Raw genomic sequence first — 72,089 nt, 5'->3', positions numbered from 1 at the left:
GGGTCCGGTGTTGGTTTTTATGGCTGGGACTCATTTGTTGGTGAGGGCTAGTTTCCAGATGTCTGGTAGGCGGGAGGCATCGTCCCGTTTATTCATGTTATGGGGGTGTTTCTCTATTTCGGTGGCTTCCCTGATTATTCTCTTGATGAAGTGTTCAGTATTGGAGATTAATTTGGTTCCCTCAAAATTAATTTCATGTCCTGTGGCTTTGAGGTGCTGGAAAAGGGAGGAAGTATTTTCTTCTTTTCTGACTGCATTCTTGTGTTCTGCGATACATGCATTTATTCTCCTGTTGGTTTGTCCAATGTATGTGGCTGGGCAATTGTTGCATGGTATTTCATAAACTCCTTGGTTTTCTAGCTAGATCTTGTCTTTGGGGTTTCTTAGGATGTTGGCTATTTTTTGGTCAGTGCCAAAGGCTGTCCTGATATTGTGTTTGTGGAGAATTTTGCTGATTTTATCTGTGGTGCCTTTGATGTAGGGGAGGAGTGCAATACCACTGTTCTGTGTCTCGGTTTCTGGGGGGTGTCTCCCTTAGGATTAGGTTGGTAATTGTGCTTCTTTGGAATCCTTTGGAAATTAATATGTTTGTGAGGGTGTGTAATTCTGTTCTTAGGTGGTCTTTGTCGGCTAGGCATTTGGTTCTGAAGATGAGGGTCTTGGCTACAGAGTTGATCTGTGCAGGGTGAAGATGGGATTGTGCATTTAAGTAGCGATTGGTGTGTGTTTTCTTTCGGTGGATGGTGTGTCCTAGGGAGCCATTGGGTTTTTTGTAAATTAGGATGTCCAGAAAGGGAAGTTGATTGTTGGCTTCTGTTTCCATGGTGAATTGTATTTTGGGGTGTAGGCTGTTGAGGTGTGTGAGGAAGTTGTCCAGTTTTTCTTTCCTATGTGGCCAAATTACAAAAGTGTCATCTACATATCTAAGCCAGAGTTTGGGTTTGTGTTCGGATTTGTCTAGAGCATTGGTTTCAAAGTGTTCCATGTATAGTTTAGCAATGACGGGTGAGAGGGGTGATCCCATAGGTACTCCTGATATCTCTTTGCATCTTTGTCCATTGTAGATGAAGTATGTGTTGCTTAGGCAGTGGTTGGTCAGATCTAGGATGTGCTTACGGGGCTTGTATTTGTTTTGGATGGCTTTCAAGGCTTCTTTAATAGGTACTTGGGTGAAGAGGGATATGACATCAAAGGTCACGAGTAGGTCGCTGGGTTGTAGGTTTTGTTTCTTTATTGTTTCTATGAAGTGGAAGGAGTTTTGTACATGTGAGGTGATGGATTCTGTGTAGGGCTGGAGTTGTTTGGAGAGAAATTTGGCAAGATTCTGTAGAGGTGAGCCTATGGAGCTGATTATGAGTCTGAGTGGTGTTCCTTCTTTGTGTATCTTGGGGAGGCCATAGAGTTTAGGGCATCTGGATGATTTTTCTCTGGGGATGATTCTTTGCTGGATCTCTTCACTGATGGGGGAGGCTTTTATTTTGGATTTGGTGGATTTTTCCAGGTAGGTGGTGGGGTCAGTATTTAGAGGTTTGTAAGCGGGGGTCTTGGAGTAGGTTGGATAGTTTGGATTGGTAGTCCAATGACTTCATCACGACCATGGCCTTTTCTTTGTCTGCTGGGAGAATGATTATGTTGTTGTCTTTCCTCAAGTTGGTGAGTGCTTTTTGTTCTTCTCTGTGTAGGTTGCTTCTGGGTGGACTGCTGGAGCAGAGGACATTGGTGACTTCAAGTCTGATTTTATTGGCTACATCTGGGTTAATTTTGGTTAGACTAGCTTCAACTCCGCATATAATGTTTTCGGTGGGGATGCATTTGGGGGCGACTCCAAAGTTGAATCCCTTGGAAAGGACATTGGTTTCTGCTCTGGTGAGGGTTCTGTCTGATATGTTGTGTACTGTTTGTTTCATGCGTCGTTGTGGGAGGGGGTTGGGTTTCTGATGTTTCTCTAGTCTGTGGAGTTTGCTGGTGTGTGTATCTGTCTTGTGGGAGGTTTCTGTTTCAGCTCTCCAGAGAACTAGTTGTTTGGATTTGTTCCAGAGTGCTGGGTGGATTTTGTTGCTGAGTTTTAGGTGGAGAGTAAGTAGGTCCCTGTTGGTTTGGTCAAGTAGGAATCTTTTCCTGTGGAGTTCGTTTCTGATTAGGGCTAATTCCATTCTTTTCAGGATCCTTTCAGTGGCTGAGGTTTTGGAATGGAATTTGAGTTGGAAGCATGTGGGGATCACTTCTTTGTCTCTGCAATTGCATAGGAATGTGAGGTCACATAAGATGGTGGCTCTTCAGACTTTGAGTTTCTCATAGGTCCTTGTCAGCGGGAAGGTTTCCTCCCCACAGAGGTACGATATTTGTTTTTATAGATTTTCATGGGTACAGGCATGCAGGTCTTGGCATGTTCAATTAAAATTACAATTACAATTAAAATAACAACACTTTAAAACAATTATGGAATTAGTTCTTGATCACAAACAGAATTTGCAACTAGGCCTACTTTTCATTTAAGTTTCTAAATTGCCATAAAAATCTTATCTTCTTACTCTTTCAGCAATTATATTCTAAAAGAAAGATGCAACCTTGGGCTGTATACTGATCTTTATATAGTCCTTGACTCTCGATGGCACTGACTCTGAATGTTTGTACTGACCTTTCTAAGGACAGCTGTGACAAAATTATTGCCATTTCTCATTGAACTGTGCATGAAAAATGTTCATGGAAAGGATTATTGCTTTCTTTCTTTTTTTTAAAAAAAACTTTGTTTTATTGGCGGGGGGACAGAGAATCATGTTGTTGACCTTTCTTTGGTCTTAATGAGGTATTTTCAGAGCAGGAAAATAATCATGATGAAAAGAGGATGTCTACTTGTATTTGGCTGCAGGGTGATTTCATTGAGGGGGGTTTGATAGGAGCTACCTTTCATATATTAGAGCAATACAAATATGTCTATGGAGAATGCCATTATGCTCGGTGATATCTACAATATGTTAAGTCATAGCAGCTAATCTAAAAACAAAAAGCTAAGCCTGTTTAGGATATAGATGTGAGGCCACCAAAAAATACCAAGATCAGGCAGGAAAGTCAAAAAATATTGGAGAAGGGCAATTACAAACTACTTATTTACTGTTGCTAAGAAAGGCATTAAAGATTTAGCGTTTTCCTTCCTCAGTATCATTGCGTTGGATTTTTTTTTCCCCAACATTTTGAATTCTTTTGTTGACTGATTTTGTTTTTGATTTCAATTTTATTGGGTTTTATTGCTATTTCATCGATGATATATGCCAACCTAAGTCATGGGTGGCTGTAGGAATCAAATAAATAAACCAACCAGCACAAAACATATTTCTATGTAGTCATCAAGAGTGAAGCTCAACTCAAGGTGATTTTATTTAAGTATATTAAATGGCAGAGCTCAGTGCTTGAGGAACATTGTGTCAATATTACCATCCCTTGGTTGAACTTGAGTTTATTTAATGCTGAGATTGATAAAGCGCTGATACAGAAATGGATGATTCAGTTTTGAATGAGGGTATCCAATTTTATGTCAATAGCATCATTTTCCAGAAATGAATATGTGGTACACACAATTTTCCGTCTCCATGAAAAAAGAAACAAGTTTAAGTTTGCATTGAAAGTTAGAATCAACTGCTGCTGTGCCCAGCTGCTCATCCATAGCATTCATTGTTAATATTACATAATTTGTTCCAGGGATGGGTCTTACCTAAGATTCTGCACAATTTGGAGAACCCCCAAATCAGGAGTGGGATTCAAATTTTTTAACAACTGGTTCTGTGGGCATGGCTAGGTGGGCGTGGCCATGTGACTGGATGGCCGTGACTTCTATTTCTGACCCCTGTTTTGGGGTCTTCTGGGCCTCAGGGAAGCCTCCTGAGGGGGGAGGTTTTGCTCCCAGGAAGCTTCCCTGGGGCTCAGGAAGGCAAAAAATGGAAGCTTGGGAGAGGGAGGTAGGAGCTATGTCCCTCCCCCCACCACTCCATTTTTTGCCTTCCTGGGCTTCAGGGAAGCCTCCTGGGTGAAGCACTAAGACAGTGAAGGGAATCCTGGCACAGCTGATCATAGGAACAGCTGATCGTTGGGAGGGGGGAAAATACCTTAAGGAGTGACTGGACAGGGAAGAATGCATGCACGTGGGCGGAGAGGGGAGGGTCGGATGGAGAGGGGAGGGGCCAGCAAGGGGCAGGATTTGCTGGTTCTCCGAACTGTGCAGAATCATAGAACCGATCCGAACTGGTAGAATCCCACCCCGCCCCAAATCCCACTCCTGGCTGGCCCCACCCACCCCATTCTGCCCCTTCCAGGAGTCCCCACACGGCCCATTTTGGATGTAGATGAGTTCAGGGCTTGTGTAGAGGCTCGAGAAGGGCAGAAAACAGGCCTCCCAGAAGATTGGGAAAGCTGGAAACAGACTTGTTTCTGGCTTCCAGAGAGCCTCTGGAGCCCGGAGAGGCCATTTTTGTCCTCTCGGGGGCTCAAGGAAAGTCTCCAGAGCCCAGGGAGGGCAAAAACTCCCCTCCCATGTGGTGCAGGAGGCCGACTAGGCCACGCCCACCATGGCCACACCATCCACCAACTAGGCAGAGAACCCATTGCTAAAATTTTTGAAGCCCACCCGTTTTGTTCCCTTTTCAATACCCAGCCCCTACAAAAGCACACAGAAACCATGCCTGGACAAAAAAATCTTTACAAAATCATTAAATCCTGAATGCTCATACAAAATTGTATTTCAATTTTGCAATGTTAAAGAGATATTGGATTGTAAGCAAAAGATAATACTAACTGGAAATGCTGGGAATTGTATGTATAATTGTATATTATCTGTATATAATTACAAATTCATACCTGTGTGAATTAACCTAAAGCAAAGGGCAATTTGGCCACTACTGTTTCCGCTATTATTATAAAAAGCTAGCTTTGGAATTAAGCATACTATCTCCCACTTCAATTCACAATAAGATTGCAAACCTCAGCAATTGCATTTTTAAAAGAAAGAAATACTGGTTGATTTCATCATCTGCATTAAACACATTCAAGAGGCCTTATACAACCATCTGTTTAAAAGAAAGGTATTTCATCTGACACCTTTAACTAGATTTGTGGCCGTCACTCCACTCCTATGTAATAATCAAAATGATTAGCATTTAACTACTTTGGAAAAATGGGTAAATGGAGTAAATTGGATGTTTAAAAAGCCAAAGGTCATGTAATGAATTAAAGGCAAAGTTCATATACCAAGGAGAATGTCTTAGGCAGCACAAGATTGAACTCTAGTGGTTCTTTTGAAACACTGCAAACAGTTTTGAGCATTGTCTCCCAACAACAGATATTTTGCTTTCCAGCTCTTGTGGAAGACATCAAGCTAGTAGTCAAAATGCTCATGGAGAGGAGTAACATATGTTTTCCAAAATAAAAGTAGTGAAAGAGAGGTTTTCTAGTTGCTAGACAGAAATCCTCTCTATTTAGAGATCAAAATCGAAGATGTCTCTGTTTCATTCGGGCCCTGTTGTCTTCCTTTGTTCTTTCCAGGTGATCAAAAAACAGTATTTTCCCCTTGTATGCATATTAGATTAACAGCTAGAGGGGTTCTTTAATTTCTCATCCCCAATTTTATTGACTCAGCTTTCAAGCTTGTGAGTTTCTTTATTGTGCTGATATCATTTTCCCAAGAGCTTTAGCTAGCTTATACTGGTACAGGGATGTCTGCATTGTGTGATTTAAAAAAACAACAACCCAAAATGGCAACCATTATATATGCCATTAATGGCATATATGATACATGCAAATGAAGCAGTGGAAACATTTTGAGCTGAATGGCAAGGTTTACTTTTGCTAGCAGCCCAGTCAGTCAGTCTCATTTGTCAATCAGCTGCCCAAATTTATGCTACAAATATACTAATTCTAGGCCACAGGCCTATAGTATATTATACTAGGCCATAGGCCTAGCAGAACAGACAGCTTTGCAGGGCTCATTTGAATGTTAGGGTAGAGGGAAATGGGTATCTCGGAAGAGATGCTATTCCAGAGACCAGGTGCTGCAACAGAGAATGCCCACTTCTGGAGTCCTATCAAATGCCACAACAAGATTCAACCAGGTTGGCTCAAATACAGGAGTCTAAAGGACAGATGGTCACTCAGATAGCCATAGATAACCCAATGTCATGAAGGGATTTATAGGTAATAACCATCAGCTTGAATTGTACATGGAAGTATACTTATAATATACCTATAATAGTATAAATACAAAGATGGTTAGGGGACTGGAGGTTAAAACATACAAAGAACAGTTGAAGTAAATGGGTATGTCTAGTTTAATTAAAAGGACTAGGTTGACATGATAGCAATGTTCCAATATCAAAGCAGTTGCCACAAAGAAGAGGGGGTGGGGGTGAATCGAGCCTTGGAACACTGTTGCAACGTAAAAGAAATGAATTTTGGAAGCAGGTCTTTTAAAAACTTCTCCAAGGATTCCCCATGGATGCTGCAAGTATCGCTTTCCCCTTGTGAGTTAAAGTGCTGGAGTGAGAAGGAGTGTGGTCTGACAGAGGAGGTGGAGAAATCCACTCAAGCCTTGGATAAATTTAAAGGAGCTGCTTCCAAAATGCTTGTCTGTTAAGTGCTGTGTGTGTGTGTGTGTGTGTGTGATGAGAAAGAAGAAAGAAAGAAAGAAAGAAAGAAAGAAAGAAAGAAAGAAAGAAAGAAAGAAAGAAAGAAAGAAAGAAAGAGGAAGGTAGAGGAAGAAAAAAAATAGGAAGAGAGAGATAGATAAAACTCTGTGCTATTATTTTTAATTGTTCCATTATTTATCATGTGTTAATATTTTACACTGTCCCTACACCTAGAGTGATTTTTCTGCCTTTCTTTTGCCCAGGGCTACCACATATTTTTCAGGGTTTACATGCATTCAATGCCAATAGTCCAGAGCATAAAATACATGTGTTTAACAAGAGTTGAAAGGGACCTTGGAGGTCTTCTAGTCCAACCCCCAGCTCAGGCAAGAAAACTGAGGATGCCAAACTCTGAGTAGAAATCCTGGGAAAGGTGTCAGAATAATACTTAGAAGGGCCCTTGGAGTGAACCCTATACCATTTCAGAGAAATGGCTGTCCAGTCTTTTCTGAAAAACTTCCAGTGATTGAGCAACCAGAACTTCTGGAGACAGGCAGTTCCGCTGGTTAATTGTTCTCACTGTCAGGAAGTTTCTCCTTAGTTTTAGGTTGCTTCTCTCTGTTCAGTTTCCATCCATTGCTTCTTGTTTGCATTCTGCTTCTTTGGAAAATACATTGTCCCCCTTTCTTTGTGGCAGCCTCTTAAAAGCCTGTTGCCTATCACACTCTTGAGTAAAGCATGTGAACCATTTCCTCCTTTCAGTGGTCCATGAAAGTACATCTATAGTATGCAGATAATAAAGTCAAAAAGGTGAACAACATTTTTACAGAACTATAGATACGTTGAGGCTGGGTGACAAGGAATGGCTGGGAGGGGAGGGGCCAGGTGAGGCACCCCTTGATGTGAGTGACATTGAGTTGGCCACGCCCACCCAGTCACATGACCACCAAGCCACACCCACCAAATAAGCCACGCCCACAGAACCGGTAGTAAAAAAAATTGAATTCCACCACTGGTTCTAGTGTAGTCTAATACTGAAACTCATAAAGAACACCAGCATGCTATTTCTTTTGATGCTTGCACAACAGCTGTTGTTTTCTTTGCAGTCTCTTACCTGATATTTGCCTAGGTAGCAACATTAATTGATAAAAGGTCTGCAAAGGCTCTGTTCTGTTAGCACTCAGAAACATTTGCATAAAGAGGGGAAAAAAGATTGATGCATACATTACTCTATCAAGTATATTCCACTTCTTAGACTGTGTTTGTGTGTCTGTGTGCGTATACATATGGATTGCATTTTTATTAAAGTCAGGCCATTATGTCCTAACACAACAAATGTAGGAGCATCAATAATACTCTAGTACTGACTTCCGGTTTGAGCTTCTTCAGCGACAGACCGAAACCTCATCTCTGTGAGACTTCAATCCGTGCTTGCCACTGGAGCGCCCTGAGCCAGCTGGTTTTGGGGCTAAGCCACCCCGAAGAGATGGTTAAGAGGGGGGAGACTGCCTGCAGGGTTGAGGAGAGCCGCATCTCTCCTCCCCAGCTGGCCATTACTCCCTTTCCCGAAGGCGGTTGCAGCGGTGGTCAGAAATGGCCACCACAAAGAAGAACTTGACTGGAAAAGAATGTGCAGGCGGAAGATAAGAAGAGAAAGTTTTGGTTCACTGGGTCAAACAGCAAAAGCAACAAATAAGGTACCCTGGAACTGAAACTGTTAAAAAACAATAACATTGTTCCCTAAGAAGATTTTTAAGCTGCGAAGGAGAGAGAAAAGGGAAAAGATTTGGTTTTCTCCTTTTCCTATACTGACAGCTAAGAGACTAAGCAAGAAATTGAAAAATCCACTTTGAATCAATAGGCATTTAATGCTGAAAATAAAAGTCAAAGGGATAATAAAGATTTCTGGATAATTAAAAGCTTTGAAAATAGGAAAGGAGAGAAAAAGAATAAAAGGGTAGGATCTGGAAGGGAGGAGACTGCCTGAAATTAAAAAGAACTTACAGCAAAATCTCAACAAGACTTCCAAAGATACATTCTAACTGAAATATCTCAGCAAAAACCCCAGGAAGAGAAAGTCAAAAAGAAATAAGAAGATATAACTGGACTATCTGGATTACTTGATGATTTCTGGATTCTTGGTTATTGTTTTGAAATGACTAAAATCAATCGGTGGTTGTTTAAAACTGTTTAAAATGGCTCCACTTTTAGAAGAACTGAAAATGGAACTTAAAAAGTACAAAGAAGATGCACAAGAAGGGAGAGGTTCTTTGGCTTCGTATTTCAGTTTTTAGAAATGGAGATTTGGAATTATGAGAAACAACAAGAAATGCCTGCAGAACAAGAAGATTGTGACAAAGAAGAAGCCATCCTTAATGAACAAGTAATCTTAGATTGGGGGAAAAAAGGAAAGCGGGGAAAGAGAATGGAAAGTTTAAGATTGGGGAAAACAACTCCCCCCCAAAATAGAGTGAAAAATAAGTATAAAATCAGAAAGCAACAGAAGAGGGAAATGCAGTAGAGAGAATTAGAAGTAGAGAGACAAGGATATAGTGTGTATTATAAGAACGTACCAAGCAGAATTCGATTAGAAGTTATGTATTATGTATTATATTGAAGGTCATAAACTTAAGGTATATATTGAAGTTTAAATAAGTGAATGGATGTAATTAAAAGATATAAAGGTGTCATACTCCAATTAGTAACTACAGTAGAAAATTTGTTTAATGAGAAAAGATAATATGAAATTGAAACAGAAAAGACAAAAGTATAAATATAATGATTTGAACTGAGATGAGATAATCAAAATGAAATTGAGAAAATTAAAAGAGGGGGAAAAACTATATAGAAAATGTAAAATAGTATAAGATATGGAATAGAATACAAAAAGGAGCATGAAATTGAGTTTTGTGTCTGTATAAAGAAATTCAACCCAGGACCATGCTATTTTCAAAAAAGATGTTTTACTTGTATTTTCTGTGTGAAAACCCAAATAAAACTTTATTAAAAAATAATAATAATACTCTAGTACTGATAGAACCACCACTATACAGATTGCACAATTCCTGGGAAGCCATTTATAAACTACAGCTGGCAACCACCTAGGGGAAAAAAATCAGATACTCTACTTGAACAGCATGTGTACATTAATTAGATGGTGACATTTCATCACATGAGGGAGATAAACATCATTTGCCAGTACACCTTCACCTCAGCAAGCTTCAAGATTTAGAGCTACAGGAGGTTTAAACTACCTGTAGGGAAACTATGTATTTACCTTCTTGGAGATTCTTTTGAAATGCTTTGTTTTACTGTTACAGATCATATCTGGTTTTTGTTATTCATTCTATGCCAATACATCTATTTTTCAGTCACTTCAGATGTCATGAGTACACAGTGATACAGTGAATATCATCGGAGTAATTAAACATTACAAAGCATGGAAAGAAATCTCCAGTAAAAAGAAAAGTTGCAGGGAGGTATTTATAAGGCAGTTTAATTTGAACAATACCCAGAATTAATTTTGAATATTACAAAAATATACCAAGCAGTTAAAAATATTGAGAATATCAGCAAATGTGTAGGGAATACATTTTCCCATTTTCGGATAAGAAGGCATATTCAAAAATTAAGAGGAGATCTTGCCAATTTTAAGCCAACTGGGATTGTAACTATTATTGTTATTCCTCATGGCAAAAGTATTCCATAAAATTCAGCTTCTATGTTAATTAACTTCATAACAAAAATCTTCATAACAATAAAATCCATAGTTGCATTAAAAGTACATTTCATTTATAATAACAATGTTTACAATTTCTATAGTTACATAAAACTCTGGAAAAGACTCAGTGGAATGTATATTTTGCAAACAAGATTTACTATAAAACATATACTGGAATTTGTTTCATTCATACTATAACAGTAACAGGGCAACTTGTGTTAACCAGCTTCACTAAACTATGGGCTATTCTTCACTTGTATCTTTCAGTGGTATGACATTAATTTTAGATGGTGAAGGGAAAACAGCAGCCTTCTCCTAAGTAAGTCCTACAGGCTCCAGGTTGGCTAAGCTTAAACGCTGCTCTGCTGAAAGGCCAGATGTGGGACTCGAGAAGATGGAGTAAAATGGTAGATATCAGCAAATAATAACAAAGAAGCTTGCAGAAGAAGTACTGAAAATTCTCTTATCGAGGCCTGTATAAACAGACATTTCCATCTGTCCTTACTACCTGGTTGGAAACCAGTTCATTTGTCAGGCACTAAATATAACTGGTTCCTCTAATGTAGTGTTTTTTAATCTTGGCAACTTTAAGCTAGGTGGACTTCAACTCTCAGAATTCCCCAGCAACAATGACTGGCTTGGGAATTCTTGAAATCCATCCAGTTTGCCAAGGTTGACAAACACTGCTCTATTGGAATTCCTTGCTAGAGGTAAGGAAGGGGCCAGTCTTCCCAAGTTTGCTGAGGCTGGGGTGCCCATTCAATTTGCTGGTGCAAAGGCGAATAACAAGTTTTTAATTCCTTCTGCTTATCCCATTTGTTTCCCTTGCTTTGAATATTTTGTTGGAGAATTTTTCTTTAGCATGCTTGGCTTGGACTGTTGACACACCAAAGAGTGGAGAAAGAGAAGAGAGAGAAGAACAAACTGCAACAGGTTTTCTACATGTTTGGAGTCCAATGTTTGTTTGCTGGCTCTCATGAGTCAGCTGTCTACAAAGGACTTTGCTACATCTTGATAATCACTTTTTTTTTCTGCCATGTCCTCATAATGTTACTTGGTCTCTGTCCCAGAACATACCTTTCTTAAGACTTAGGGCTGTACAGGACATTGGGCAGCAATTGTTCTTCAAAAATTTTGATCTGCCAATCTTGTTAAATTACACTTGTTGCAATAGCAAAATGATTTTTTTAAAAAACAGGGATGGATTGCTATCCCAATACTCAATCTTGCTCTTTTCTGGTCTGAGTATAGGGTTGGCAATGACAGAAACCTGAAGCAACTTTAAGTCATCCTTTAAAGATTCTACCTTGAATAGAATGGAGGAAAATAAATTTTATGTTGAACAGAGAAGATTGATAAAGATGTTTGATCATGGATATATCACTCCGGTAATGTTAATTATCTAAAATTGCTATTAAAAAAAAGCTACTGAATCAGTTTTTTCATATTTGGTGGAAATGTTGTCAATTTCAACATTTCTGGAAAAGGATTTGTTCTAGAATGAAACAAAATTTAACAGATGAATTCCCATTTTAACTTGAAGTTATCAAAGTTTACTAAAACATATATTTCCCCCCTAGCTATATTGAATTAGCTCTGTATATATTAATGCAAGGGTACTATATGCTTCCCACAGAAAAGGATGTCTAATTCCCTCTTAAGCAACATGTTTTAATATGCAGAGTAATTTTAAATTGACAAAAATGTGATTAAAATAGGATACCAATTCTGGTCTATAACTCAGTATAAGGATTTGTACCTCATGCAAAATTTGAGTTTTTCTATCTATACAGTCAACATTTCAGTCCAATGGGATATTTAAAGTGAAACAGATTTTTAATTTGACTGAATATATTGTAGTTTATGGTTTTATTTGGTGATTTATACTTGTTGGTCATTGTTCTTAATTGTCTTTGTTTGAAGCTTAATTACTATTTTAGTCATTTTTAAATGATATATTTAATCATTCAAAATTTATACCAGGAAACTACCATCTCTTTGATATTTTTAGGTCCCTTATTTATTTTGCTTTACTCTTTTATTCTCTTTGTGTCTATGTATGTTTTTCCCCTCAAAAGCTTAATAAGAAAAAAAAAATCAAGATTATACCTTTAAAGAGCTTTCCCTCTTCTTCCAACTCAGATTTTGCAGTGGATTTGATCTGCACACCTCACTGATTCTTTGGCAGCTGATATTGTCAGGGGTCAGGATCTGCCCAGCTTTTATCAGCCACAGACCTCATTTGGGCTTGCAAAAAAAAAAGGACGGATAACACTTATCTGCCTGTGTCATGCCATCTGGTCTATTCCATAACATACAGCATATCCTACATGAGCACCTTATAAATACCTGTATTTATAAGAGCTCTGCACCTAGTTTCAGAAATAGACCATCTGATAAGCAGTAGGCAGGGGTGGGCTGCTGGGGGTTCATGAGAGCCCCTAAGATTCTGTGCAGTTCGGAGAACCCCAAATCCCACTTCTGGCTGGCCCATCTTGCCCTGCCTCTCTCAGGAGTCCCCATGTGGCCCGTTTTGGATGCAGGTAAGTGCAAGGTGTGCGTGGAGGCTCAGGGAGGGCAAAAACGGGCCTCCCAGAAGTTTGGGAAGGCCAGAAATGGGTCTGTTTCTGGCTTCCAGAGAGCCTCCAGAGCCCGGGGAGGCCATTTTCATCCTCCCGGATGCTTAACGATTGCCTCCGGAGCCCAAGGAGGAAAAAATGCCCCACCCCCATTGTGGTGCAGGAGGCTGACTAGGCCACACCCACCATGGCCACATCCACACAGCAACCGGGCAGAGAACACTTTGCTAAAATTTTTGAAGCCCACCCCTGGTAATAGGCATGAAGGAGAGGTTACCAAGAGCAATGGAAAGCTTTTTGCTGTTCCAGTCCGTTAGTAGTTACCTTTTGTTTGTTAAGCAACTTGTCAAGCCCACCATTTTAAACATATGCCTACATTCATCTAACCCTGCCACAGCTGTTAGAGTGATTGGTAGTTTCATCTCCACTAGCAGGTGACTATTGTTAGGAAGAAAAAGAAGCTAGAAAAATCAGCTAATCTCTTTCTTTAAAATGCCTTACAATAAATTGGTAAGAACTATCCACTGACTTGGTTGTAGCAGAAGAGAGATCTGCAGCGGTGGTCACACAATTTATACCACCGTTGTTTTCCAGTCAGCTCAAGGATTGATGGTTAGCACTTCAGCTCTGTCTTGAGAAACAGCTGTGCAAAATATCTTATTAGGACAAAGAATCACTTGGAACTTTTAGGTTAGCAGTTATCCAAATATGTCCTTTTAAAATTAGAAATAGCAAATCTTTTACAACAAATACCTTATTATTATAGTATTAACAATAGCACATATACTGCTCCATAGTGCTTTTACAGCCCTCTCTAAGTGGTTTACAGTCAGCATATTGCCCCCAACAATCTGGTTCCTCATTTTACCAAAGGATGGAAGGCTGAGTTAACCTTGAGTCCATTAGCATGAAACTCTTGGCAGTGATAGCCTAAAACACTGCATTCAAACCACTGTACCACCACGGCTTCTATTATTATGGTTAGTGACAGTCAGCCAGATGTTTACACTGAACTTGGCATTTTTGTCCATCTATCAAGATGTCCTCAAGAACCTGGAATTGGAAGGTGTTGATGTTCAATAATATTAATGCTATTGTCACAGTGTGTAAGCTGTTCTGGGTCAAGTTGCCTTTTGCAATTGACTGGTGGTGATTTTGTCAATGCCGATGGTGTTAAAATGGTGCTTCCAACATTTTGGGATTGTACCCAAGACACTTATTATTATTCGTACTATCACTGCTTTATTTTGTCACAGTTGTTCTACTTCAATTTGCAGGTCTTTGTATTTTGTGATTTTCTCCAGTTCTTTTTCTTCTATACTGCTGTGTTCAGGTATGGTCAGGTCCACTTTCCAGATTTTTTTCCCTTATCTTTCTTTCCAACAATAGTTAAATCTGGGGTGTTATGTGGCAGGTATTTGTCTGTTTGCATTCTAAAGTCCCAGAGCACTTTAGTTTCTTCAATTTCTATTACTTTGACTATTTTGTAGTCTTACCAGTTCTTGCTTGCAGGCAAATGGTATTGACTGATGATGCAAAGTAGAATCATATCATACATATTTGGCTAGGTATAAGGTTCATTCCTTTGAGAAGCGAGAAATTGGGGTTTTCCCTTTTTTTAATCTGCAGTTCCCAAATGCTTATTTCCTAAACTATCTTTCTGATATTTTTGCAACTATGATTGATGGGTTTATTGAAGGGTTTTAGTTTTGCCAAACCCACCAGATAAAGTCAGAAGTAAAATGGAATGGTAAACTTAATGCTTAGGTATGATTGTTGTTCTTTTTTTTAGATAAGTGCATTATATTAAGTTCTTGCAGGCTTTGATCTCTGTGTGTTGGTTCAAATCAATGGACCTATCAATATACTGAAAAGGCAACTGGACATGTCTCTGTGAGTTCTCTTTCAGCAAGTACATCTAACTATTTTATTCTATCTAGTGCCAGATTACCTTCAAATACAAAGCAAATAAAAATACCCGGAAAGAAAAAAAGTTTTTTTTACTTCGCTGAGATTCTTCTTATGAAAACTTTTTGCAGACATGGCTTTTTTTTATTGGAATGTCGAAGACCAAATCTTGGATCTTCCAGTGTAAAAAGTGCTGTGAGTTGCTATAAGTTTTTTTTTAAAGGAAAAAAATCTTGCATTTTTTATTATACAACATTTTTCTACTTTGCTATTTTTGCTACAATAGAAACAGGAGTACAGGTCAAAACTTCAAGTATAAATTATCCTAATTTTTTTTCACCAGTTAGGACAAGTATACTCTCAGCTCTTTAGTAAAAACAAGATAAGACTTAGATTTGCAGTACTGTAAAGCCAGTTCTAAATAATCATGTAACCATATAAAATGTGACTATTTTAAAATTTGATTTCATACCACAGGTAGTCCTCAACTTATAACCGCAATTGAGCCCCAAATTTTCATTTCTAAGCAAGGCGATTGTTAAGTGAGTCATGCCCCATTTCACAACCTTTTTTTGCCATGCTTGTTAAGCTAATCATTACACTCTTTAAGTGAATCGTGTGGTTATTAATCTTTTGATCTGGCTTCCCCCACTGACTTGGCTTGTCATAAGCTTCCTAGGAATGGTTGCCAGTGACAATTACAAGGCCCCGAGATGCTGCAACCACTGTAAATACGTGCTGGTTGCTAAGTAACTGAAATCTGAGCACGTGACTGTGGGGATGTGTAAGAACCACTCATAAGTCACTTTTTCAGTGGCGTAACTCTGAATGGTAATTAAACAAATGGTTGTAAGTTGAGAACTACCTGTATATTTTTAGTTTTTTTAAGGAAGTTTCCATTCAGAAAACTTTGAATTAGATTTAAGGTTCAGTTGGGAGGTTTGCCCCATTCTTTAGTCCATTCTCATCTTTCTTCAGAGGAGCTGTTTCATTAACATCTTGGATTTTTTCTACTGCTTTTATGTTTCCTTCACCCTCTTTTGTCCTTGCATCCTCATTATCTTTCTTTTCTCCATCTTCCTTCATCCTTTTCTTCTCTTCTTTTGCAAGCATTCTGTAGTTGTAGTAATTCATAATAAAGAGGAATGTCCCAGCCAAGACCATCACTGCCCCGCATTTAATGAACATGTATTTGTAGTCTCCAAAAGTATCAATAAGAGTACCTGTAGATGGAGAAGTGACATCTGAATTATTAGTGACACTTATTGATCAAAATATAAAAAGGCTATGCAGATTCCAGGAAAATTTTGTATCTAGATTGCTAAAATAGTTAGAGAAAATGGTATCTCCTCAAGCCCTCAATTAAGGATGGGCTTTGCTTAAAATAAGAAATATCAGCAAATCCTAGGCTAATTTTGAATCAATATTTTGCCACCTTTTTCACTTGTGGTATATGCATTTCATCCTCCAAATTAATGTGCAATCATGGTTTTCTTTGACCATTTTCTTGTCCTTGAGATACTATGCATTTAATAACCATCATGGTGACAATTTATTGAAAGTATGGTACTTAATTATTCTAATGTCTAATCAAACAAGCTACACATTTTGTAACAAAGATGAGACGCTGCCAGCTTGGGTGGATAAAAATACTGCACCAAGGAGCAACATAGCCTACATTCATGCTTTAATATGGTGGCATTGCAAAAACATCAAACAGAGGCTAATTGCAGCTATTCTCAATTTCTGCTAATCAGGATGACCTTAAGATCTGCAAAATACATTTCAATGAGAGTTTTAATGAGAAGAGTACTGGAAAATTCAACAGTAGAAGAGTCTTTCCACCTCCTCCTCTGTGAATAAGAGAAAGTCATAAAACACACCAGGAAAAATTACTTAGTCCATTAAAGCAAAACCCAGTAGTAGGCTGTTAAATGCCAAAGAACCAATCAATTTGCCACTTATTAAATAGAGAGCAACATACTGCAAACTATTATAAAGCACTTTCTAGCCTCATTAACAGTTTTCAGCAATTAGCCCTAATCTGCTTCTTAAAACTGCATGCTGAAGAAAACATGCATGCTGACCTCTCACTCTAAGACGGGAAGAAAAAAGCAAAGTCCTCCGATAAAAAAAGGATAATTGAATAATAAATATTTTTTATAAAGCCATTGAAACCTGAGATTCCTTTCACTTTTTTGACAATTAATGGTCATCTGGTATAAGTTGAAGTATCATCACCCACTGAACATCTGTATTTCAATGATTCTATTATTTACACCACATGCATTTAAGGTTGCAGCTTTTTGTCCAAAGCCATTTTAGTTCCACTACTACAGTCAACAGGTTAAATAAAATTAAATCCTGTGGAGCAATTATTTTCTTAACAGCAAACAGCAATAATTTAATATAGATTGCAGTAATTTTGAACCTGCCACACATGGTCTTTAATTTCCTTGACTCAATAATATTGTTCTTCCAGAATAGAAACAACAGATACATCCTATATATAGTACCTGTGTAAGGATTTAAAATCTAGCTAAATCATCCTAAAATAAATCAAAAGGAAATGGGCACATAAAAACTGTTAAGCAGTGGATTCTCTCTTGCTGGCAGTTTCCAGTTAGGGGTGACTTTCAGGGATGATTTAGTGGATTCCTGCAATGACCAGTCAATCAGATAAGCTGATCTGTAACTCAAACATTCCATGATTCTAAAGCAAGGGTCTTCAAACTTGACAACTTTAAGACTTGTGGACTTCAATTCCCAGAATCCCTGAGCTTACATGACTGGAGGAGGAATTCTGGGAGTTGAAGTCCACAAGTCTTAAAGTTATCAAGTTTGAAGCCCCATGTTCTAAAGCGATGCTGTTGACCAGCAGTGATCTCCAATAATTTATTAAGAAAATTAAACATTTACCTTTAACCTGGCCGCTTCCATTTCATATCCTCTGATAAAGATTTCAAATGTTTTATGAAATTGCTAAACATGTATTAAACATATTTCTTCAGCGTGTGAATAGTATTGCTATAAATATTCACATATTTATTTGAAAGGCGCCCAGGTCACGTTATCAGTGAGATAGAAGTCATCTCACTATAATCAATAAAAATAAATGAAGTGAAAAAAACTGAATGATTGCTAGATGGTCATGAATAATTAGAACTATCCATGTATTTTAATGCCATTGAGTGGTCATCTGGATTTTTGCAGTTCAGATATGGAAACACTGCTTCCATATATATATATACATACATACATAATATCAATAAATTATATATCTTTTTCTCCATGAAGCCAGGATGACTTACATGGCTGAAGTCCTTAAAACATATTTCCATGATGGTGAATTATGTCTGTGCAGTCTTAGTCCAATACCTTAGTTATCATGAAGGCTGGTTTTATCTTATGACTGCTGTTTATTTGTATATTTTGTATGTTTAACTTTATATTAAGAATAATTAACTATTGAGCAATTCAGAAATATAATGAACCAACTGAGATCCTATTTATAAATTTACTAAAAGAAATTACATGAATATATTATGTTAATCTCTGTCCAAAACCTAACTATTAACTTGCCAGCAAAGAAATTTGAAGTTTTACAAGACATAGAACATTTAGTTAGCAAGGTTCACCTAAACTGCTTTTTAAGCAGCCTTTGGGTAGTTTTAACAATTTAGTTCTGCAACATCCATTTTAATGAATGGAAAATTCCAAGGGAATGAATTTTCTTGTTGAGTGATAGTTTTATTCCTTGAGGCATACTTCTGATGAGCCTAGTTTAAATGAAATTTGAAAACTTCACAAAATGTGGAATTGATCGGGACAGTACAGAATCAAGAAATCGGATTTTAAGAGTAGGAGGGAAAGCGTTAATATCTAAAGTTTCTTCCTTGAAATTAAAAGTAATGATTTTTTTATTGTTGAGCAGACTAATGGAAAGAAAATATTATAAATATTCTTACCCCCAATAGGTGGCCCAAGTAATATGGTGCAACATTCCACTATGGTGACTAATCCTACAGCACTTGTGAAACGGCTGGCACCAACAAGATCCATGAGAGTTTCAAAGAGCATTGCACAAACCATACCAAAGGCCAGGCCAAAAAAGATAGAATAAATGACTAAGCCCATGTAACTTGTTGCCAATGGGCATAGCAAGTGGCAAACACCATTAAAAGCAATGGAAAAGCTGAAAAAATACTGAATTCTTGGCCTCACCCATTTGCTATTTGCAAGGAGCCCAGTAGCTGGCCTGGCTATCATGTCAACTATTGCTAGAATGGAAAGGAGAAAAGCTGCCGAATATTCATCAATCCCACGGTGCTTTGCATAAGGGGCCAAAAAGACAATCGGTGCAAAAAATCCTAAAAACATCAGCACGTTCCCTATCAAGTAGATCAGGAAGCCTCTGTGCTTAAAAAGCGATAAGTCAAGGAACTTGTTGAAGTTTTCACAACAATCTCTGTCTTCCTTTGTTTCCATATTCTTCTTCCCTATTTCAGCAATGCCTCCATCAGTTTTTTCTCTTACGGCTCCTTTTGCCTCTTTATTTTTCTGTCTCTCAGAAGTTGGTCCAATTGGTCTGAAGAGGGCTCCAGCTACGCAGCAGTTCAGCAGAAGTGCGCCAAGAATAAAAAAGCTCCCCCTCCATCCAAAAGTGTCAAAAAGGAACTGGTTCAAGGGTGCAAGGGTGCAAAGCATGACAGGACTTCCTGCCATGGCAAGTCCATTTGCAATGGGACGTCTTTTCAGGAAATACTTCCCAATGATGATTACTGAAGGCTGGAGGTTCAGGGCAAGACCAAGTCCTACAGTGAGAGAATAAAAAAGAGGAATGTTACCTCATTAGATTAAAAAAAACACACATGTTCTGTTATCATAGAAACTGATCAATTAAGCGTGTTCCAAACAGTTCTGTGGCCAGAGCATATTACTAAATCTACTTTGCCTAATGCAAGATTCCTTAATTTAATGGTCTACATGTTTTGAAGCTACAGATCCCAAAAATCCACTCAGTATCACCAGGCCTTAGAAGACTGGCCCATTTAAAGGTCAGATGTTTCTAAAACTCATCTGTGTGAAAACTGATATGCAGATTTATTTTTTAATAAACTTTTCAGAAGTAAACAATAGGTTTGCTAATAAAATCTGTAACAAGAATCTATATGCAGTGGTATTTTGGACAGCACTATTTGAAGAATAAACTGCTGTGAAAAGGGCATTATTTTAAAGTCATGACAAGAGCCAGAAATACATACAAGCGGATGAACATTTTATAGGAGAAGGTTCATGACTGTGCTTTGAAAACAAAGGAAACGGTATCTATTTTCTGGGTCTATTATAAATCATGATCAGCATGTGAAATAAAGAGGTCTGGCAGCTATTCTTGCTCTTGATACATTTCTGAACTTGTTCTGAAAAAAAGCAACTATTGTCATAGGGGATTTTGTGGACATGGTAGCCAGGAAATTAAATAAGTTTTATAACTTCTTTTAAATGAGAATAGACCGTTTCGGATTGCACTTTATGCTTTGGTGCCACTGAATACTCAGTGCTTATTTTTTATTTTACATTTATGCTGCTCTTCTAGGAAGAGCCCAAAATAACATGCCAATAAGGAGAACAAACTGATGAAGGGAATGTTTGAAACCATCAAAATATGTTCCTGGAAAAAGGATTTATCTGCCACTTACAACTCGCCTGAAACTGTCCATGAACATATATGCCAAAGTGTCCACTCCATCAAAGTAAATCTTGAAGGAATCTTGTTTGACTCTGGAGATTCTTCTCTTGGACTTTTGGCAAAGTGGCATAATACAGTATGTGATCGTAAGAGCTCAATATTACTACAGCAATGCCTAGGTATACAACACCATGGTCATAATGCGGTACCATGGCCACAGGTAAATGTGCATATGTATTACCTCTCCTTCAGGAGCTGCATTGGCTGCTGCTTTGCTTCCAGGTGCAATTCAAGGTACTGGTTGTCACCTTTAAAGCCCTTCATGGCTTGGGACCCGGTTATCAGAGGGACCGTCTCTTGCCAGTTACATCTATCTGACCCATCAGTGCAGGGAGGCGGGGAATGCTGCGGGTCCCATCCCTGAGGGAGATACACCTGGTGGGGCCCAGAAAAAGGGCCTTCTCCGTGGTGGCTCCCTGTCTCCAGAACATCATTCCACCAGAGATTAGAATGGCCCCCACTTTAATTCTCTTCTGGAAGGCACTGAAGACCTGGTTCTGCCTGGGGAACCTAGAGCGGGATGGAGCCCATTAAATGGCTCGTGTGATCTGTCACTGAGGTGGGAGGTAGGGGGTGATTTTACTATATTAATTTATTTGATTCTACTTCTACTAGTTTTACTGTTTTAAATGTGGTTTATACCTTGTAAGCTACCTTGAGTCGCCATGGGAGAATAGGCGCCAATATAAATATAAATTAAATAAATAAATGAAAACCATCAGGTATCTCTAGAGTCTTCTCCCAGGACATATAACTTCTGTAAACCGAGCTATGGTGGCGCCAGTGGTTAGAATGCAGTATTACAGTCTAATTCAGCTCACTGTCAGAAGTTCGATCAGCTCAAGGTTGACTCAGCCTTCCATCCTTCCAAGGTTGGTAAAATGAAGAGCCAGATTGTTTGGGACAATAGGCTGACTCTGTAAACCACTTAGAGAGGGCTGTAAAGCACTGTGAAGCGGTATATAAGTCTAAGTGCTACCGCCATAGAAAAGGAAACAAGAAAATTACCTGTGATGAATCCAGCACAAATGTATAGTTGAAAAATGCTGGTGCAGAATGCTGCTGAAACCATTCCTACGCCACATAGTAGCCCTCCAAATATGACCACCGGCCGGCTACCAAAACGATTCACCAAAATACTGCTAAGGGGACCTTAAAACATGAAGGAGGGAATGAATCATTTTTATAAATATGTCTCTAATGTGACATACTTTAAACATTCATAGGTTAGACTTAAATTCATGAATCAGAATAAGGATTAATTAAGGTGTAGGAATGTCTCCCAGCTGACTAGAAGAAAGATGCTTGTACAAAGTCTGTCAAAAATGTCATTTTTTGAAACAATTGTTTATATAGCTGGCTAATCCAACCACTAGCCATAGCATTTGAAAAGAGAAGATAACATCTGACATAGGGGCATCTGGAAAGAAATTGGAGGGAAGGGAAAGCAGAGGTAAACAGGAAAACAAAGCTTGCTTAACAGTAAGTATCATTATCGTATGATGCATTGCTATATGCAGTAACACAGTAAGATCAGAGAAGATTGTGGCATCTGATGGTGGCTAGTATCAAGAGAGAGGAGGAAAGAGAAGGAGAGAGGGAGAGACGAGAGTAGAGAGAGGGAGGAAGGGAGAGAGAGAGCAAGAGAGAGAGACAGAGAGGGGGGGGAGGGAGGGAGGGAGGGAAAGGGAGAGAGGGAACTTAATTTGAGAAATACTTGTTTTCCTTAAATGCAGAAAGAGCATAATCACACAGTATTTTTCATAGATTCATGACACTTAGTTTTTCTATTTCAAATGTGTTGAGGTAATTCCCCGTTAGGAGAATGAGTGCATACAGGGAGACATATTTGAGAGAAGTGTTTGAATAATACACACACAGCACACAGATACACTGTACAGTAAATGTAGGTTTTTACTTCCAGAAACGTTAAGCAAAGTCCAAACAAGCAGTCCAAAGTCATTCACTGGTAAAATCAGTCAGTTTTCAGTCCAGGGATAATCCAATTACAAAGTCCAGTGTCAAAAACAGTTCGGTATTAGACTTACATCAAATCCATGAATATCAGTCAATTAGGAAGAAACGACAAAACTTTCCAACAGAAGGAAACAGACTCACTGAGACTTCTTCTGAGAAAGACTTAAGACTAAGACAACCCAGGTTTCTGGCTCCATCTTATGGCCGTTTTGAGAAACCACACCCAATTACACCTTCAGGACTCTCTTAAAGATACAGTTTTAAAATGTCTATCCTGGTTTATATATTTCCCACCCAAATACCTGTTAGGTGACTTACATTCCTAACAAAATGCAGTCAGAGCTCGTATTTCCATCTGTATATATTGGTAAAGACATGAATGCAGTGTTGATTTTTTTCATTAGGGCTCCAAACCTGGACTGCAAAACTCTAGATGATTATAAATGGTAATAGACCGTTTCTTTGCTGACAGCTAGCGATTGTCTGGGTTTTTAAAGGTCAGATCTGATAGCCATAACAGAGTATTGCCCAGAAGTTAGAGCAAAACATAAGATAACATGAGAACTATCATAATTCACTGTAGAAAGTACTATGTTTTCACGAAGATAATACAATGTTTACTACAACATTGCTAAATGCATTAGTCTACCAAAATGAAACAATAGATATTAAACCCTAACCGATCTTTTATGATATATATTTATATGTAATAGAGATGCAAAAACAGATGATTATATCCATAAATATACAGAAAAAAATGTTAAAAGTAGAGACAAAGCACATGAAATGCAAGATACCATTTGAATTCTTTCAAAGCTCAAATGTGATTTGGAAATATGCAGTGATAATCTATAATTGCAAAACCTAATAAATGTTAGGAAGATGATATTATGAGTATTTAATATTCACTTACCTTTAGTGCATGTATTTTTATATAGAAACAACATAGACAAAATCTGAATGTTCTGGCTTTGTGACTTCATTGAGCTTATTCATGCTCTTCTAACTGTATAAAAACAATTAGTTTATGAGGATGTAGTCTCAAGATGTAGATTTTTTTTTTCTCAGTCCACCCTAGAAGTAACTTAGTGTTTTCTGTAGCGGTTCCTGGAACTGTTCCTCTTTTCCACTAATGCTTTCCTGTTTTCCCAACATACTTCTGGAAGAGCATTAAATTATCTGGATTCTTTTCAATGAGGATTCAGATCTGGATATGCAATGAAAATAGTATTCGTCATACTTCTGGGTGACCTCTAGCCATGGGCAAGATGAGGGTAGATGACCCTACTTCATCTCTTTGGTACTATTCACTATGATATCCTTCTGGATCAGCACAGGGGGTTAGCAGTGGAAGGCAAGCTTTCGTTCACTTCCATCCTTCAGGATTGTTTTCTGACAATAATGGTTGGGAAGGAGAGGATCCATCCTCACATTTACAGGTTTTGGTGCTTTCTCATGAAATTATGATTCATGGCTATGTTTATTAGAAAGAAAATAAATAATAGGAAAAAATAATTTTGTAGCTATAGTTACATTTGCTACAAAACTAAGGCAATTTTGTGATTATATTTGCTTCAAAGGAAATTGGAAACTATTTTCTGTTTCTCTTTATTCATTCTTTTTGCACTTTTTGCCTTATTTTCTCTTTTCCTTTCTTTTAGTTCTGCTAGGTTTTATTTTTTCAAAACCCTTAAGGCAAATATTAAATTTTATATTTAAAAAAATAAAATATCTGAAGGACCAGGTTATGGATAATTTCTCTCATCATGGAGAGAATTTATCTATGTGGTTGCTAATAGTTTGACACTGAATTGATTGCAGATAATAATCAAACCAACAAAAACCAGAACAGCCTACTGATTTGGATTCATCCCCCCAAAGAACTGGAGGAGGGAGCATTCCTGAAGCCGTGAGAAAAGCCCTTTATACAGACTTTTTATTTATAATATATAACTCTACATATAATATACCAACTGAAAGCATATATTTAAAATATCTGATGATGATTTCAGGCTAAACTGGTTGGAAGGCACCATGCAATTCTTTATTTTTAATTGCTACTTTAAGATTTTTTTGGAGGGGTTCGGGGAGAATTAATGTCCTTACTCTTATGGTTCTGTGAAAGAGAAATGATACCCTCAGACTATATTTTGGATTGTCCTTCATTGTATAATCTCTGCTAAGCGTCCCCTTACTTTTTATGAAAGGCTTTAAAAGGTGTTTAAATGTCTGCTTCTTAATTAAGAAAGCAAGGTGAGAATGAAAGCAGAAGAAACAGCTGGCAAGGATCTTCTGGTATACTCATAAAGCTGCTCTTCACTTGTCTTGACCTTGCTGAGGAAGTGATGGTTGTGTTGATAGATTCCCATGAAACATTTCGGAGCTGAGGAAGTGGCCTCGGAGGCCTAGTCAACAGCTGCTGAAAGTTTTATCAATATGGCCTGCAGCTTTTAAAAAATGGGAAGAAGTGAAACCACCAGAGAACAATCGTTATTAGTTGCTATGTGGAGTCAAACAAACAAATGCCTGGCTCCTTATAATAGGGAGCTTGAAATACTCTGCCTTGACCCTTCTATCTATTAAAGGCAACTGTCTGCCTGACTTGATGACCCAAATGCAGGATTTTAATAGCAAATATCTCAGTGATCAAATTAGACCAATTATTTTGTTTGAGTCTCCAACCCAAGTGGGGGGAAACCAATTATTTACGCAACTTTGGCAATCTTTCAAATGCTGCCCATTATTTTCTACATATTTTATGCATCATCTCTCTGCAGACAAAAGAGTGGGGGGGAAAAACCACAGAAAATAAAAACAGGCTTCTGATTTTTATGCTGCAATTAAATTATGAACCAGAAATTACCAAGATGAGACACAGGTCCAGGAATAGACTTCACAATTTTCATATGAAGTCTGCGTATACAACAAGGACTCAAATATACACCTATCGCATTTTAGACTGAAATGCCTTACATGATCCCAGCCCATGTGATTTGCAATTGAATAAAAGCAAAATTAATAATGGTGTTACAAAAACTAATTTTTGGGGAGAAGCAGATGGGTAGAACAACCAAAGCTTGACCATAGAGAGTAATGTGTATATATGTAAGAAGGTGGTGAAATAAGGATGTCGATTTTGACATTAGACAAGAACCAGAGATAAGAATGTTATCTGCCAATGTTACCTGCAAGACACACTTGACCTAACAACCTAATGTTCAATAAAAGGACAGTTTTTGTGATGATGAACTAAAGTTGTCAAAGAATGTAAAGGAAGATGGAATGGGTCAAAAATTCCTGATACATGTACACCACTATGTATACAGGGCGCTCTTGCTTTTCCCAGTCCCTGTACATCAGTTAATCAGAGCACAGTGAGGCAAGTGAATACAAATGTTTGAGTAATGCTTATGCAATTGCAAGCTTTTGTAGGTTTATAAAAACAAGGAATAGGGGATGCTATGGCTTCTATACATATCCCTGGACTCTAGAAGAACTTTGCAATTTATTGGAGAACAACCAGAGCTATGGGAGGTAGTCCATATCTCCATTCTCATTGTTCCTGCATAAGAACATAAACAGCACCTTGCTGGATAGTCCGGCAGTCTGTTCTCATAGTGCCCAACAAACTGCATAGGAAGTCCACTAATTTTCTAGTCACCCTGTATCAAGGCTAATAGCCAAAGATCCCCAAGAATTGATCCAAATCTCTTTTGAAACCAGCCATCACATCTAATGGTGATGAATTCCAACAATTATGCAAGGTGTAAACTTGTGTAAACAAGGTGTATACCACAGTCACGTCTCTTCTAATTGACTTCATTTCTAAAGATGTTGCAAGAAGAGAGTGTTCCCACAACCTTGGAAGAAGTGAATATATCTACATGGATGACAGCTAATTGCTGCCTTGAATTCTTAGGTTATGTGTAAGAAAGTCTATTGACAGGAATCCAGTTGAACTTCACCCATTATATTTCTATACCTTTGTCCCATGACATCATATAACAAGCCAAAGGGAATAATGCTTGGGGGTCAACAAAGATCCCAAAAGCAGGTAGATTCTACTTTGAAAATGATAAAATTGTGTCTCTAAAACCAAAGAAAATTATTAAGAAAAATTCTTAGTTTTATTACGGTGTGCAACTTCAACATGGCAGATAAAACGTTAATGCTTGAAGGTTGTCTAGATTAGGAAACAGATGCCACCACAACATTAAAATTAAGCTTCTTTTGAGAGAGGCTATATTAACAGTATTCTAGATGTCTGCTTGTGTTTTACCTTTCCTTCCTCTTATACTGCATTGAGTCAGGTAGGATTCAACCTGAGTCTTTTCCTGATATTATCTCCTTTCCCAGGGCTGAAAGGGTGTTTCTGCCCTTTTTGTTTCTGTAACCTGACGTTGCAGCACTTGTCAAAAAAGCCAACAGAGATTATACTACCTGAGACTTCTCAAGAAACAACAACTGAATGAAAAACTGCTGGTGACCTTCTACCACTGCACCATAGAGAATATCTTAACTTACTGCATCTCTGTATGGTTTGCCAATTGCACAGTGGCAGATAAGACAGTGCTCCAGAGGGTTAATGTCATTGCCCAGAAGATCATTGGTTGCCCTCTCCCCTCTTTGGAAGAGCTTTATAGCTCCCGCTGCCTTAAGAAAGTTCAAAACATTCTCAAAGATCCATCTCATCCTGGGCAGCCTTTTTTTGAACTATTACCATCTGGCAGACGGTACAGAATAATAAAAACAAGGACAAATAGGCTGAAAAACAGCTTCTATCCCAGGGCAGTAACTCTATTGAATTCTACTGTATAGTGCAATATTAATGCACTATCAGGGGTTTTCAGTTCAATTGTATAGGACAGTGATGGCTAATCTTTTAGTCGTTGCATGCCGAAAGTGCACACATGCACACGTGTGCCTGCGCATGCGCGTGCAGCCCCCGTGCCCCCACCTGTCCCCCTGTGCATGCGCATGCAGCCCCCCATGCTCCCCCACCCCCTGTGCACATGTCTCCCGCCTGTGCCCCATCCCTTGCGCATGCATGGCATATACCCGAAAATCAGCTGGCTGGCGAGAGGCGCGCATGTGCAGTGGAACTGAGCTGGGGCAATGACTCGTGTGCTGGCAGAGATGGCTCTGCATGCCACTTCTGGCATGTGTGCCATAGGTTCGCCATCACAGGTATAGAATGTAAATGATGTGCGTTTGTGTTTTATTTTTATAGTTATAATGTACACTGAAGATGGCATTTAATTTTGTTGTATGAGGTGCAACGACAATAAAGTAAAGTAAGGTCAACAGCCTCTAATTAGGCCCATCAAGGTTATCTCTATGGCTCTCTACAGTTAATGTCAATAAAGATGGCAACACTCGCTTTGTAGGGAGTTTTCCCAAACATGAATGTGCTTATTATCAGAATAAGCTTCAAGCTGTAGGTGAAAGATCATAGTAGAACGTTACTACTACAGAACATTCTTCTCTTCTTGAATTCTCAGGTATCACTTGGCTAGAATGCAGAGGACTAAGCAAGTAGAAGCATGCATTTCATATGAGAATATTGCTTAAGCAATTCTAATTAATAAAATGCTTGAAGATTCTCTGTGTTCTGGGTTCCCTTGAGTATTTTTATGCTGCATAAGCTCCTGAAGTTCAAATCTATAACAATGGATAAGTGTAATGTGCATATATAGCCAAATGCTCTTAGAATAATATTTCGTATGTCCACCAAGGGAGATTACAGATTGGATAAATGAATACCTTGGATAAATGAATGAAGCTCAAGAGAATATAAGGCAGCATCCTATGCTCATTTTGCCTGGGCTCATACATCATGACAAGCCATTGCTTGTTTTAATAATACTATAATGAATAAGCCACAAATGGCTGAATTCAGACATCATGCTAAGTCAAAGTACACAGATGATTAATTGAAGAACAATTTTTCCATTTGGGGCTTCAGGTATTTCCTAAGTAGGTTTTTAATCTGAGGAATTCATAGTTTTGTAAATTCATTGTTTGAAAATATGTTATTATTAGCTGCCCAGATTTTGTGGAAGCTGGTTGCATACAAATCTTTTAAATCAATACTCTCAATGCCACTACACCTGAACATTTGCATTTCATTTTCGTATTATTCAATCGAGCCAGTATGCTCGGACAATGGATCACAGAAGTATGAGATGAGCCAAGAATCCATTCCTATGACAACAAAGACCACTTCCTGATGCATAAAACAATTTTCTCAGGTGCCATTTACAATATTGCCCTAAACATGACTTCTCTTCCATGCCATTCATAGAGAAATAGGATTGACTTTGAGAATTTAGAATTTGCCAGAGCAGGAATTATAGCTATATTAGATAGCAACTGGCACTTAGCACCAAGTCTGAGAGAGATACAAAACAAAGAGGAGTTTATCAGGTTATAGGAACAGTAGGAAAAAGAAAAGCCAGATTTTTAGAAATCATTGAAAACTCATACTGACAGTAAGCAATTAGCTGCTTAAAATGGCTTCCTTATCTGGCTTATTTAACGTTGCTGTGTTGACTCTCTGGATAACTTTTTCCAATTTGTACAGGGGCTTGAAACTTGGGTTACAATTCCATCTGATCTTCAGGGATTGGAGGACTCATCTCATCGTATCATTTGAGCTGTATGTTCAAAAGAAAGTCCTTCTAATAAAGTTGTTCTTGATTTGGCACAGAGAAAACAGGAAGAACCTGTTCTGCTTTAAAAATGGAACATATAGCTTATTTCATTAATCGTCATTAATCTTGATTGATTTTGCATTATAGCTTCATAAAGTTGTCATAAAATAAACTCATCTATTGTTTAAAAAAGTTTGACTAAAACATTTGTAAATGGCTGCAAACCAAGGACTAGCAATCTCTTAATTTAATGTATTTTTTTCTTGATGTACTGTTATATTTTGAATCTACTCTTGCATCTGAGAAATGAATCTGTTACAACATTAGGCATCCTTTGCTAATCCGCTTTAAATATTACCCAAGCAATTATGCAAACAACATCATTCTGGTCTATCTTATAGACAAAGGTGAATGAGCACAAAGTTCCTACAAAGATATTTGATCTGTGAATAACGATAGTGTAGCTGGAATGCCTTCTCTGTGTTTGCAAAAATCACTGATTCAGAAGAGAATGTGGTCAACAGTTTCTAAGTCTCAGTGTAATGTTCCCCTCAGCTGATTGCACTTCTAGGAAGATTAGGAGATTCTGAGCAACCTAGAGAAGCAACCTCTGAGAAGAGGCTGTGTAAATTCCATCTTAGTTTTCCCCAAGCTGGGTGTCCACCAAACATGTGAACTTCAATTCCCCAAAGTCTCAGCAATGGTCATGCTTGCTGGGAATTGTCACCCTTATCTAAGAACCCTGTCCTATCAAATACAAAGGGAGAATCTCAATCCATGAATTCAACACATATATGCTATTCTAAAGGTCTTGAGAATAAAATGGTTACCAAAACTTAATAGAACACTAATGGTTAATTGCTAGTGAGCTCTATCTTGGAACCGCAGATTAGGCTAAAGTCTTGATGGCTCCCTGGCTTTTGGACTTGGATAGGCTTTGCTTCTTTGCCGAATTTTTTATTATTTCATTTCTACCTATGACAGCCTTCTCAGATAAGCCAGGGTGGAAAGATGACAAGATGAGCCATATCTAATTTATTGTAAAGCTGCATTAAGATAATTTTGCAAGTTTGAAAGTTCAAATGTCCCACCTGCCACATTTAATTGCCGGACCCATTAGGGAGGACCTTCCTAAGTTTTGTTCTTTGACTGTTAAACCAATTGCAATTACAACCTCCTGCCTCTCTTGTCTGATTGTTTCCTAGACAGCATCTCCTCTCTCCTTTCCTCAAAGTTATCTATGCATTCCATCATATCTTCTTTCGAATCATGCTTTCAATTTCACTCAAGGTTCTGCTTAAATTATAGCCTTCAAAATTGCATGACCCATTACTTCCATTCTTCCCAATTCTTTACAAGTGTCCTCACTTTACTGGTCAGTTTTAACCAGAATATTTTACGATTTCTTGATATGCCTAATTACAACATCTCCTTCAACTGAGAATAAGTATTTCAAATTCTACTTGGGATGAATGCCTACAGATTAAAACAGCTTCAAGAATATAGCTCTTCCGTTTCAAACACCAAATAGAGAAAAAAACTTGAGCGGAGCTGATATTCTGTCCATGACAGAGCACCTCTGTAATGGAGGATCAGAAAGAAATTATGAAGAACAGAACATTTAAGAGGTCTACCAATCAAAACTATTATTGTCAGAATATCAAAGGCAGCCAAACATTAGCTAATATAAATTAGTGTAGAATCACATTACTAAAAGCATGTTACTGATATACAGCATCTGGTCAACAAAGTTATTTTTTCCCCAAATTATCTATCTGAAATAAATATTTTCATTGCTTAAAGAAGTCTGTTATTGAAAAATTGTACCATAGCTTTGCATATCCAATTATAGTACAATTTTTCAATAACAGACTTCAATAACTAACAAACAGAGCTTTATGCAGATGGAAATATGTTAATATTTTGCATAGTCATTCCTACAGAGATAGAAATTTATCAATAATGAGGCATCCCCTTCTGTCTTCATTTTGTGTAGAATTAAGATATTTTATGGTTTGATATTTGATGTTAAGAAAAGGCACATGATGGAAAACTGTTCAGGGAAGAGCAAACAAACTCACTGGTTATTTATAATGAAAAGTTTGATCTAAAATTTGCAAGTCATTGTCACAGGACTTTTTGTTTTTTTTTATTTCTAATATGTATGTTTAATTTTTCAAATGTATGTAGTATGTTTGAACAGCTCACCTTACAAAAGCATGATTCTGGGCAATGTACGACAATTAATTAAAAAGAAAAATCAATACATTTATAAAAGCAATCATCTTTTACAAAAACTGTAGTCCCCTCTGAAGGAGATGGGCAGTTTAGAAATAGGAAATACCATATAATAAATAAAGCCTATAAAAGCATATGAGCAAAGGAGGAGGATGCGAACTGTCATAAGAAAGACTTGTAATTGCAAGATCTCCCCAGCCCCCACACCCAAACCATTCAAAGATGCAGGTTGTCCTTTATTTAGTATCACAGCTGGCACCAGAATTTCTGTTGCTAGGCAACATAGTTGTTAAATGATTCAAACCTGACACTTTTGTTATAGTTAAGTAAATCACTAAAGTTGTTAAGTGAATCATGTGGTCATTAAGCAAATCCAGTTTCTCTCATTGATTCTGCTTATCAAAAGGAGACCCAGAAGGTTGCAACAGGCGATCACATGACTCCAGGACACTGCAGTCATTGTGCATACATGCCAGTTGCCAAGTGCTCAAATTTTAATCAAGTGACAGTGGGGATTCTGTAACGGTCGTAAGTGTGAGGACCAATTGTAGGCCACATTTTACAGTTCCGTTGTAACTTTGATCGGTTGCTAAATGAATGGTTGTTGAGTACCTGTAGTCATAAAGGTGGACATTCCTTTTCCATGATGTCCTCTATAGCAGGGGACCCCAACCTGTGGACCAGGCCACAGTCTATTCACAACTGGGCCGTGTGAGTGGCTGGTTAGTGTGCACCCGCACAGCCCCACTTGTGCAAAGATCTCTGGGGCTCGCGGCTCCACTCACATGAACGTCGTGGGCACTCAGGGCCTCACTTGCACAAGCATTGTGGGTGCTCGAGCCCAGTGGTGGGATTCCAATTTTTTTACTAACAGTTCTGTGGGCGTGGCTTGGTGGGTGTGGCAGGGGAAGGATACTGTAAAATCTCCAGTCAGAGGTGGTATTTGCCGGTTCTCTGAACTACTCAAAATTTCTGCTACTGGTTCTCCAGAACTGGTCAGAACCTGCTGAATACCACCTCTGTCGCAACCCCACTTTTGCAAATAATGTGTGCACACACCCCCACCTCCTCTGGTCCACCAACCTGGAAAGGTTGGGAAACTCCACTTTGGAGGTATTTCTAGACATTTATGAGGTTTGGAAAACCAAAAATCATGTTACCTACTTTTGCTATTTACATAAACGATGTTTTATTGATAGTCCAAGTACTCAAAGCACACCAGCTGGATCCAAAGTGCTAATAACAGGAGGCATATTAGTAAGGTTGTACTCAATTCTGTCTCTCTGGGTTTTCCTTTTTTTCCTGTTGACACTCCTTCCAGCATTTCTGGTTTAATGCTAATGTAGCCTGACAGCAATACAGCCATACAGGCAATGGTCAAGAATGCTATGGGACCTGAATGCATAACATACCTCAGGAAGTCTACGACTGCATCTAGAAGTGATTATGTGCAGCAAATCACCAACTGTAATATAAACCAGCCCCCTAAGTTCTGCTATATTAACTAATCATTGGGAAGCAATGAAAGAAGAATGCCAAGAGTATACACACCCAACAATGTTATCTGAGAGCATTAAGGCCTTTCCAGCCGCCCAGTTAAAGAAACAGGCAGACCTGTTGAATGGCAGCAATATAGGGAGACGCCAGAGGCAGATGATTCTGACAATAGCAAGATTTATTTCATATTGTATAAGAAAAGGCACTCCTTTAATTGATCAAGAAACCCTACATGTACAGACAATATAATATAGGAGCCCTCATGATGCAGAGGTTAGAATGCAGGCTAACATCTGCCCTCAGTCTAGAGTTCTATCCTGACGGATTCAAGGTTGGTTCAGCTTTCCATCCTTCCAAGGTTGGTAAAAATGAGGACCCAGATTGTTGGGGGTCAATATGCTGACATTATAAACTTCTCAGAGAGCACTATAGAACATCCTTGGTCAGTATAGAAGTCTGAGTGCTATTGCTATATAAAGTGACTGCCAATACAGTATTGGATGATGGACCCCACAGGTCAGATGGCATTCAATATGATATTGAGGGAGGAGGGGAACTGAAATCTTTCAAAATGCCAACAGTATTTATGATGCAGCTAGATTAAAACCTTTGGCACATTTTTTAGGTGCTGATGTTGCCAAACAGGAAAATAAATCTAATAATAAATAAAATAATAATAATAATTTATGATAATTATTTATTAAAAATAATAAATAAAATAAAGTGCGTGCATAAGCGCACCAATCGTGCTTACTGTCCCTGTCCTATTGTTTCTTTTTATTTTTCTTATACGTATCCATCTCATGTATTCAAAACTATGTTTATACTTATACCTGTTATCTTGTAAGCGATTGACAAATCAAATAAATAAATAAAATAAATATAAATAAATAAATAAATAAATAAATCTGAAGTTGCGAAGATAGAATTACAGTGGAAACACAGAATGTAAGAAGCGTGAACAGGAGAAAACTCAATATAGTGAAGAATGAACTCATTCTTCTATATATTAGGTATCAATGAATTGAAGTGAACTGGAATTGGGCAGTTACTGTCAAAAGATTATACTCAGGATACAAAAAGGTGTGCCATTGCTTTCAATACAGCAAAGACAATCGGTACAATGCAGTCAATGAATAATTTTAAAAGTGTTTGGCACACATTTAACTTCTTAAAAACCCATGGCCTCTCCCAGAAATCTGCACTCATTTTGGGTGCAGACTCTGCCTATTTTTCATATGGGACCCTCACTATGCTGTTCAAAGCATGGTGTCCTTCAGGCCAACAGGCACTGCCAACACTCAGACTTCATGTCTAAAACTACAATTGCTGTAAATTTCCACTTTCTACTTTTCCCCAGTATCTCTGTAAGGAAGAGCAACCTTAGACAAAGGAGCAGGGTTCTCATGTATATAATAGGAGCATACTTGGAAAGAGTATGAAGATCTGAATTAGTTGTTCCTTGACCCTTTGTTACAATACAAATATTGCACAGTGAAATCTACTTTCAAGGAGAAGCTACTTGTCATTGGCTCAGAGTAAAAGTTCATATGGGGAGGGAGGAGGAATAGATACATATCATCCTTTAATTCATTTACAGGCTTTATACATGCAACAGCCTATTATACATGAAACTATACCGATCCAGTTTACTGTATTCAGCATAAATTTCTGAAGAGCACTGACATGACAATATATTTCATCAAACATTAACCCTGTAATTCAGTCTAAATTGGTGCAATACTATCTGAATTAGTGTCTAATCACTCTAAAATAAATGGTATTCTTCCCTTTCACAGAATTATAATACATATCTACCTGTATCTTGCAGCTTCATGATACCAGGTCATTTTTTTCAATGTTCAAATGATTAGCAAAAATACAGAATATTTAAATATTTAAAAATAAAAAGCATGAGAAAATTAAGTCTTCAGAGCAACTTTGAAAGACACAAGTTTCAAAAAAGGACCATTAAATGATGCCTGTTTGTAATTATTTAATTTAAATATATTTCAGTATTATCGGTGGTTATAGAACAGTTACCTGTAGCAAGTTGATGTTACTGTAAATTCATATCTTTCTATGAGACACTATTTTGCAAATTTTTTATTTCTAGTAACCTCATTCATAATGGTTCTATAAACTGATTGAGTGCTACCCCATGTGCATATGAAGAAACTGAACACAAGTCTAATATAAAGTATAATATAATTTCATGATACAGAGGCCTTAGAATTCATGACTCATTACTTAGAAGTTGAGAATTCTGCCTGCACAAATGAAAAATCAATGCAAAAACACAAAGTGATCCTTTAGAAAAAGAGTTCAATACTGTAAAATTTTAAGACTCTTCAAATATGTCTGCAACCAGATAGCACTTGACTTGTGCCTACAAAAAGAGACCCCTCCAGGAATATCTGGGAGACATCCTCCTTGTCTTGGAATCACACTGAGTTACCCATCTTATATTGCTGCACAGCAGTATATCATTGGTTTATATTGCTTTATAACTCATGTTATAACTTGTTTAGAATATATAAAGGCACTTCAAATTTATAGTGTAACGTGAACATTTCATCATGTTTGTAAGATGCGCAAAAAAGCTTGAAAATTTTGGATTCTAATGCACTCACTTATTCAGAGAATTTTAAAGATTAATATACAATTGAGAGAAGAAGTTATTCTTTTGGGATCGATGCATAAAGAGTTGGAAAAAATGTTATAGAACTTTATTCCCATACATAATAACTGCACTGAGATTATTGTGTGCCCAAAGATGGAAAGATTCAGCACTACCCACAATAGGGAGTGGTTGGTGAAGTTGATGGTACTTTCTGATTGACTGGATTCTTTGATCAGAGAAAAGATAATATTTATATTAATGGTGATTGCAAACCCCAAATCCCACTTTTTACATAAAACAAAAAATAAAAATAATTCACTTATGATGTATGGTTTTGATAATTAGACAGGGTAAATTATAGAAAGAGGAGAGTTATGTTTTGACAACCATAGAGTAAGAGATAAAGCTATAATTGTACTTATAACTGCTGTAAAATAGATTGGAAGTTATTGCTTTGTTTCTGTTTTTTTTCTTTTCTGATTTTCTTTATTTTTTCCATTCTTGCACATTTCGTTTTTTCAATTTTTTTTCCTTTTTCTTACTTTGTATGAGTTTGTATTCATTTTAATCTTTCTTTTTTTAAAACAATATTTAATAAAATAAAATAAAACTAAATAATTTCCCAGCATTACTATTGCAGCAAACACGAAACATCTTGTACCCAACCTAATTACGTAAGATCAGATTTGAAGAATTCAAATATCGGGTTGAACAACTATTTTATTCTGGTATAAGCCAGTATCATGGACTACTATGACTAAGCATAATGTACCTGCTAATTTCAATAGTGTCCACAATTTAATTTGGGGACATTTAACTTCTACAAGTCAAAGCCAAGTCAACAGATTACTCTCTTCTACTTACCTCCACCATATGTAGCAGCCAACATAATTGAAGAAACCCATGCAATCTCACTGTATGATGTACCAAAGAAATCCTGGATTTCTTTGAAGAAGATTGCTATTCCTTTCGGGAAAGCATATGAAAATCCAATGGAAATGAATGCTCCAAAGACCACTGCCCATCCCCATTGGCCATCTGGAGGGGTATAGGTCAAACCCGTGTCTGCTGGAGGTGGCATGGCAAGATTAAATTAATTTCCTGTAAGCACTTTTCTGGAAACCCTGAAAAACAAAGTGCACACCCATAATAAGCTAATGACACATTCTCATAATTTGCTTGTTACTTTGGCATAATGTTTTCTTCTCTCTCTATGCACTGTATTTCTGAATTGCAGCAGCTCCTCTAACACACAAAACAATTGCTAGAGATACCTAGAAATCTTATTTTCAAGAAAACATTTACTCTGCAGCAGGCATCTGACTATAGGTATTGATGGATTGTTTCTGCCCTCCAGCTAGCTTCAGGTAACTTTGGGGATTCTCAAAATCATAAAAAAATAATCTCCAAGAACATGAAGTTATTTATCTCTGGGTTTTATCTGATGCTTTCAATGCAATATTGTATTTCTATTTACATCCCATATAATATCCCAAATGTAGTCATAATCACAGATTAGTTAGAACACTTGCTTCTGACACAAATCACAGGGTTTTTTTTCTCTTGGTGTCTTTAAGTCAGCACTGATTCCAGGTGACCCTCTGGACAAGTTCATTAAGTTTTCTTGGTATGGCCTCTCATGACTGTGGGGATGCTGCAACAGTCGTAAGTGTGAAAAATGGCCATAACTCACTTTTTTCAGTGCCATTGTAACTTTGAATGGTCACTCCACACAAGCAAAGTACCAGCAAGGGAGGGGGAATAAACTCCAGAAAAGTTCCTGAGACAGGAAGTCTAGTCCTGCCAAGAATGTAATAAGGGTTAACGGAGAGGCAGTTTCTGTAAGCAACACCAGAATGTTTCCTTCCTGCCTTCCTTACAGGATTAGGCCAGTAATTTCTTCTAACAAAAGGTTCTCCGAACTGCTTAGAATGTTAACAACCAGTTCTAGCGAATAGGTGCGAACTGGTAGAATCCCACCCGATGTTAACCATGCACTTGGTTAAACTGTACAATACAGAAAGCATGGGAATAATTATGACTTTTTCCAATCAACCCGTCCTCAGAAAATCTATCGATGTAATCCCTTTGACTACTGTATATGTCCTACTCCGAGTTCTCTAAGGTGGTCCAGATAATTCAGTTTAGACTATATTTTTTTCATCTCTACCAAAAAGAGTCGCTGACAATTCAATCTTCATGAGGAAGTAGCCTGAAAACAAGAACCAATTTAATAAGATTCCTCTCGTCCCAATTCAATACTATCTCACACAGTCTCAAATATTACTTCTATACTGTGTCCTGAAGAATATATCCAGCTGATGACAGGCTTATAATAAGTTAAGACGTTGTCATGGTTGTCTCTGTGTCCTGAAATCTCAGCTGGTAGCAGCATGGGAAATGAAATACTTTGGGATAAATGCCTTGTGGTTTTTTTTAGCTCTGTCATATTGATTAATACATGAGTTTGCTGGATGATTTTCCACTGTTTCTTCATGTTGGTCCCTAATTAAAAATATTCAAACATTCATTTGCCATTGAAAAGCTACATAGATTTCTTATTGATGGGGAAGATTTCTTATTGATGTGGGGGGGGATCCATCCCTGGCCCTCTTTTTGTATTGGACTGCATATTTATGTGGACAATTGCATGGAATGCGAAGGATGTGTGTTTGTATTTTATTTTTATAGTTATAATGTACACTGAAGATGGCATTTAATTTTGTTTTACGAGGTGCAATGACAATAAAGTAAACTAAACTAAACAAAGTTAAGAGAGATTTATTCTATTCATTTAACTGCAGTAATGAAAATTGCTAGGTGTTTCTCCTGTAAGTCCATAATTTTCCATCTTGCCCTCTGGATGGAATGATGGAAAACATCATTTGACCTCTGATGTAACATCTTTTAGGTATTTGGACAGTGACTATTCCTGTCATCTCAATTTCTTTTATTTCTCTTCATGGGCCTTAGTTTCTAAATCTCAAATTCTCCTTTCTACTCTTCCCCAAATTTCTTTCAGTATGCCTTACCTCTGAGGATGTTAGCTATCTCCTCCAAGTTTATGTAATCTGGAAATTTAATAAACATGTGTTCTACCTTATTCTGTACTAACAAAATGTTGAAGAGTACGGGGCTAAACCATGTAATATCCCATTTGATACTTCCCTAAGATTTGGCAAGTATTTTAAAATAGAATTTTCAATCCAGTTATGTATCCACTTAATTATCATACTATCCAGCCCACACAAATTAGTTAAGAATTTTTTTTCATTGAATGACCCCAGTTTGCTCTACATGTTTTTTTGCGCATGTCTTGTTATATCTAACCATCTTATTTAACTGGGTTATCCAAGCTTCAGCTTCAAACATTTCTAGCTTTGACTATTAAAATAGGATCCTCCATTCTATTTTTTGTCTCATAGGTAATAAATAAGTGTAGGAAAAATAGCTCAAATATATAAAGCAGATAAACAAATCAAAAAGTTTTTGCAAATGTTATGATAAAAAACTCTGAATTGTTTAATGGTAAAAATAATTAATATTATTTTGCATGCTCTGGGTTTAAAAATTGGAATGAGTGACTCTTGACTTAATGCTTTGATTCTTTCTTATTTATAACTTATTTGAACCCAAGAGATGCAAAGAATGATCCATTCACACATGATTCTGCTCAAACACTCAGGACTCATGAAAAAAAAATCTGTCTCTAGATGTCTGTGGAGATTCTCAGTCATGCAGATCATGGTTGTCCCAAAGGTATTTTTCAAAAAGCAACTGGACTTTCTTTCTTTTTTTCTTGAAGACATTTTGCTTCTGATCTAAGAACTTAAGAAGCTTCTTCAATGAGAAGCGAAGCATCTTTTAGGAAAAAACAAAGAAAATCTTGTTGCCTTTTGAAAAACTCCTTTGGGACTCTCTCTGGATTCATTATTGGGTAGTAACTGGAGAACACATCTTGTTTATATCTACTTGTCCTTATTTATTTATTGGATACAAAATTGCCAACTACTACAAAAATCAGAACATGCTGTGATGATGTCATTATTCAAAGCAATAAAACAGGGGACTTCAAACTTGACAGCTTTAAGACTTGTAGACTCCCAGAATTCCTCCTCCAGTCATGTCAGCTCAGGAATTCTGGGTGTTGAAGTCCACAAGTCTTTAATTTGCCAAGACCCTTCCAATAAAACATCATGGTAACCACAAAGAATAAGCTAATGTCTACAATGAACTGTAATCAACATAACAAAGTACTGTACAATTAATTAGACTCAGTAATTAAACAATCTTCACACAATTACATGGGAAAACAACTCATCAATTGTAATAATAGGCAATATTTAGCCTTCAAAGCTCTTCAGAATAATTCAGTCTTTAGTGTTTTCTGGAAGGGAATCACAGGGGCACAAGTCTAACATTTATAAGGAGGCTGTTCCATAAAGAAGGACACGAAACAAAAACGCATCCTCTCCTGGTTTAGTTTCTACACATACACAAAAGTATCTTCTAGAGCCATGGTGGCACAGTGGTTAGAAAGCAGTATTGCAGGCTAATTCTGCTGACTGCCAACAATTTGATTCTCACTCAGTTATCCAAACTCAAGGTTGACAAAGTTATCCTTCCAAAGTCAGTAAAACCAGGAGCAAGATTGTTGAGGGCAATATGCTGACTCTGTAAATCGCTTAGAGAGCTGAAAAGCACTGTGAAGTTGTATATAAATCTAAGTGCTATTGCTATTCTAGTAATTTGGAAGCCCATACTATCTTCTTCAAGGATGATCACTGATGGTTAGAGAAGACAGCTGTAAAGTTACGGGAAAGGATATAGAATGCTTATTTATTTATTAAATTTATTTGTTCTCCATCTCACCATAAGGAGTCTCTTTATAGGTTTTACCTATCCCCCCCCCCTTTTTGGCGGGGGGTACTTGTTTGCTTTTCTTGAAGTACTAGATTAAAAATGATAGATTGCCTTACAGAAATATTGTACAAATATTCCTGCTTTTTAAAATCCTGGTTAAGAGCATAGACATCCACTTCTAATTACCATGATGGAAAAATGATGACTACACCAAAGACAAACACAAAAATCACAAGTTTTGCACCACAATGACATGATATATTTCCATCAATTGTCCTCCTACTTCCAGTTTGGGTGCTGAACTTTCACTATATTTTGAGGTCAATTTAGTTGGATGTTGGAGCTTTTTTTAATGCAACAATTCACTTCAAAGGATGTGGCTAGAAGAATGTACATTTTAGGTAAATAGAATGTCTATTAGCTCAATGGTGGTGCAGTGATTAGAGTGCAGTACTGCAGGCTACTTCTGCTGACTGCCGGCTGACTGCAATTTGGCAGTTCGAATCTCACCAGGCTCAAGGTTGACTCAGCCTTCCATCCTTCCGAGGTCAGTAAAATGAGGGCCCAGATGTTGGGGGAAATATGCTTAACTCTGTAAACCCTGTAAACTGCTTAGAGAAGGCTGTAAAGCACTGTGAAGCAGTATATAAGTGCTATTGCTATTTGTCTAGTTTTAGGGTACTGAGGCCATGGTTCTTTCAGAGAATCTATACAAAGTAATTCCAAATTTCTACTGGTATTATGATACCTTATGTGAACTACCAACAACAACAACAAAATGCTATTAATTAACTTCAGATATTATCAATTATTACTTAAGATCCAAAGCCATGTGCAAACTACTTCTGAGCCTCTAGGCAACTGCTCTTGAACAAAGGAAACTGACCAAAGATGCAAATCAAGACAAAACTTGATGCAATCAATTGGTGTTTTTGCCAAGGGCAGTTTCTATTGCATCTTTCTTCATATCCTTATCTAAACATCGGTGCAAATTTCTCCAAAGGAAAAATGACACATGAAGCTGAATTTCATTGTAAATACTCATGTTTAAAGAAGGGTTTTGGAAATATAAAAGAGAACTTATTTTCACACACAGTTACCTGCATGTCATTTATATTGTTTAAATATAAGTAACTGGATAGTAAGACACAACGGCTAGTGGCGGATCGCAACACAAAACTAATCAAAGTAGGGCCTGCATACTTCTTGGATGGGAGACCACCAGGAAAAACCTTGTGGGGCAGAATGGGAAGTTGAAAAAAGCATCCTAGAGAAAGGCAATAATTGACTGCATCCATAGACAGTTAAAACTATTTGGCTGGTCTCCAGATTCTAGCTTTACTTTCTAAAATTGAAATCAATATAGGTCAAAATACTCAAATAACAAGATTTTTTTGTAATTCCATAGCTGACACTCTTTTGGAAAAACACCTACACAAAAATGCACACAAGAGTCACAAGGTGCCTTTCTTTACAGACAATGTGGTTTCATACCAAACAGGTTGCAGTTTCAGCCAACAAATTCTAGACAGATGTATAGACGTGTGTCATCTGTTGCCTGCATTTGAAAACTAGTACACACAGGTAGATTTAAGCAGGTAAAACAAGGCAGCAGCTTATGCCTCTCAGCGATGCTGCTTCTACCATGCAGCCCAAAAGCAACACATCGTTCTCTTTCCCAGATTGAAATACTCTTTGCCCAAGTGCCAAAAAAGAAAAAAGAAAAAGAAACACCAGAGCAGCATTAGCTGAAAGGCATAAACAATTGTTTATTTGTTTTTTAATCCTGCCTTTATTATTTTTTATAAGCAGCTGGGGCAGCAAATATACCTAATAAATCCTATTTTCCCCCACGACAACCCTGTGAGGTGAGGTGAACTGGGCTGAGGAAAAGCGACTGGCTCGAAGGCATCCAAGCCGGTTTTCATGCCTAAAGCAGGGTTAGAACTCACTGTTCCCCCTGGTTGCTAGCCTGGTGCCTTAACCACTAGACCAAACATCCCCCGGCGTGACGGGCACATGCAACTCCGTAGCAGATGGCGCCGTCACAGAGGCTGAATCGTAGCCCTAGCCATGGTAACAGACCACGCTGACGAACGAAACATTTCCCTAGTTTTTCGGGACACACCGAATACACATCTGTAAACCCGCACTCTTGCACACCCACAGGACACGCTGGCAGATGACGCGCGCCCACGAGTCCCGGCCCCTCCGAGCTCCACCACGCGTGTGTTAAAAAGCGGTCCGGCCGCCTGCGGAAAAGCTTTCCGCCACTTTCCCTGACTTTGAAGCTGCGAAGTTGGGAAAGTTGAGCGACTTTGGCGCGCTTTTCCCTCCCCACCTCCCGCAGCTTCGGCTTGGGGCAGGCAGGCAGGCGCTCTTACCTTTTGCTTCAGGCCAGGCAAAAGTCTGCCTGAGCGCGCTGGGCACACGAGGCGACCGGGGATGGGGGAGGCGGAGACCCGGATAGGCGGAGTTTAGGTAATCGTAGGCGGGGACGGCAGGGAATCTCCCCCTCGGCCCCACATCTGACGCAAGAAGGGCGAGCTCCTCGAGGTCTTTCGCCTCTTTGGCCGGGTCACCTGCTGCCTTTAAATGGGTGCGCTCTGCCTCAAAGCGCTGTCCCAGGGAAAGTCTGGCTGTGCTTTCGAGGACTTCACTGACGGCAAAGACTAAGCACCAGCAGGGACCCCCAGAAATTAAGGCAAAGAGCCTCTCTGTGGATATTTTCAATCATCCAGGTCATGGTCCCACAGGTGCTTTTTCCAAAAGGCAACTGGACTTTCTTGGAGTTTTTGGTTTGTTTGAAAGCCTTTCTCTTCTCATCCAAAAAGCTTCTTCAGAGGAGAAAAACAAGAAAGTCCAATTGTTTCTTGGAAAAAAAGCACCTTTGACCTGGATGATTGAAAATCTGCAGAGAGAGACTCTTCGCTTTAATTTCAGGCAGTCCCTTGCTGATGCTTTGCCTTTGGCTTCAGTGAAGTCTTGCTGCCTGCTGTACTTTCTATACCTCTACATTCTATAAGTTGAAGAGTTGTGAAGTTTAAACACTTTTCACCAGTTTGACACCCCTGCCTCAGGATTGAGAAATGCTGTAAGATTCCCTTTGAGAATCAGAAATGCCTTCTCACCTCATTTCCTGGTTGGTTCCATGGAGAAGAAATCCACTATCACAAGAGAAGAAAAATAATAAAACCAGAAGCAATAATGACAACATCATCCAAATTTTGGAATAAAATGTAGACAGTAAACATTTAACTGGTTCTATATCATACTTTGAATCAAGGATTAAATAGCTTCTAAGTAATCTGCAGTGTTTTTGCTAAGAGTCTACAACAACTGAATTGCAGGATATTGTTTTTTGAGAAACAAAAGATAACCATGTTAGCTTTTTTACACTAAGCAGAGAGTTATGACCAATTCTGGCTTTCCATTTTAAGATGCGTGAACTTCAATTTCCTGCTTTTTTTAAAAAAAAGTGATTTGGAGCCGTTTGTGGACTCCTGGTGACTGCTTGAACTAGTCCCTGCACTTTTCTTGGCAAGGTTTTTCAGAAATGGCTTTTCCTAGGGCTGAGAGAAACTAACTGGCCAGCTGGCTTTATACCTAAGGTGGGACTAAAACTCATGGTCTCAAAGTCTTAGCCTTAACCATTACCCCAAACTGATTCTTGAATACACTAAATAACTCTTGCTTTTTATCTATTTGGAAAATTGAGACAACAAACTGAAAAAATTAAAAGAAGTAGCCTCCACAGTCCAAACCCTGAAACCGATGTGGTTGTATCATAGTTCAGCTCAAGTTCTAAGGATAATTTTTGAGATTCGCAATAAAATAAAGGGAAACATTTAAGTGAAAAATTTGCACTACAGAAAGATAATAGTTATCATTACATATATATTTGTGTGGTAGAGAAGAATGACATTTCTAAATACCTGAACAATAGGTACCCTAGAACTAAGAATCATGGAACCTCATCTTTTGAAACTGATATTGGGTTTAATCTTTAAGACTCTGCACCCAAAAATTTATGAAATAGACAATTGGTGAACTGTCTAGAAACAGTTATAGAAATGCAAAAAGGAACATATATATGTGCATAATGGAAATGGAAGAAAATGCTGAATCAGGCGATGGATTCGAGGACAAATTCTATGATTGTCTGAAGGAGGCAAAACAAGACTTTAAGAAGGATGTCATTAAGGCAAACATTACAAAATTATTTCAGGAAGGAATTCTGAAGAAGGTAATGGTATCTTTAGGATCTCATTGCATCACATGGCAAGCTTGATCTTTGGAGGTCATGCCTGTAATGTCACAATGCACACAGAAAAGAGATGGGCCTTGCATTGCAACACTGCTTTCATCAACTGGATCTTTGTTGCCTCATTCCACATGCATATGGTAGGGTGCTAAACTTAGATAAATACTGTTGTATCAACAAATGAAGCCACTCTGCAATTCCTGCATTAGGCAAGAGATTGGATTAGAAGATTTTCATTTTCCATTTACTTTCTGGTCCTTTGACTCTTAGATTTTACTGGCAAACAGTAAAACAAATCACTATGTTCAGCTGATAACTGTCAAACTCTTAAAAGAATTTATCATGTGAAAATTGCTCCTACCCACCCCCATATAATTGTAAGCCTCAGTACAAGATGACTGAAAATGTGCTTTATAACGATAATTTTAAAACGATGATTGGATGGCAGGAAGATCTAGTGAATTACACATCACTTAGCATAATATTTATTCCAGGCAAATTGATACAAAATACTATTGTTGTGTTTCTTTGAAGCAGATATAGCTATTATAAATGTTCAGTTCATGAAAATGCATCTGTTTGAATTATCCGCTTCTGTGTTTCCGTTTTCCCCCTACCTTTGCTCCAGTTCTAACTTGTAGATTGTAAGAATAAACAAAGACTATTGAGAAAGCTGAAGCATTGATTTCTCATTGAGCTGAGTGAGCTTTACCTTTCTTTCTAGTTAGATGAAGGTCATATAGCAAAAGTTTTTTACGTATAAAATGATTAAGCATTTAAAAGGCTTTATAAAGAAGCATCACTAAAGATAAATCCTGTCTCATTAAGTACCAAGCATGTCAACAACTAGGTAGATAGTGGTAGAAATTATTTAGTGTTTCAGAAAGCTTTTGACAGAATCAGATTTAGCAATTAAGATAAAAAAGGAGAGGTCCTCTTATGGATCACTGTTCTTTAAAGCTCACCAGCTTTCCATTATATTTGAAATATTCCTAGGGTAGCACAAGATACATGCATTCACAAGCCTTCGCATCCAAAAATGACATTGTTCTTTATTCCTTGCAATTAGGCAGGTGTGATGGCTCAGCGGTTAAAAATGCTGACCTTGTCCGTTGGAAAGCTGACAGCCCAGGTTTGAGACCCGAGCACAGTATGACAGGAGGTGTGCCCGTTACTTGCCTCAGCTCCTGCCAAAGCATGAAAATGCAAGTACATTAATAGGTACCACTTTCAGTAGGAAGGAAATTGCTTTCCATGCGTCTCTGGAATATAGTCACGCTGGCCACATGACCACAGAAATTGTTTTCAGACAACACTGGTACCCTCAACCAAGAAATGGAGATTAGTACCTTGCCCTACGGTTGGACACTACAGAGGTGGTATTCAGAAGGTTGTGACCGGTTCTGGAGAACCAGTAGCGGAAATTTTGAGTAGTTTGGACAACCGGCAAATACCACCTCTGACTGGAGATTTTACAGTATCCTTCCCCTGCCACATCCACCAAGCCACGCCCACAGAACCGGTAGTAAAAAAATTTGAATCCCACCACTGGGACACAACTATTGTAGACAGGGAAACCTTTGCCTTTTATTCCTTACAATTATTGTTAACAAGCCAAGAAAAGTTAACATTCCGATCCATCCAGGAATATTTCAATTGGTTGGCATGAAATTTACTTAGGAAAGCAAACAGCTCAAAACATTTTCTGCTTTGTGCCCTTGTAGGACTGGTATAGCTAGTTTTAGCCAGCATAAACCCATGATGTTAAAAAAATAATAATCTTCATTTTGCTTTTAGGTGCTTAAGTTTCCCTTTCCCTACTCTTTCCTGCTGCAGATAAATGAGCTAAAAAGTTTTGCATACTTAATTTTCAGCCTTATCAAGTAGGAAAAGAAAGGGCATTTTAGTAATGAACCGACCTGGGAGGACCATTCTCTACAGGGCTGAGAATAACTTTGTTGCTTGTTGCAGGGCTGTCTTAATGCATGGGCCTGATGGGCACTTGCCCGTGGGCCCTAGAAGCATAGGGGCCCCAAACTAATCTGTGTATGTTAACCCTTCAATGCAACTTGTCTCATATAAATAGAGCAACTGTATGGCTTAGTTGTCATAGGGGCCCTAGTACACTGCTTTGCCCTGGGCCCATAATGCTGTTAAGACGACCCTGGTCTGTTGCCTGTTGCTTGCTAATGATTGTGTGCCTATCTTTTCCAAAAGTGAATTAAAACTATGCCAATTTGTGTGCAGATAGACACCGACTTACAACCGTTTGCTTGATGAACATTATTCAAACTTATGACCAAAGCAGCATCTCCACAGTATCAAAATTCCAACACTTGGCAACTGGCATGTATTTGTGACAGTTGCAATGTTGTGGATCATGTGATCCCCTTTTGTGACCTTCTGACAAGCAAAGTAAATTGGGAAGTTGGAATCACTTAACAACTGCAGTGATTAACAGCTGTGGCCATAAAGGTCCTAAATGGGGCAGAAATTCCTTAACAACTGTCTTTTTTAGTAACAGACATTTTGGGTTCAATTGTGGTTGTAAAGTCGAGGGGCTCTTGATTTGTGATGTAGTCCCAAGAGTACACCTGATCTCTGTAAACCGCTGACTCTGTAAACTGCTTAGAGAGGGCTGTAAAAAGCACTGCGAAGCAGTATATAAGTCTTAGTGCTATTGCTAAGCTGGAAGATAGAAGAATAAGATAAAGAGTTTGGTTTTCTACAGTAAAACAGCTGTGCTTGTGGGGGGAAAACAGACATGGGTTCTTGATCTGGGTTCTGTACCCTACTAAGAAAAGCACGTCAAAATAAATGTGCTAGCCAATATCCAAAGAACTGGGATACAGGGTAACCCTATCTGATGTTTCCCTCTAGGAGGTACCTCAAGCATCAACAGTTTTAACCCACTTGATTTGGTATAGATCAGACAACCTAGAGCCGTGATGGTGAACCTATGGCACACGTGCCAGAGGTGGCACAAAGAGCCCTCTCTGTGGGCATGTGAACCATCACCCAAGCTCAGCCTTGCTGCTGGCCAGCTGGTCTGTGGGTGTCTGCCACTCATGCATGGGGAGTGGGGTGCATGCAGGGCATAGGGTGCATGCGCAGGGATGCTTGCACATGTGGGGGGCAGGGAGCATGCGCAGGGATGTTTGTGCATGTGAAGGGGATGTACGACATGCACACAGGGATGGGGTGCATGCGCAGGGACACACAAGTGTTGCATTTGGGGGGAGCCAGCGGTGGGATTCTACCAGTTTGCACCTATTCGCTAGAACCGGTTGTTAACATTCTAAGCAGTTTGGAGAACTGGTTGTTAGAAGAAATATATGTGCAGTTATATAGTAGATTATTTATTTGTTTATTAAATTTACATGTCACCTGCCTCACTATCTCAAGTGACTCTGGGCAGCTTACAGTAATATAAAACATAGCTGTAGAAACATTAAAAGCATTAAGATTAAGATTAACAATTAAATAAAAAGTTAAAATCAAGAGCACGGATGGTATGAGGCTGGACTATTGTTTATATATGTATATATAGAATGTAGTCTGTAGGATAGAAAGAAAACCTTTGGTGTGAAACTGAAACAAGATTACTGATTACTGGTAGGAATTTCTTTACACTAGATAATCTTTAGGTATTCGATCTGTGTTAATTATAATTTCATTATGTTTTCAACTGAACATATTACTACTTCTACAGTAGCTTTCAGGTTATGCAAAAACATCACTTTCAGGTTTATTATCTAAAAGCACTTTACAAAAAGTGAAGAGAAGGAGGACAGGGGGAACTTGAAATAACTATCGTGGGTGGAAATAGTTAAGCTATCCCGATGGAAAATGGCTAAAATACCTAACTTACTTGCTTACTTACTTACTTACTTACTTACTTACTTACTTACTTACTTACTTACTGTATTTACTTAATTCTCAACAATGTCAAAGAAAAGACTGTTTCCTCCTCTCTATTTCCTTGCTATCCTGTCTGAAGGATTAGATGAAGGTAAGCAACATTGTGGAACTTGGGGAAACATTTGTCTCAGTACTAGAGGGTGGTGAAGTCTGCCCATCCAAAGCCACCAGAACTGGCAATGGACTGATTTTAATCTTATACAATCTTGCCAAGCAAAAATGCCAAACTTTAAATGTTTTTTTAAAGTGTTTCAGCGACATTGAAAGCAATGCAATTCCCTTACATCTTCTTTGGCATCACAGTTTCCTATTCCAATTGTTGGAAGAAATATCCTTCTGGGTTCAGTTCCAAGTTGGAAAAAAAGACACTGGATTGATGGAAGTTGCTTGGAAAGAAGGCTTATTGATGAACATGATCACATGCCTGGAGATCTTGGGCGAAAAAAAGTGAAGAGATGCTTAGAGTGCCTGGATTTTATGCCCTCTCTGAGCTTTGAACTTCCTGGGGCACAGGAAGAGTTTCCTGATTGGTTGCTCTCAGGGGTCATGGCTAGCTTTGTAGGTTGTCTATGTGCTAAGTTTAGCTGAGTCTTGCTGGGTGAAGGACAATTAAATGGCTCTGCCTGAAAGAGGTAGATCTTTGTTATGTAGAATAGACTGGCCCAGGCCTTAATGCCCCATTAACAAAGATGAGGTGCTGAGTTTCTGCCTTCCTTTTAGGATTCTTCCCCTTTAATATTTCCTTAAATATTTCATTTTTCTAGGAGAGGGATGGGTTTTAATTTCCTACACTATCTGGAATTTTTTGAAGTCTACAATCATTTCCCCATTTCACATAGACATTTATTATATTCAGAAATAATTTTGAATTCAGTGCCATCTCACCCCTCGAGGAGATAAGACAGAAAAAAATTGTCTTCTTTTACAAATATTCTCAGGAAAATCAAACAACTTTTCCATTTGGAAAACATTTCTGTTGGTGATATGTGCAGACAGGCACTTTATATATGTTATATATAAAGAAAACCTCTCATTAGATTTTAAATCTCCTTAGGGTAGATTGCTCTGTTTCTCTGAAGCATAATCATAGTATTTGGAGTCTCTCAGATGGCTGATAATAAGTTCCTGGGCACAATTCAGATTGCTACTTTTGGCTTATGAAACCAGATTGGCACAAAGATCTCTTCAAAATGAACTGCTCCAATTGGAGTTGACTTGTTGAAGTTACTCGTAGGAAAAACCTGCTACAGTGATATGGGTAGGTCTGAAAATCTTGCTTTTCTGTCTTAGCACCCGCATAACCTCTCCTTAGAAGTGAGACTGGACTCTACTGTAATGACTTTAGGAAACTGGTGGAAACTGAGTTTTTCCAGAGAGCTTCTGGGGAGTGCTAGTTTGGGTGGCATTCATTGTTTAATTTGGTATGTATATATTTGTTGAGGAGTGGTGTACTGTGGTTGGAGCTTTACATTTTTATTGCATGTTTTCTACTTATATTATAAGGGTTCTCGAAACATTTGATGGCATATAAATTCCTTAAACACATACTAAAGTTTATAATAAGCATTCATTCCACAAATGTCTGAAATGAATTTCAAAGTTATCAGTTATCAGTTCTTGTAAGGACTATTTGTCCCTAGCCTAGTTCAGATGACAACAGCTAGCTACCTCTGACTGATAGGCTTAGTATTTGGTTCTGAGATCTTAAGAAATCCCAGGGCTATATTCTGGGAAGCTGAAAAAATACCCCAGAAAATGACAGTGAGAATCTCTTGGTATTGTTGATGAGAAAAAAACATATTGAGATGTCCTGGTAGTAGGACTGAATGCTTAATTGTAAGAAAAGCTCCAGCAAAACTCAAAATTACTTCCTGATGCAGTATGGATGTCTTGTTTTTAAAAAGAAGCAGGAAGATCTCTTCAATCTTCAGGCATATGGGCAGTGCAGTGGTTCAGTGGTTAAGATGATGGGCTTCTCAGTTGGAAAGCAGGCAGCCCAAGACCCGAGTGGCTCATCCCAGCTCCTGCCAACCTAGAAGTTTGAACGCATGCAAATGCAAGTAGATAAATAGGTACCACTTTGGTGGGAAGATAACAGCACTCCATGATTGATGAAATGTCTTCAGACAGTGCTGGCCTTGAAACGGAGATGAACACCGCCCTTATAGTCAGCAAGGACTAGTAGAGTAAAATCCTCAGGGACTCCTTTACCTTTCCCTTTTTTCTTCAGATATGCACATAGTTGTACATTTGACCGCACAGTTAAATCAGATCAAAATCCACAGAAGACTTCCAATATAATTCCTTGCTGGTACTGAATACTAACTTGAAAGTTTAATTTATGTGGCTATTATTGCTCATCAATTTATTCTACACTAGGATGTCAGAGTTCTTACTGTCGAACAAGAACACTAGATAACCATTTTTTTTCCCAAAAGTTTTGCTTCCTGAAAAACTTTTGATGTTTATGATAGAGATCCTCAAACTGAACACAAATATAAATTCATAATGACTGTATCACATAGAAAGTTTGAGAAATATGAAATTAACTTTTAATGACTATAGTGTATTTAATTATATAATGTTTCAGCATCTCTCTGCTTCTGGTTTTCATTTGTATACAGCGTCTAGTACACCTCATTGCAGTGTCCAACAATAATCAGCCAGCATTTATGGATTCCAATTGACTTGATATCATTTTTCCATTGTAGCAATGTCCTGATGAAACCCTTTCACCGCGTTCATCACTGACCGCACCTAGATTAAAGAATTCCAAGCATAAATCCGTGACATTATCCATGGTGTGGCTTTGTATGCTGTAAGAAGTTTGCCAACTAGCTGGATGTGGTTTGATGCTCTATAATTGCCAAGAAAATTCTCAATGACTTCCTTAAATGTCTGTGGCTTCACTAGCAAATCTTCAAACTGTTTGTCACTGATGACGTATCTGATTTGTGAACCAACAAACTGCCTTCCTTAAACTTGGCATCAGTTATTCTGTCTCACATAACAAAACTTTATTCATTGCTTTCATACATTTTTTATTCATTGCTTTCATGCTTTTTTTTTCATCAGTCCACATTGTTCTGGAATCAAATTCTTTGGGAATAGCCATTTCTTTTTAATGTAATGGGACTTTTTTGCACAGCTGTCCTATTTGCGTATGTAATAATTACTTGATAGCTGTATTCCAAGCAGTAAAGCCACTACTTGTAGATCACTATAGATATCCCAGTTGTGCTTCAACGACAGTTCCATGTTTTCATATATTTGTTTCATGCATGCAACAAAGCCAACAGGTACTGAAGGGTATACATTGCAAAAACAGATTTCTATAAAATGGTATGTGGTAAGTTACATTACAGGTTATTTTTTTTTATTAGCAGCCAAAGGTTTATAGGATACACCCAAAAATGTTCAGGAACCAAATGTTTGTTGCCTAAGCACAATAAAGATATGACACAATTGATCTCTAATTCCAAAATAATATAACAAAAAGCAGTCTCTACGGAGATCATATTGGTTTGTACTTTCAGAAGGAACTGTTTATTTCGTACTGATAAATAATTCTTGAAAAATACGGAGTTTGATATTGCTTTCAACCCCTTTGGGACAAGTGTGCGTTGATTCAGCTGCTGCTTTGGAATGCTGTGTCCTACTAGCTAATGTTTCTAGCTTAATATCACTTTACTAAATCTTATATTTGGCAATATGATTATGAAAATCTCAATATCTTGATTACTTTCCTCTAGAGTGAAAAAACATTCTGTTTGGCAATCTGAAGAAAAAAAATAGTCAATAGAATGTTGGAATTGTTAAAAACTGCAAGGCTATCTAGCATCACATTATCATATCCACATCTTTGTTTGTATGCATTTATGTTGCAAGAATATTGTATGTGGAATATAGGCAATATATTCCAAGTTCTAAAACTGACCTAAAAACTGAAAATGTTGCACATTAAGCTTACAATAGGGTTCAGTATGGAATAACCAGAAGGATAACTATTTCTTATCTATGATTTATCTGATTTCCAGAAATCTGTACATCATTCTTGAATACTTTTCAATAGTATGAACATCACTATCAGCACATGTTCATTGAATATTCCTATCACAAGTAAACTTTTAAGCATTTTATGGGTAGTCCTCAACTTATGGCCATCACTGAGCCCCAAATATCCATTGCTAAGCAAGGCAGTTGTTAAATGATTTTTGTCCCATTTTATGACCTTTTTTGCCATATCTGTTAAGCAAAGCAAGGCACTGCAGTTGTTAAGTGAATCATGCAGTCAAACTGGCTCCCCCCAGTTCACTTTGCTTGTTGAAAGCCAGCTGTGAAGGTTACCTATGGTGATCACATGACCCTGGACAGAGCAACAGTCATAAATACCTGCCGGTTGCCAAGTGCCTAAAGTTTGATCATGTGACCATGGGAATGCTGCAACAGTGAAAAACTGTCATAAGTCACTTTTTTCAGTGATGTTGTAACTTCCAACTAAATAAACTAAACAAATGGTTGTAAGTCAAGAGCTATCTGTATATTCATTTTTTATAGTATAAAATGCATAGGGTCCTAAAATACCAATACAAAATATATCTACTATTCAGCAGGAGATAGTAGCATTACTTTCCAGAGGGTTGTTGGAAGCCAAATAATTCAAATGTTACTAAGCTGACGCTAAACAATAAATTCTGTCCAGTTGATTCTAACCAAGATAATTTTAGATTCTGCCATCTTGCAAGATCTCTTTTGATTTCTTGCTATAATTTAAGATGGCTATTTTGATATATTTCTGGATTATTATCTTTGAAATACAGACCAAGGTATTTCACTGTGGGAGCAATCTGTAAAAGTTTAACTTCTCCTTGCACTACTAATTTTGTAATCGGTTTGGAATTTTGTATATTAATTTTGTATTTGCAGAATTTCCAAAATTAAGAACTCATCATCATCATCATCCTCTTTTAATGACCCCATAATCCCTTGCAGGGTGGAGTCTGGGCAACTGAATGGAGCTGAGTGCTTACTGGCCAGATCCCTTTCTTGTCGCCAATGCAGAATTTTTTTTCAGCAGATATATTCTCAGTGTGCCCAGAGAGAAAAATATCTGTCTCTACCTAGGATCGAACTCAGTCTCCTGAGGCAAGAGCTCCACCTCTAGGCCACATCACCACTCTTCCAAAATTAAGAACTGTTTTCATAAAATGTTTTGATGCCTTGCATTGTTCTGTGGTAGCTAATACTATAGTATTTGAACTAATTCCTCTCCACTATTTTTTTTTATCATCTCAAATCATTTATGTCAATATTTTTGGAGCAACGATGAATAGCAAGGGAAGAAATGGACATCCTTGCTTTCCAGCTTTACTGAATTCAAAATCTACAGAGAAGATGCCATTTGACCATGAACTCTGGACACATGTATTTGACTCAGTCTTGGAACTATTCTGTGGCATTGATTTTATTCAGTAGAGCCAACAGAAATTGCCTGTGCAAATTGACAAAGGCTTTTTCCACATCCAAAAAGATTAGAGCAGCTTTCTTCCATTCTTTATTTATGTGTTCTGTTACACTGATTATAAACCTGCTGTTGTCCTTTATATATCTCTTTCAAATATAGCCTGTTTGATCAATATGTATTATATCTGAAACACATTTCTACAATTGATTGTAAAAGTTTTGTAATCTATATTCAGCAGCAAAATTTCTCTACATGACCTTGTTTCTTTGGATAATTTCCTTCTTTGTAATCAGAGTTGTGTACATCTCTTCACTTGTTGGTGGCATTGTCTTTGTTTCTTTAAGGTCAGCCATCAGATTTGTTAATAGTTCCAGCAGATCCTCCTCAAGTTCTTTATAATATTGAATTGTTGACCCATTTGAACCTTGTATTTTTCCTAATTTGATTTTATCTTAGTGGGATCTTTGTTTCTTGGACAGGTGAGTACATATTTGTGGCTTCGTCAATGATAATTTTAGAATATTATTCTTTTTTTAAAAAAACTACAAGTACTTTCTGATCTTGAATGTAACAATTTGGATTTTTATTGTCGGTTTTATCTGTATTTGTTTCTTTTTCCTAAATTGGTAAATTAAAGCATTTCCTGATTAATTTGCATGTTCAAAATTCTTCTGTTTGGCACACTTTATTTTCTATTGTAATTCTTCAGTTTCTAATAAGTTGAATTCTTGTTTAGTTTCTTACAATTCTATCCTTAATTGTTTACTTGGGTTAGTTTCATGCTTTTGTTGCTGTTCTCTTATTTTGGCACTTAATTGTTCTTTTTATTTGTATATTCTCTTTTTTTGTTTTGCCTCTAATTTAACTGCAGTCATTAAAATAAATGCATTACCAAAGACAAATTATTTGTTCTAGGGCATGCTAGTTGAGAGTCTCCAAAAAAGCTTTATAAGAATGGCCATAAATTATCAGCAACCTTATGTGAAATGGTAAAAGATGAAAGATTAAATTAAAAAAAAAAACCTGATTCAAAAGACAGAGGTGGTCTTGCTCATCCAAATTTTAAACTTCATCATAAAACAATGTAATGGATAATAGGGTGGATGATATTCCAAAATAGTAGAATGTCAATATTGAAAAAATCTCGCCTAGCTAATGGACTTCATAGTTTATGTTACAGAGATACAAGTGGAGGGGGAAAAATTAAAAGAGTATCTTGTCAGACAAAACTTGAAATCTATAAGAAAAACAGCTCAGTTCCACAATCAGCCTCATTAGAGATAATTCCAATATGAATATAATTATATATGCAAACATGACCTACTCAAATTTAATTAATTGATTAAAGACACAGCAAAAATATTCAGTGAAGGCTGGAATTGGTCTTGGAAGGATGTGGTTGATATGTTAACTTATTGTTGGAAGGGTAAAATCTAATCTTAAGAATGAGGCAGGGATATTAAAAAAAAGACAGAATTTAAAACACATACTCAAAATGAATACTATTTATTAGGGCACTCCCAAACTCTTATTTAGATATGACCTAAAGCAGCGGTCACCAACTGGTGGGCCACAGAGAAATCTCATCCGCAGAACCTCCCCAAAGCAATTAATTCAGGCTGCGCAGAAACACAAGGCTGTGCTGCCCACATGGCCCGCGGAAACCCTCCCCCGCACTCACTCCTTACTCAGAAAACTTGCCTGCTAAATTGCGATTTTTTTCTTTTTCCGACCATCAGCTGTTCTGCTGTGCCGGGAAATTTAGATTAGCTAGGAAGCAGGAAATGGTTGGATTTCTTGCTTTCTAGCTAGTCTTTAGATCTTTGGCTCTGCTTTTAAGCACAGCCAAACCTCCCTTAGAACTGAAGGTTCTATTATTCAGTGCAGACTCACGGCAAGCAAATTTTATGTGACAGATTGAGCTAGCCGATGACAGATAGATAGATCACTGAATGATTCTGTGAGCAACTCAATCTGCCTGCCTGCTTTGCCTGATTTTGCGTAAAAGTTACTCTTTTTTATTAAAAAAATCAATATTTATATAAATATTTATAATATTTTCATACAAGACATGCCCAGCCAGTCACATGACCACCAAACCACACCCACAAATTAGGCCATGCCCACAGAACTGGTTAGTAGTCCCTGGGAGTTAAAATTATGAGTTTTGTGGTCCCTGAGGTCCAAAAGGTTAGCGACCCCTGACCTAAAGTGAGAACTAATTAAAAACTATATGATAAAATGGATGAAATTTTTTTTGAAGAAACAGTCAGAACTCAACAGAGGAAAAACTATGGGCCAAATCTATAAAATTTACTCCAAGCTGCAATCTAAAAGGAAATTGGTACAAAATGTTTTACAGATGGCACACAATAATCTACAGGATATTAAGTTATACAGTAATAAATGTTGAAAATGTCACAAAACAGAGAGGGTTGGGGGTTTTTTTACCTCATGTGGTAGACATGCAAAAATCTTCAAAAGTACTGGAAAAATATACATGTACAATGCAGAAAATTTTGGAAGTCAAATTTGAAACTGAATCACAACTTTTTAGGTATAATACTAGAATAACAAAGTTAATATCATAATTTACTGTCAGTTGCAAAGTGTCATGATCATACATTTATTTGCTGTTTTAAAAGGCTTTATTGCTCATGCCTATACACAAGAATCTAGTCAACTAAAGTTCAGTTCTAAATTGGCATCAGATAAGGGCCAGTGGAATTCAAGACTTAGATTGTTTGTGGTAACATAACAATTCTAAGCTGATGATGTGCCTAACTCCATCCCCCAGCCCTGCCTGTTCTTCTCCTACATTTACTGAGATATATGCTCAGAGCAGTGAGAGCAAATTTTGATCAATGCTAGAAGACAAATTCAATTGTGATGCTATTGGGAACCCAAACTTGGAAAGCATGAAACAATGGCAAAATTAACAACATATATTCACAAGTGAAATGTAAGCATATTCAAGCAAGAATGGTCCCCATATATACAATATTTTTGTTTCTTTTTTCTTTTTTAATATGCATAAACAATAACAAGTAACAGTACAGTGGAGACTGTAATATTAAAAATTAGCCTTCACAACAGAAACCTTTACTATATAACAAATAATTTAAAATATATTGCTACGTTTCACATTAGAGGTAAAATTTAAACAACTTTATGTTTAACAACATTAACATTTTAGCAATTATAGATAATATTGATATCAAATTATTATTTTTCTTTAGCATTAAATATTTGAATGACTTAAACATTAAAGTATTAATAAAGTCCAGTCAACACTTTATAAATAGCACAGAATTCAAAGGATCTAATGTATTTCTTGCATATAATTTTAAAACTAAGAAAGGCAAGATTTTTTCCCCCCAATGTGCTGAGTTGTATTGTTAAATTGAGAAATAGTTGTTTTTAAATTTTGTTTTGCAAAATGAGATTCACTCTTTTACTTAGGAAAAAATGAGAAAGAAGAAAATGGTTACAACTCACTCACCTCCTCCGTAAGTCGTGGAGCACATAATGGATGATACCCATACAACCTGACTATAGGATATACTAAAAATAGTCTGGAGTTCTTTGTAGTAGATTGTCAAAGCTTTAGGGAAAGAGTAAGCAAATCCAACTGAAAGAAAGGCTCCAAAAACAACCAACCATCCATATCCACCATCAGGAGGGGTATAGCTTAAGTCTTTGCTAACTGGAGAAGTCATGGCCAGGTTATAGTTGACAGCTGAAGACAACTAGGAAGAGAAGTGAACAAAATGAATGATTTTCTCCTGAACCTCATATCATTTTTTATAAAACATTTAAACAAACTGCATAAAAAGGATATTTTACAGATCATAAACATGCAATCACTTTCTCTACAGATAAAGATCAAAGTGGACAACATACTTCTATTTTTTGCTATTTTAACAGACTAGCAGATTCCACAACCAGATCAATCACAACCAGAAAAAAAATATTTTAGATCAATATTTTTTTTCCCTTTTGTTATATTTTTTCTTAAAACATCACCTTCTACATATATTCCAAAAAAAGCAAAAGCAAAAAATTGGAATGTAGAAGAGTTATCTTAACTTCATAACATAACATGGACTTCAGGGCCAAATGGAAATGTTAGGTAATTTATGAAAATATTCTGGATTTGCACCCAAGGCTTTCAGAGCTCATATATAATCCTGGAACTACAAGATGTACATCTCTTCAACTCACCTCAATATATATTCTTTTGCAGTATGTACTAAGCTGGATAATTTTGTCCCTTCTTCATGAAAATCACTGCTTTGACTTATAGGAAACCTAATGTATGCAAATCATCAAAATCAGAAACTATAAATGTATGAGAAAGAATCACACAGATTTATCTATGTAACTCCTGGTTAAGGATTCTCTTTATTTTTCTGCTAATTCCGCCCCCCCCACCCCCACCAACCAAAAAACGTCCACTTAGAAATTGAACTTCCACAAGTAGAAATTTCCACGTAGGTTTCTCATTCCCAATCTCCTGCAGGTACTTTTGCTTTCGCATGCCTGTTTAAAATCACGAAAATTAAGATTCGAAACAAAAATAATTAGGACAAGGGGCTTCTGCTTAATTCGCATACCTACTGGGACTGTCACCAAGTCTCCTACGGTAAAATGCCCTTCCACTGAAATGTCCTGGGATTTCTCTTCTTCCAGTCTTCACCTCTAATGTGAACTTCTTCTTAAGGGCAAATGCCTTTGTAGAGTTTTCAGACAGCAGTAAAAATGTCTTCTGGGTCCGTGGCTTAAAAGGATAAGCCCATTGCATAAGCAGCAGGGGATCAGCCCTACAATGTTCAGCTCTTAGGACTGAGCATTTAAAATTACAGGGCACTGGAAAGGGTATCGGCCAATCTCCAGAAACTACAGCAGAAAGTTCCTAAAAAGTCCCCGAGAAAGTAATTCTTACAAGAGACGTTCTTCCTAGCCTGGTGCCAAGATCTTGAGTTGGATCCAGAAGCCGTAGATGCTATTACAAAACTAATATTTGTATTATGTAGTTGGAAGTTTTAAAATGGAAATTCTTAAGAGTAAGTAGAGGTTCCTCCTCCCAAGTTGTTAAGCATGACAAACTGAAAGGGATGGCCACTTTGGCTTCATCTATAAAGTACAAAAAACAAAACGAATAAGGCATGTATGAGGGGCTTCTTGTAACTTCTACATTGTAAAAAAAATTGTGGCATTTTAGTTCATAAAGATTCAACAATGAATCACCTTTAGTAAATACGATATATGTTTAAGAGGGCAAAAGAGTTTAAGGATCAGTGCTTTGTCTCACATCTTTGCCAGTCTTTTTATTGCACTATTGTATGTAGAGTAGCAATTAAACCATTTTATAGTATGGAAAATGTGAATGAACTCACCAGCCAGAGTGTATACTGTAATAGGAACTAGAACAAATTTAATTTTATATAATAAAATGGGGGTTGGGATTGGGTGAGGGAAACAAAGAGTTTTTGTGTCTGAGTTCTGTAATATTAAGGGGGCAACCCCTAACAAATGGAATCAGAATTAGAGAAGTCCTGTGGCTCTACCCAGATTAAAGTTCAAAGTTAGAGTGATTTTTAAAAAAGGGTTTTTTATAAATGTGGTAAACCTGGGTTTACTAGTTTCCTTAATGAGGAACTGTGAGACATAAGTGCACAAGACATATTTACAAAGTTCCAGCTTAGCTATTTCATGAGAACACCTAGGAAAGGAAATGATTGTTTCAGCAGAAGTGAAGAGGAATAAAGGGATTGGTCTTCTAGATTAAGATTTAAAGGTGGACTTTAGAGTGCCCTTGTGGGTAAAGGCAGTCCTTATTGTGGGTAAAGAGGTAAGGGAAAATTCAAAAAGTCCCTATAGTTTTTTTTAAAAAACTTTGTATTGATTTATCAAAATATTGTGGGTAAAGTGGTAGGTAAAGGAGAATTCAAAAAGTCCCACAGTGGGTTTTTTTTGTTTATAGCTTTGTATTGGTTTATCAAAATATGAAATACAAACACAAATTTTAAGAAGTAAAGAAAAAGTAGGAAGGGAGAAGAGAGAAAAAATATGGTATAAAGAGGGAAACAGAAAGAGAAAGGCACTGATTTCCGACTCTCTTTAGCACAGTAGAAGATGACAACATTACAACCTCAACTTTTTACTTTTACACAACAGTATGTACAAGCCATTTTTATAACAATAAATCTAATTAGCAAAAATAAAATCAAAGTTTCTTTCTTTTGTCATTGCAAGCATGAAATCCAGAAGCAATTTCAAAATAGAAACAAGGTAAGATACATTCTCTTCTTGGCTAAAATAATTTGACCATCTCTGCTTCTCTTTGCTGTGGGGAATGATATATGCTTTTATTAACTCAGTAATCTTTATTGTAATTTGTATTAAGAAAATCCTCTATATTATTTCAATTTTCCTTTAACCCAAAAGGGAGAAAATTCAAAACTCTCCCTCGACTTTATCTTCATGGAATAGATCTTTTTCATCTCTTGTTTTCAAATTTAATCAACAGGATTTTACAAACTTTTGGGAATTATTCAGCATAAAGGCATGCATTTAGAAACTCATTTTATACATACAAAACTACCGTAAAACTTTCTTTCAATACATATATCAAACATAAAAATCCATCCTAACTAATTAAGTCATTCAATGTAAGCCATTCCCTCTAGTTTATTTTCATAGGATGGAATCTTTATATTCTGAGGAGTTTCTATCAAGTGTCTTTTCTTCAAAAGTTCTCAGTCTTATTTATTTCCATGAAAAAAGTGTCCCAGAGTTGTTCTGTTAGATATTGTAGATTGAGCTGGAGCAAATCCTCATAAAGCTTCCTTCTCTAAGATAACTATCATATCCCCTTTTTTTCCTCAGAGAGTTCTCAACCTTGTTAATATCCATAAAGAAAATGTCCTAAATTTGGCCTCTTGAAAATTGTGAATTTACTTGGCATCTTATTTCAGTTGCACGGGGGGTGGGGGGGTCGGGGGTGAGGGTTATATTCAAACCATCATCATAATAAAAGCTGGTATCAGATTTATATTACAAAGGTACAGTTAGCTTATTTGCATTGTCCATCATTTGCAGAATTGACACAGTGGGTTGGACAAGTGTGTCACTTGTTCTTTTTTTTAATATCTTCTGTATAATCAGATCCTAACTGATTTATGGTAAAAATGATTTTCTGTATTGGCTTTTCAAAAATTTCCTTGAGGACAGACTCCAGTTCAGAGTTAAACATCTTCATACTTCCCTCTAGTGGTCAAATAATGTTATTTATTTATTTAATTTCCTTTTTCTATCCAATCGGAGTTCATCAAAAAGTCCCTATAGTGAAAGTCCAAATACGAGTAAGGGGAATTAAGAAGATGCTCTTCGACTATACCCAAATTCCTCTTTCATCTTCTCATTGGGATTTATTTTCTTAGACATTGGGAGTTAATTAAAGAACCAGATGACAATGAGGAGGGTAGATGCAAGAGGTCAGTGCAATCTGCATAATACAGATAAGGACAGTTAAGGAATTTTTTGTTTCCTTGGGAGAATTATTAGCCCAACACAGAAAAGAGTAGCCTAATTGAGAAGAAAAGGAAGGGACTGGGAGAAGCAACCCATGTTTGAAGAAAGAAACAGAATCTTACATTGGGGTAGAGCACACCCCTTAACTAAAGAAAAAATTGAATCAATTTTAGTGCTTCAAAAGTACAATGAGCAGATTCTCCAATTAGCTCCTGAGAATCTTTGGTTATGACACTTCAACATGGATAGGACATAGGCATGGATATAGGATGCTAGAAAGAGTCTAATGGCCAAGCATTGTCAGAGATATCAATTACCACTGTACATCATGTCCAGAGTGCCAACTAGTCTGGCAAAAAGGGCCACAAGATTAGCAGCATCAGTGAGAACCCTGGTAGTACCAGTATCTTTTTCAAAAGTGGCAACGAATATCGTGGACTCCTTCCCCAAGTCAAGACAAGGACATCAATATATTCTTGTCCGTGTGATTATGCAACCTGATACCTTGAAGCAGTACTTCTTTGGACAATCGCAGCTAGAAGGATTGCTGAAAAGTTAGTTAAACTTTTTGGTTTCTAACAGATTGAAGTACAAATTTCCATGAGAAACCAAGTGCCACACCATTGAAAAGGAATCGTTAGCTTTGAGGGTCATAGATGTCTTCCAAGTATATTTATCAGGCCAGAATTTACCAACCAATACCAACCAATATGTACCAATAGAAAAGAATATTTATAGCTCAAGGTTGAACTGAGAGGTCCTTAGTGCTCTCTGAACTTGGTGGTTTTCTGCAGACATTTCATTACATAAGTAGGTAACATCTAGCCCTGGTATCACCAAACACCGATGATGTTATCTAGTTGGATAATGAAATATCTGCAAGAAGCCAATCTCAAAGGGCACCAAGGACCCCCACATTTATAGTTGTAACAGACTGTTATCCATTGATATGGCTACAATTGATGAAAATCTACACAGTTGTATCTATCATTGCAATCCTACAAGATCACTATCCAGCACACTGGGGAAAAATATCCTTGCAAATCTCGTGTCACACCAAGAACAGAAAGAAATAAAGAAATGGCTAGTGAAAGTTATGTGACAAAAGTACCAAGAATAAATCTTGTTACTTAAAAAGTAAGTAGATTAAATAGGCATTTTTTTCTCTCTCCTGGGAGCAGAGTTTTGATATTACCTAGATAGAAGGCTTAAAACAGCCCCACTCTCTCTAAAATTGGAGAGTCTTTTATAAAAAGGGAACCAAAAGCACGTGTATGTGTTGGTATGTCAAGAAAGTTTAATTTTGTACAAAAAACCCACCCAATTACAATCTTTGTGTCTTGTTTTACACCATATTAAGAAAAACCCCTAACAGAAAACAAGTGGATTTTTCCTTGGAATAAACAAAATAAAATGCTTCACTTGTTTGCTGCATCCTCTAGGCTGCTTATGTAAAACAGAAAAATAATGGGATGTTTTCTATTACTCTGAGATACAGGCCTATGGAGGTTTATCATCCCCAAACAGTTGCATCAGATAAGATCTATGATTCAGTCTAAACAAGAATACAGACCCTTGATGATTATATTCTGGAGTTTCGACATAATCTTTTTAATATAAAGATATACTTATTTCTAATGAGCAGAATCCTAGAGTTTTGTTCCAGATTCCTGACAAGTGTTCTAAAATTACTTTTACATTTAGATGTGTGTGTGTGTTTTAGTATGCTGATTTGACTTGCAAAAAGGAGTATTACGTTTTATATTTACAAAATGAGCTCCAACATATTTATGGAAATTTTTCACAGCAAGCTTTCCTGGTTCAGAACGGATATTTTATGCATATCACTCCACGACCTCCTAGGGTGGTTTGTTCTATTCTTGGGCAGCTATTACTTTCCAGATTTTTTTTCCTGGTACCTAACCAGAATATAATCCAATCACACTTGGTCAATAAAGAATTCTATTCTATTCTATATATTTCCTTCTAATTTGTATGGCATATTTTGTGACAAACTCTCATTTTCTATAAGATAGCTTCCTATGATAGCTGTTTTTCCATAATCTTTTTTCAAGATTGAACATTATTCAGTTCCTCCAAAGTTCCCTTGTACTTTTTCTCTTCTCTTCTTGACTTCTTTCCTCTGAAATATCCCAATTTGCCATTGCCTTCTTCAGATGCTTTCTTCCACTGAGACCTTGTGAAGCTTAAAGGCATTTCTAGCCTGTTTTGTGCTTTCGTTTTCAAGATGGATGGATGGATGGATGGATGGATGGATAGATGGATAAGGTAGGAGATAGGTAGGTAGGTGGGTAAGAAGTAGATGATAGGAAAGAAAGAAAGAGTAGGTAGATACGATATATAGGTAGATACGATATATAGATGATAAATAGATGAGAGATAGATAAAGAGGTAAGTAGGTAAGTTAGTAGATGAGAGAGAAAGAAGGAAGGTAGGTAAATTGATTGCTTATTTAGTATCCATGGCTATCACTAAGTGTTGTATCTAATGTTTTAAGACGAATGTATTTTTACAATGACTATGATAATGATCTATCCCTATCACTATTGTTGTATATACACTGAGAGCTTATATCGGAGACAAATTCCTTGTGTATTTAATCACACTTGGCCAAAAAAGAATTCTATTCTATTCTAAAATATAGATATGATAGATGATAAATACATAGATGATAAGGTAGGAGGTAGGTAGCTAGGTAAGTAAGTATATAGGAGAGAGAGACAAGGAAGGTAGGTAGATAGATGATAGATAGACAGACAGACAGAAAGACAGATACTAGAAAAAAATAGAGGAGCAAGAGGATTTTTAAAAAGACACAAACTCTCACAATTAAAGGAAACTCTGTGGGCATGTATTATATTGCTTATCCTTGTATTTGAGACAAGACTTAAACATTGATAATATTTTTTCATCTCCACATTTCACTGCACAGATTTTAATGATTTTGCCTCATGAGGAGTTCTTGGAAGTGCAAAAGATAACTACTTTTAAAGTACAATTGGCCTAATAGAGATAATGTCCCAGCATGGATTTTGAATCATAAATGGTATTGAAAACCATGGATTTTAGAAGGTCATTCAGAAAGACTCTTTAGAAAGAATCACAGAAATCAGCATGCTTTTGAAAGGTCCCAGCAGACGAAAAGAAAGAAGGAGCTTCAGTTTATGGAGGTATACAAAGAATGATTAGATTAGGAACAATAGCAACAAGACCACAAAAGTCATGAAGAAGAAAGAGCATCTGACTTTCATAGGGACTCTACAGACCAAGCAAGAAAATATTTGGATTCAGCTAAAAGACGATTATGGGTCATGAAGACATGAAAGCAAAGGTCAGAAGCAGATAGAATTCAGAGATCAAATGAGGGAGCTAAACAAGGGCACAGGACAGTCAGTTTTGCAATTGAAATAATGGGTTAAATGGGTGGGAAGAAAAATGTACATAAACAGATAGGGAAGGCATCTTGAAGGTCTTCTAGTCCAATCCTCTGCAGGAGACCCTATATCTTTTCAGAAAAATGGCTTTCCAGTCTCTTCTTAAAAGCCTCCAGTGATGGAGCATCCACAATTTCTGAAGACAAGCTATTCCACCGGTTAATTGTTCTCACTATTAGAAAATTTTTCCTTAGTTCTAAATTGCTTCTTTCTTGATTAGTTTTCATCCATTGCTTCTTGTCCTGCCCTCAGGCGCTTTGGAAAATAAGTTGATTCCCTCTTCTTTGTGGCAGCCCCTCAAATATTGGAACACTGTTATCATGTCACCCCTGGTCCTTTTTTCTAGGCTAACCTTATCCAATTTCCGCAACTGTTCTTCATATGTTTTAGCTTCCAGACCCGTAATCATCCTTGTTGCTCTTCTCTGCACTCTTTCGGGAGTCTCTACATCTTTTTTTTACAATATGGTGACCAAAACTGGATCCAGTATTCTAAGTATAGCCTTACTAAAGCTTTATAAAGTGGTACTAATACTTCATGTGATCTTGAATCTATCTCTCTGTTAATGCAGCCTAGGATTGTATTGGCTTTTTTGGCAACTGCTGCACACTGCTGGCTCATATTTAAGTCATTGCCATTAGGGCTCCAAAATGAGACGGGGCCCAGTGGGGTGGGAAGCAGATCCAAGCCCTGTAGGGACCCAGCATGGAGAATGGAGACAGAAGATAGGCAGGGGAGGCACTGCAGCATCCCTGTGGCCAGTTGTAGGAGCAAACAACCATGAGGTGCTACAGTAGCTACAACTTCAGGACCGGGTTATAAATCTAGGAGTCCATTATAACTGCATTAAAAAGGACTACTTGTATTAGATTCCCAATCTATAGGAGCTGGGCAGCTAGGTTGAATAAATAATTTACTTGTTCAGCCATCTTGCAGACTCCAAATCTGGACTCTGGGCAGCTAGCACACTTCAAAGTGAAAACATCAATATAACAAAAACAACAATAACAAAAAAGCACAGGAAAGAATAAAGCAGAAAAGTAAATAAGAGCCCACCACAGAAACCTTCTATTTGCAAAATATGAATCTGTAATATTTGCGGGGAAAAATGCAGCATGAAATGGTGACAAATCATTTGATCCACAATAGAACAAACTACATGAAAAATTGAATGGTACAAGACCTTGAAGATTTGGATCGTCAGCCAGGGCCTTGGCAAGGGCGACCGAAGCCTCCTTTGGATTCTAAGGATTCTTTTTCATTTCTATCTACCCAGTCCAGAAGATCTTTTTGCTGTGCTTTCAAAACTATTCTCCTTCTGATTAGGAGGAAAATTATTTCATATCCCCCAGCTGAGAAATCCCCACAATATATACCATAAATCCCAAATCTAACTATCTGACTAGCTATTTATGAGCAAGAAGGTTGTAAAGAATATCTGAGAACTCTTGAGTGTTTGCCTACTCTGAATTTTTGACTAAAAGCTCGAGGCAAAGTCTAACCTGCTGCTCCTGTGTTTTTCAAACATCCATAAGAAGTAGGAGTTACTTTGTGCCCCTTTACTCTGGGAAAAAGCAGCTATAAACACCCTCTGTTTGAATCTATTTCCTTTTTGAATCTATTTGATTAATCGACTATTATCCGCTATCATTCAAACAAACATGTAGTGCATCAAACCCAACCTTGAAATGTCAAAAGCATTGCTTTCCATTTTTTATTCACCAGACACATTTTTTCCACTCAGTATATGATTAAATTTGTTTGATTGGGATGGAGGTTGAACAGCATGGTGGCCTAGTGGTGAAGATGCTCACTTCCTACTCTGAAAGTTGAGAGTTTAATCCTAGGTAGTGGTGCAAAGAAAAAATATCTGTTGCGAACTCTGCATGGTATCAGGAAGGGCATCGGGCCAGTAAATGCTCAGCCTCATTCAGATGTCCCAAATCTACCTCAAATTAAGGGATTACAGGATCATAAAAAGGGAGGTTTTTTAAAAAAATTGGATGGAGGTTGTTAGGGATACACCCTAGCAGAATCTGCAGGGCAGTCAGGCAGGCAGGCAAAATATGTGAGATAAACGTTTTTGTAGCTTACACTCAGTAAAACAGATACACAGTGCTAATTAAATAGTTTATTCCAGTAAGAGTTATAGCATAGTCAAACAGTCCATATATCATTCACTAGTTCAGTCCGTCCAGGGATTATTCAGTTGCAAATTCCAGTGTTGAAAAAGAGAGGTCAGTAAACCTACAAATATCAGTCCAGTAATATATCTCCTTGCAGTAGAGATATGAAGAAGTCAAAACTCCTCTCTTCCTTCAGCAACTCAGCAGTAGGGAAACACGCAGTTAACAAACCATCAATCCATGCAATCCAGTAATTGTCAGGGAATCGTCAGGTTCTCTTGCTCCCTCTTATGGTGGTTTCACACCGCACCCAAAATTACATGCTTTGCAGTTTTAAAGTGACACACACTTAAACTTACAATCATAGTTTATATATATTATTTTACCCAAACTACGTTAGGTAACCTATGTTATTCCTAACAGAGGTTATAATAAACAAGCACTTAAAATACCTTTGTCATTTTCATCATACACAGTTTAAGTACAACAAAAATTAATCTGTAGCACATTTAAACACAATAAACAGATTAACAGATAATCCTAGACTTGAGTCCACTGTTTAGCTGTGTATATAATGATACAGGTGGAATTCCATTGGGGAGGTGCGGGATATGTTTTTCAGAGATTTCCAGTGGCACGGATCAGCTATTGATAACCATGATGTAGAAGCGTATTCTGACAGCACCCTGCATTTATGAATCTACTGGATATAAATTCTTCTATCTGTTAGGCTGCAAAATCAGGACATTTGCACAGGATGGTTTGGAGAGAAAAGATAACCAAGAAAGGAAGTAGACAGGTGCAAACACATAGACATAGAAACACAAATGAACACATCTGGGCAATATAAACCAAGAGGCTTTGAAAGTGGTGGAAATCTTTCACTATAATTCCCCTTTCACTCCCACACTGTGACATGTGTATGTTTTAAGATAATACTGTTTCTTTCCAATTATAGTTAGAGCTGCAACTATAGATTTTTTGAAATTGCTACTTTTAGCTTTATTTCTACTCTTGATAGCCACAAATATATATGATCTTCAAGCTCTAATAATAAAAGTCAGGAAGCACAGAGGAAAAATAAGACTATGATTAAATATGAAGAAGGCTAAAACTGATAACAACTGATACACAGCTAGCCTTAAAATTGACAGCGAAGATTGCTGTGATTAAGTCTGAAGAAGCTACTTGGATAAGCAGTGAAATGGTTTCAACAAACAAGAAAAGATGTCCAATTTTTTTAGCAAGATGTCCAATTTTTTTAGCAAGGTGTATTAAGAGAGAGACCTCCTCCGAATTAGAATCCTGATGGACTCTAGAATACAGGATTGTGTCATTTGGATCCATGTCACTACCTGTTATCATACATGTGATTGGAGAGCTGTGGTGGCAGAGTAGTTAAAATGCAGTACGACAGGCTACTTCTGCTGCTTGCCGGCTGCCTGCAATTTGGCAGTTCAAATCGCACCAGACTCAAAGTTGACTCAGTCTTCCATCCTTCCGAGGTGGATAAAATGACGAGCCAGATTGTTGGGGGCAATAGGCTGACTCTGTAAACCGCTTAGAGAGGGCTGTAAAGCACTGTAAAGCAGTATATAAGTCTAAGTGCTATTGCTATTAGTTATTATCATTTCCTCCAAATATTTTGTTAGGCTATTAGTGGGAGATAAACAGACATTAACTAGTAGGAAGTTGCAATAGTTACATTTAACTAATATTGATAAGATACACTCTTTCAGGAACACAATTTGATACATTTAAGTTTAAAAACTTTATGGAACACATTTCTAGCCCTTCACTAGGTTACCCACAGATTCACAGATGCTAATAGGGAAACTGAATGATCTCATCTATCTTAATATTCTCCCATATTTTGGTCTGCTGCTCAAACACCCTATCCCACTTGATTAACTGATAAAATTAGCATCCCTGTATGATGTTTTGCATCCTCAAAGATTTCAGGAGATGATTATATAAATGGGAAGAGTGAAGTTGGCAGAGCTTTCATTTTATAATGTTATGTTTGCTGGGTCTCTGAAATCAGTGGATTTACAGGGCTTCCTTCATCAGAGAAGATTTATTATATTTATGATGGGCAGCTAGGAAGGCAAATCAGGGTAGAGGATGCTGGATGGGGATTTCTGGGAATTGAAGTCCACACATCATAAAGCTTCCTGGTTTGAAAAAACACTGGTCTAAAATGTTGGCAACTTCAGCAGCTTCTTGCTTATGTTCTTCTGTTAAAGCCTTCAAATCCTATGCAAGTTCACACCATATTTCTGTCTTCTCCAATGTTCTATCATCTTATGCCTGCTCCACCAATTGTTCATTATAACCCGAGATTGCCTGATTGCCAAAATAAGAGTTTTTTTCCACTCTAGTGGAAATGTTCAGTCCATTTATGCTGTCAGTCAGTTTTGTTAATTTCTGGTTATTTGTAACCTTCACTTATTGTACTGATCAATCAATAAACCCTATAAACACTGGTCCTTGTCTAGATAATTGTAGGCTGTCCATAAATTGTGCTCTGCTTCCTGATCCATATTAAACCATTCCATATTCAATCTCCACTGTTTAATGTTTATTAATTACAAGATCTGACTTCACTAGCTTATCTTTTTGTTTGGTACAATCAGTTGAAATGGTTGTGTTGCAATTACTTTTTATTTCACCTTTTATTTCACCACTTTGTTTTTGCTTTATTGGTGGAGAGTTTATTTTTTCTTCTCCCTCCCACCGACCCTTTCCTCAACCCTTTCCTTCTTCCACCTCTCCCTTCTCTGCACAAATTGTTTTTGGCATCTTTTAGCCCTGAAAATGTATTTTGACAACATGTTATCTCTGATGGATTAATAGAGTTATAAATACCTCTTCTACAATTCAGTCCCACTGTCAAATTTTTTCAAGATTCAGGAACAGGTAAATAAAACTATATTTAAAAACTCAAAAAAGGTGATTCAAAATGTCACAAAGAACTTTTTCATCCTAATCATCATTATCAAAGCAGCTTACTTAAAACTTACAATTTCTTGCCTTTGTTATGATGGTCAGCAGAAATGTTGATTAAGGGAGTAATTATTGCTTGCTTTTGGGGCCTTTTGTCCTTATTAATTTCATTTGCAACAATAGTTATATATTAATGCAATATATTTATTTGGAGTACTGGCTTCAAAGGAGGAGTAGACTGAAGAGAAATAATTCTCTTGAACTTCTATATCTTCTTCTAAATCTGCTTTAATGCCTCCCAATTTGACCGTTGTTCTCTTTTTCTCTAATATTTGTTTATTTTTCTTCTTGTAACCTTCATTGTATCTTTCTCAAAAATAATATTAATCTTGGCCCATTTTATTATTAGCGCTTACTGAGCATAAACTGAGATTGGTGTTTAGGCTGTCAGTTTTTACCTATGAAATCCAAATCAGAATCCGAATGCAGTAATATTGCCTTCCTTTTAATTGACAGAGCTCATTATAAATGTTTCTGTGCAAATATTGTCTACTCCCTGCTTAACAAGCCTCCTCTAACCGTGACAGCTTTTCATTATCCCCATCTATCTCAGCATATATCATGACAGAAAGGTCAGAAAACTCACTTGTTAGCTTTTGATGAGATAGTTCTTCTATTTTGAATGGTGTTAAGAGCATCTGAAATTTGTCTGCCGTTCTGATCCCTTCCTGAAATGCTTTGGGTCCTTCTTAATGTTATTGTTTTTCTTTATGCTCTGGTTATTTGTATTTTCCCCCTCTTCATTCAGGCAGGCTAATTCCTCCTGTGTTTTATAGTAGTAAAAATAATAAGTGTGCTATCTCTATAATAAGCAGCAATGAGTCTATAGAAAGAGGCAATAAATAGATGAACGATAACAGCGGGTTTTCCCAAGATCAAACAGACACGATATTGAGCCTGAAAACGGTACACTTTATTTTTCAAAAAGTTGCATCCAATTTGGAAAACATTCACTCTTATCTTTAAGCCAGTCTCATTAAGTGATAATTTGAAACCAATAGGAACAAAAGTCTGCCTTGCAAATCAATGCTTTTATTGTGAGGAGAAATTGCTAGGACTCGGTTGACTGCTTGGTAGCTAAAAGTCTGCCAATGTAGAGAATTTTCTCAAAACAAGGCAACCCTACAAGTTAATTTAATCAAAGCCAAGATAACAAGCCAGGTTTACCTCATCAACATGACTATGTAATGTGAAAACATAAAGGAGATCAAGCTATTACCAACTTGGTCAAATGGTGAAGTTAGACAAGTGTGGCCAACCTTTACACTAAAACTCGTATTATTTTTAATGATTCCAATCTATAGTGCTATAAAGCAACAAAGGAAGTCTGTAGCAATTCTTAAAAGAATACATTCCCCAGCCCTAATGCTTCATACATAAATTAAAATTCCTACTATTGGCTGGGGAAGCACAAAGTAGCAAATACAGTAGCACCCACAATTGAGCCCAAAATTTCTGTCCTTGTTATGTGAATTTTGCCCCATTTTACAATCTTACTTGACTCAGTCGTTAAGTGAATCACTGCAGTTGATAAATTAGTAAGCCAGTTAAGTGAATCTGGCTTCCCCATTGACTTTGCTTGTGAGAAGGTCGTAGAACATGATCACATGACCTTGGGACACAGCAGCGGCCATAAGTGTGAACCAGTTGCCAAGCATCTGAATGTTGATCGCATAATAGCAACAGCACAAAGGCTTATATTACCGCTTTACAGAGCTTTACAGCCCTCTCTAATCATGGGGATGCTGTAATGATTGTGTGAAAAACGGTCATAAGCCACTATTTTTTAGTGCTGTTGTAACTTTGAATGGGCACTAAACAAACTGTTGTAAGTAGAGGATTACCTGTAACACCAAAGAGGGTGAAAATTATGTACTCCAAATTTCAATGATGCCAAT

At 37.4% G+C, this 72,089-nt stretch overlaps 1 protein-coding gene across 1 annotated transcript; it reads right to left on the bottom strand.

The window, feature by feature from the left end:
• Nucleotides 1-14,896: 14,896 nt before the first annotated feature.
• On the bottom strand, nucleotides 14,897-42,902 carry LOC113450804 (monocarboxylate transporter 2-like). Its single transcript, XM_026722109.2, has 5 exons — nucleotides 42,804-42,902; nucleotides 36,421-36,680; nucleotides 21,577-21,720; nucleotides 18,788-19,633; nucleotides 14,897-16,042 (listed from the first exon to the last, which is right to left on the bottom strand). Exons 2-5 carry the CDS (start codon nucleotides 36,635-36,637, stop codon nucleotides 15,741-15,743), a joined length of 1,509 nt encoding a protein of 502 aa, XP_026577894.1. The 5' UTR covers nucleotides 36,638-36,680; nucleotides 42,804-42,902; the 3' UTR covers nucleotides 14,897-15,740.
• Between the last annotated feature and the right edge of the window lie 29,187 nt (nucleotides 42,903-72,089).

The sequence above is a fragment of the Pseudonaja textilis genome, chromosome 2, assembly GCF_049901715.1.
Source record: "Pseudonaja textilis isolate UNSWEBS1 chromosome 2, rPseTex1.2, whole genome shotgun sequence".
Lineage (NCBI taxonomy): Eukaryota > Metazoa > Chordata > Lepidosauria > Squamata > Elapidae > Pseudonaja > Pseudonaja textilis.
This window is presented reverse-complemented; position numbering and strand designations above follow the sequence as displayed.

What these genes read in the sequence shown, in the direction of transcription:
- LOC113450804 (XM_026722109.2), bottom strand. Translation starts at nt 36,637, where the DNA reads ATGCCACCTCCAGCAGACACGGGTTTGACCTATACCCCTCCAGATGGC. An exon ending in GGCTGCTACATATGGTGGAG is followed by an intron (nt 21,721 to 36,420) that starts GTAAGTAGAAGA and finishes TCATGTTTTAAG; the next exon opens with GTCCCCTTAGCAGTATTTTG. An exon ending in TTGTGCTGGATTCATCACAG is followed by an intron (nt 19,634 to 21,576) that starts GTAATTTTCTTG and finishes CTCTCACTGTAG; the next exon opens with GACTTGGTCTTGCCCTGAAC.